This window comes from Lactuca sativa, chromosome 1, assembly GCF_002870075.4.
Source record: "Lactuca sativa cultivar Salinas chromosome 1, Lsat_Salinas_v11, whole genome shotgun sequence".
NCBI classification, from domain to species: domain Eukaryota; kingdom Viridiplantae; phylum Streptophyta; class Magnoliopsida; order Asterales; family Asteraceae; genus Lactuca; species Lactuca sativa.
Window position 1 is genome coordinate 71,471,684 of NC_056623.2, and position 72,089 is coordinate 71,543,772.

The 72,089-nt window shown below is 38.2% G+C and overlaps 1 protein-coding gene across 1 annotated transcript; it reads left to right on the forward strand.

Moving 5' to 3' along the window:
- The first annotated feature begins 25,123 nt into the window (after nucleotides 1–25,123).
- LOC111916642 (2-Cys peroxiredoxin BAS1, chloroplastic) lies at nucleotides 25,124–27,035 on the forward strand. Its single transcript, XM_023912312.3, has 7 exons — nucleotides 25,124–25,437; nucleotides 25,648–25,719; nucleotides 25,818–25,899; nucleotides 25,988–26,067; nucleotides 26,172–26,297; nucleotides 26,372–26,485; nucleotides 26,590–27,035. The coding sequence occupies exons 1-7, from the start codon at nucleotides 25,231–25,233 to the stop codon at nucleotides 26,704–26,706; spliced, it is 798 nt and encodes a 265-aa protein (XP_023768080.1). The 5' UTR covers nucleotides 25,124–25,230; the 3' UTR covers nucleotides 26,707–27,035.
- The last annotated feature ends 45,054 nt before the right edge of the window (nucleotides 27,036–72,089 follow it).

Here is a 72,089-nt window from a genome sequence, read left to right on the forward strand (position 1 = left end):
ATAATAGTCATAAATATCAAAAAATCGGATTAGGATTGATCTAATATGATAAAGGTAAGTTTCCATAAGATAAGTATGGAAAAATCCCAAATCTGGCCTTTCCTGACGCTTGAACTCGTCGAGTTCCCAACTGGACTCGTCGAGTTAGGCCAACTCGTCGAGTCCACCATGGGACTCGTCGAGTTTACGACTCAGAAACCCAAAATTCGAATTTTGCAAACAAGTTTCAAACAAATAAGCAACAATTTAATGAAAACCAAGCTCGACTCTGATACCACTGATGGGTTTTAGCCATAAGAACTTTCCTATGTGCGCATGCAAAACCCTAATGCTTGGATCTAGGCTTTCTAATTAAACATGCTTTGAATCCAAGACTTCTAATGACTATTTAGGTGTAATAACAATATTGAAACAGATCTAGAATCATACCTTTGAATTCCTTGTTGATCTTGTTGTCTTGGAGCTTCTAGAGTCACAATTGTCACTCCTCTAATGGCTTACAAACACCAAATAGCAAGGAGGATGATTTGGGAGAGAGGAGAGGGGAGGAATTCGGCTAGGGCTTCTCTACTTTTGGTGAAGTGTTGATTTCCTTATGCCATAGGGTCTATTTATACTTGTAGACTCCTTAAGGGTTACAACCTGAACCCTAATTGGATAATCTTCTCTTAAAGCCATCCAAATTCATTCCTTAAATAACCCCTTGGACGATTTGAAGCTATCCCAAGCTTCTAGAATCCGTCCAATACATATCTATATGGATTTACAGTCTAAAGTTTAACTATCAAACAATTGACAGTTTATACCCTCTTATTTAATTAATCTCTTTAAGTCACCAAATTAATTCCAATTAATTCTATGACTTATATTAATCAAATAACAATATATTATTATTTATATTATTCTCATAATATACTAATAATATTTACTCTCTCTTAATAAATCATCCTATCAAGTTGCTATGGTGAAGCCAACCCAAAAGGACCATGCACAACCGGGTCAAATACTTGCTTAATATAGTTGCAGCCTTAGACACTATTCCAACAATGCCTCCCTTCGATTTGTTGTATGGGAGGAGGTGTCGGACTCCCATCTGTTGGGGAGAGGTAGGGCAGCGAGTGATGGGCAACACTGAGATAGTGCTTCAGAAAACAGAGCAGATACAGCAGGTCAGGCAGAGGTTGTTGACAGCTCAGAGTCGCCAGAAGAGTTACGCGAATAGGCGACGATCCGAGCTCGAGTTGCAGGTCGGAGACTTCGTACTCCTGAAAGTGTCTCCTTGGAAAGGAGTGATTCGATTCAGGAAAAGGGGCAAGCTGGGGCCCCGGTATATTGGGTCGTTCAGGGTGACCGCGAAGGTGGGCAGGGTAGCATATCGGTTGGAGCTACCCGCGGAATTGGGATAGATACATGATACCTTCCACGTGTCTAGCTGAGGAAATGTATAGCCAATGAGTCGGTGGTAGTACCTCTGGAGGATATTCAGGTGGATGCGGGCCTGAATTATGTAGAGAGACCGATCACAATCTTGGATCGTAAGATCAAGGTTCTGAGAAACAAGGAGGTGCCCCTGGTTCAGGTCCAGTGGCAGCATTGGAGGGGGTCCGAACTGACTTGGGAGCCGGAGATGGAGATGCGGGAGCAGCAACCGGAGTTGTTTTCAGCATGAGACTTCGAGGGCGAAGTCTGGTTCTAGTGGGGGAGGATTGTAACATCACGAAACTCGGGTACAACTATTTAACCCTTCTATTTTGTCAAGTTGTCAAGGTTAGCCCTTGAGTGGGAAAGTGTTGCAAATGAGTACGCTGTGCGTACTCATGCGCTTAAGTTGGACGCGGACTCGCCTAGGTACATTGGGCGTACCGAGGGTTACGCTGCGCGTAGCGGGCCCAGATGCAAACCCTAATTTAAGACTTGTGCACTATATAAGGAATGCTAAGGCCTTATCCTCAGCCTCCATTTCAGAGAGTGAAACCCTAAGAGAGCATTTCCTTCATCCTAAAGCTAGTGTGTGAGTATTTTGAGCTAAAGGTGCCTTGGTGTGTTAGTAAAGAAGGAGGAGAGGAGCTTGTGGAGGCTAGAGTTTGAAGTTCAAGCTTGGATCTGAGTTCTCCAGAGGAAGGAGCTTCACTTTGAGGTAAAAAGCTCAGAACATTCCTCTTTATTTTGGTTTGGTGTTTTATGGTCCGTTTCTAGGGTTTAAGTCCCAAAGGTGGAGACTTTATGAGCAAGAGGGGCTCCATGGACCTAGATCTATCCCATTTCAGTGTTATGAGTGATGTTGATTTTCGGTTGATACGCGTAGCGTAACCCTGAGAGTTGACTTTCGGTTAACTTTTAGGGTTTGGTCAATGTTAGGGTCTTTGAGCCTTGAGAGGGCTAAAATGGTCTTTTACCCTTATGAGAGTGCTAAGAGAGGGATCTAGTCTAGCCTTTAGAGTTGTATTGATTAGAGTGCTTATTCCATGTGATTAGGCGGAGGCTAGACCAGGTTTTACCGAGTTACCCGAGGTGAGTCTTCTCACTATACTGTACCTGGAAGGGTACCTATGTGTGACTGGATGGTCTTATATTCTATGAGATGTATGTGCTATATACTGATATGTGATATGTATGTGTTATGTCTGCTATGTATGATAAGGACCGGAAGGTCTACCGAGATTTGGGACGGAAGTCCCCTGAGATACTCGGATCGGAAAGTCCCACAGAGTTATGGCCTGGAAAGGCGTATGTGTTGTATGTGGTATTTTGGGGAACTCACTAAGAATTTATGCTTACAGTTGTTGTGTTGTGTATTTCAGGTACTAGCGAGGACCGTGGGAAGGCGTCGGCATGATCTGTACACACTGAGAGAATTTATGTATTTGAGATCTTTTGAGATTCTAGGATTTGTTTGTTATGATGACAGTGGATACATATGTTTGATATTGTTTTGATGATTAAAAATATGATTTAAAAATGAAAAATTGTTTTGAAAATTTACGTCGTTACAGAAATGCTCTACTCTGTTAGCATACTCATCTGACTAAGGTCACTTCCTAGGCCCTTCCTAGGTTCTCACACTTCTGCTGAGAAACTCCTTATGGTGCCCAGTCATCCACCTCCTGAATATCGTCACATTCACTTAGTAGCTAACTCCCATCATCGGGAGTTCCACAAAGAACGAAGCAAGCAGCATCCGGGCATCGAATAAACATACAAACCCACTCTAGGTGATAACTCCACTTGCTCTACTTATACTCAAAAGATATCATCGAACTCAGCAACTCTACCCCTCGCAGGTAGCTAACTACTCTCTCAGTAGGCTCCACAAATGCTCATCTAGGTATCTCTCCTAGATTACTCATCTACGCAAATCCCTCTCTAAAAGGATTCATGCTGATACTCTTACTCAGCACATACTCGAAATCATATCACAGATAACAACAACTCATAGGCTAAGGCATCACAAATCAGGCCACTCTAGTCCTAAATATGAATACCTAGCCTACTCTAGCATGCATAATATCTCATACACATAACGTAAGGGTATTTTGGGAAATCACCGTTCGGGCGCTGGCTGATTGTACACACTTGCTCTTTTCCGCTTTCTCTTGAAATCTTTTACTCGTTTTGGAAAGAAAAAAATCGCTTCTTTTGAAAACTTTTCTCAAATTCTCAGTTTGAGTCCATATATACCCGAAGGTGTATCCGAATCCCTCAAACCAAGGCTCTGATACCAACTTGTAACAATGTAAATTTCCAAACAAAATTTTCATTTTAAAACCGCATACTTTTCATAACATATTGTATAAAAATCTTGTTTATTCAATTTCCAAAACACAACTCCATTAATAACCAAGATCCTCAAAACATAACTCTTTCTCTAGTGTGTACAATCAACTCGGTGCCGTCCTGCGATCCTAAGAAACCTACAACACATAACACATAACACGGTAAGCACAAAGCTTAATGAGTTCCCCAAAATACCACATACAACACATATGCCACTCGAGGCTATAACTCGGTATGACCCTCTGGTCAATGTGCCTCAACGGGACCCTCCAAACCCGTAGCTCGTTGGACCCTCCGTTCCGGTCTGATCGAGGAACCTCTGGCCTCATGAGTCGTTGGACCCTCTGGTCCGGTCTATATAACACATAGCATACATATAACAAAATGCACAAAAATCTCAAACATACACATACACATAAGACCCTCCGATCTACACATAGATACCACTCTAGGTAATGTATAGTGAGAAGACTCACCTGACAAGCACCAAGTAAAGACCTCACTCCCGAATCTCGAACTAGCCTCCGCTTAACATAAGGAATGAATATCTCTAAGTGATACTCTAATCACAACTCTAATGACCGAAGGCTATTCTTTCTCTCATTAACTCTTTTGAAGTGGATAAAAGTCCATTTTACCCCTCCATGGTCTCTACTACTCATGTTGACCAAAACCCCAAAGTCAACAGAAGTCAAACTCGAGTCAACAGTCTATGTTTGATCTGAATCGCCGAGTGCACCAATACAACTCGTCGAGTCCACTTATTTTCCTCAAAAGTCTCGTGACAATCCAACTCGGCTCGTCGGGTTGACCCCCAACTCGTTGAGCTATCGCATGATTCAGCTCTTCGGGACAAACCCTAACCAACTCGTCGAGTCGGCTCATTGACTCGACGAGTTCATTTGGACCAAATGTTCATTCAGATGATCTCAATCAAATCTATCACTCCAAACACTAGATCTATCATCCCAAGGCCCAATAATCACGTAAAGCTTCGATCTTTCCGTTCATACATGAGGTTATTGCTCCAAAATGCTAATACATGCCTTTCATGAATGATTAAGCCCAAAAAACCTCTTAAAGATGAATAAAGTTGGTACATCTATACTCTAAGGACCTCACAAGGTCCAGATCTGAGGTCTAGTCTTCTTGATAACACATGCTACTCAAGAACCCAATCAAAATGAGAAAAAACCCTAAATCTCCATAGATATGAGATCCAACTAAATATATGAGAAAGGTGTGGGCTTTTTACCTTCCAGAGAAGCTCTTAGAGAAGAAATGCTAGATCCCACAGCTTCATCCCACTCCTTGCTTGAAGCTCACTCCTCTTCTTCCAAAAAGATCCATCAAAACACTTGATACAAGCTCAAGGACTCTCTCTTAGCTTCCATGGCCGCCTAGGGTTTCATACAGGAGAGTTGAATAGAAGATGAGCCGCAAATGAGGCTATAAATGCCTTTAAATAGGTCGCAGGCCCGAAAGTTTAGGGTTTCCTTTGCCAGCGCTGACTCGGCGAGTCGAAACATAGACTCATCGAGCCAGGTCATAAATCCTCGTCACCCAACCCGACCCTACTCGATGAGTTGAGGTATCAACTTGTCGAGTCGCCCATGAAACTCATTATAACTATAGAAATGATATACCCCGGAACCAGGATGTTACACAATTTAGAGAAGAGAGGAAAGATTTACAACAAATATGAGCCTTAAAATGTGTCTTAATCACTTAAAAAGAGAATTGAGGATTTTCTCGTGAAGAATTTGAAGAAGATACACATTCTGTCATGCTCCAAAGCTCACGATGTGAGAAATATCCTTCACGTCGTGAGCTCGATAAAATCACAATTTAGAAGCTAATTGATCCAAGCTCACGCTGTGGCTCTCTAACTCATGACGTCAGATATCAACATCATGTTTCCGCGCTTTCTTTCAACCATAAAATGTGTTGTAAGATTTCCCACATTATGATGCATTACTTTGAATATTTTATGCACCGCACTTGGTGAAGATGCAAATTTTTTGTTCATATTTTATTCGACACGTTTATGAGTAGCTGCCAAAATCTAGTTCCAGTTAGATATTCAAGATGTTCAGACTTTCCGCCAATGATCAGAATTCGGTCTGACCACTACTACCCTAGGGGAGTCTGTTCATTTTTCTCCCGTTTATTTGTTTTTTTATTGCATTCATTATTTTAACATACAATGAGGGCATTGTATGAGATAAGTGTAGGGTAGGGGGTCGAAAAAGGATATCTAGCATATAATTTATTTATAAAAATGTTAGAATTTTAATTTAAAAAAATAATAGACTTGCAACAATACTCTAATAAATCTAGTCATTTTAAAATTTTGGTATTATTGGATATGGGCTTGTCTGCTAGTATTATGTGAGATGAGTCGATGAGAACCCTAAGATTTAGTAGATCAAATATGTTATAGTGTATTTATGGCTTCCCAGTCCTAGTGAATTCGTGGGACAAAAACGCAAGCCTATTTAGTTTGAGGGACATAAAAAGTTTAGCATCGTGTATCAGAAATGTATCCAGGAGAGCTTATGTAGTCATTGCACTTTAGATTAATGACTTTAACCAATAAGGGTTGAAGTTAAGTTCCCTTGCTTAAGCATATGTTTTTATTTTTAGGATTTTTAGTTTATGAGTGAAAAAAGTGAATAAGATTCTACAAAGTCTTGAAGATTAAGAAATATTATGAAGAAAACTTCATAAAATGACCAAAAACGACAAAAATTGGAACTTGGAAGGACTGGAGCTGAAGTCGGGAGCTTAAAAAGAAGAAAAAACATGAAAATACAAGTCTCACGACGTGGCTTCGGTTTAAATTTGATTAAACATGTCTAAATCTAATGTTTTTGTGTGCTTATTTTCTGCCATGAGTAGCTAAATATTAGACTTTCATTTAGTGTAGATGAACCCTAATACTATGTGCTAGTTTCTTATATTTTGCATTTATGAAGTTGGTTAATGCATGTGTTTTACTATCATTACCTAGCATGTTAAATCTTGCATCTTTGTTGCTTTGATTCAAGTTAAGTGTAGTTTAATGATCATTTGAATTACATGAATTTGTTTATCTAGTAGGTTATGAACATTAAATTGCTTGAGCTAGGATTAATCACATCTTAGATTAAGTAATAAATGTGACAACTTAGTTGTGTTGGAGAACATAATTTGATCATAATTGTGTTTAATTAATTGTCTTGATCATAGATAATTAACTTAGATATATCTTACATATCCCAATTATCTTTAATAATCAATTATGTGTTTGCTTATGTATGATCATTACATAGTAGTTCATGAATTGGTGAAAATATTAGGAGATCGAATCAAGACTGCTAATTACATCTAAATTGGTAACCAACTGAATAAATCCATATTAGAAACGACACATAGGAAAAAGGGGGATTCGAAGCTAAACGGGAGTGTTTTCTTAATGTTGTTTACAATCGTTTTTAATTTAGTGTTTAGTTTAAGTTAATATTAACTTAAACTAAATTGGAGTAGGAGTTAATTTAGGAGTTTTGGGATTTTTTTTAGGTTCATTTTTAGTAATTATTTTATTAGCTAAATATGTTCCCTGTGTTCGATATCCAGCTTACCTAAACTATTCTATAAATTAGTACAATACTTAAGTGCAATTAGTTAGTTAAGTAGGTTAGGATTATAAATTTAAAACTATATAGTAAATAAATTGCACATCACTCGTCCTCTAGTGTTCCCTACATTTCCCCTCAACTTTGGACAATTCTTCCTTATATGCCTAACCTCCTTACACTCAAAACATGCTATACCTTCTGATGTTGTTGTGGTTCCTTGATTTGTTGGAGTTCTACATCTATTGGCAAGCTGACCTTTTCTGCCATAATTTGTACATATCCAACAAGCTCTTGTATGTTGATACCCACACTAATTATATTTTGGACTACCTCATGTGGTAATCCCTGCTAGAGTTGTTGTAAACATATAAGCCTGAACTGCTTCACGTTTCTTAGCCCTTATTTTGGAATCCTTTTGAAAATTTCACTTTTTACCCTCAACCCTTGGGAGATCAGCCTTTTGAACTATTATGCCTCGACAAATCTCTTGATTCTTCAGGCTAAAGGAAAGTCTCTTAGCACTGTCATACATGATTGGTTCTGAGGTGGTAGTTAAACCCTTAATGGGATGAGGCAGACCCTAAATGTATCTTTACACCTTCTTATATTCCAGAGTAACCATATTGGGACATAAGGTGGAGAGATTGTTGAAATGGTTCGTTTATAAGTAGCAATATCAACATCCTTCATCGCCAAATCCCAAAACTCCTACTCTAGCTTCTTTACTTCTTCGCAAGGGCAATATTCTTCGATCATGAGTTGCTTCAACTTGCTCCAAGCGATGGAATTCGCAACACTAACTCCCATGGTCTTCGTATAACTAGTCGACCAGTTCATAGTTGCATCTGTTAGCGTACAAGCGACAAATTTTACCTTGCAATCCTCCGCAAAAAAAGCTTATCTCAAAGATCGATTCCATCTTCTCTATCCACCTAGTTAAACCGACTATACCTTCATTTCCAAGGATGGATTTCAGATTACAGTTCATAAAATCCTTATGTGAACAAAATCTGGATGGATCTGGGTTTTCTCCATGAGAACTCTCCCCACCATTACCTCCCAAACATTTTTCCTAATGGTTTCTAATTTTACGATTACATCGGCGATACGTTGGGCAACTAAGGCCTCAATCGCAACCGAGTTCATGGGTTCAGTGTTAGGGTCTTGTGGTCCTGGGTTTCTTCTTGTGCGTAGCATGATTCTATATTTAGGGTATGTGTTAGTTATTATAATCCTTATAATTAGTCGAGATTTGTTTGAGAATTAGTTAAATGAGTTAACTGTAACAATAAAATAAATCAAGTACACAACAAATTTCACAATGCAATAGGATCATTTGTGAAATACATATATTTCCATTTATTTTGGTTATATTTTTACATCAAGATTTCAAAAGTATACAAAAGGGGTGGTTTAAATAGGAAAAGTTCCTATGTTACATACAAAAAGACTTAGCAGCATCCTATAATCTGCTAACTTTTCCCTCTTTCAACCCCAAAAAATATAGTTCCCAACTTTCCTAGCTCAAACCATCTACCATATACAAAAATAAACCACTATCAATGTCATTAACTGTGCCATTTGGTGGTGTAGGTAACCAATCATCACCTCCATAGTAACCGCACCGATCTCAAACACTACCACTTGCTACTCCAACTCTCCCACATACTGCTCTAAACTCTCGTTCTCAATTGGTTGAAACTGAACCAGAGAGTGAGTCTCCTCCAAATTATAATAGGCATAGAGGATCCACATCTCCTCCACATCCCCACTCCTCTCTAGCTCCTGCACCCTATCAGTTAACATCCTCGCATCTCCTCAATTATATCAAATACAACTTTGTGTGATGTATAATGTCATCGTGTCGGGCTACCCATGGTACTGATATCGAAATCGCCCTATCAGTAGGATCCTCTGGAATGTGGTCTCATAGTGGTGCCTGTGAGGACTCTTCAACCTCATAAAATTCAATGCTCTCTTCCCTAATCAATTCATCCACTTGCAGTGTCCACATATGATTATGGTAGGGATTTGATGATGCCCTAGGCAATGATAACGGCGAAGCTGCTCTTTTCCAGGATGGAATGGGGACAAATTTTCTTAGAGTGCAAATCATCCTAGGCCCTGAAGCATGAATACCGAAAGATCGACTAGCAGATGAGGGTAGTGGAGTCACAATCTCTAGGGATGGATCTTACTCAGCGGTGTCCTCCTCATGAGTCTCAGTACGCTCGACAAGATCATCATGGGATGACGAATCCGAGTAAGGTGAGTTGTTTGCTGGTTCCCCGCCGAACTCCTCATCACATTGTTCTTCCTCCTTAACGGGATCCTCTTCGTCCTCAAACGTCTCATCATCCTCCTTGATTGATACTAGGGTAGAGGGTAAAGACATTGTATGCTCATATTCACTCTCTGTCTCTGGCGTATGTGGCACAACCCAATCCTCTTCCGGTAAAGGATACGACATCCAAGCCCATGTGTCCTCCATATCACTCTGATACCCTGCATAAGACATCAAACATGAAAGATCTTTATGAGAGATAATATGAGAATCATTGAATACAGATAATTTCTTATTATAAGTATGTAGTAGATAGTACCGTATCTCCTGTGATTCTCTATATGCGGGTATGTCAGATACCTTACTCTAATCCTTTAATCCGGGTATCCTCAAGGTGTATCATTCCACACTAAGTGTTGAATCCTCTAGTAATAGGTCTTGAACTAAGTCTCCAGTCCTCAAGAAGTCGATCTAGGCCACCAATCTGAAAATCTTCAAGCTATAGGTCTTGGTCTAACTCTTAAATCAACTAGTCGAACTAAGCTATTGATCCATAAATCCTTAAGCGCTTAGATTGACAACTACGACATCCAGGTTTAGGTGTGCATCGATCGAACCATAATAAAACTTAGTTGCGCATTCTAGGTCTAGTTGTGGTACACCACAATATTGTACTAACCCTAGGATTCATTTTTGACCTAAAATCTTAAGTTTGTGATTTAATTGGATGATCTTTATGATATATAGTTAATATTTATAAGAGTTTATATAACTCTTTATCTTATTATTGTTTGATTAAGGGTATTTTAGTAATTCTATGTTTTTGTACTTCAAGATTATCAAGTAAGGATTGGCCAGGTGAGAAGTGCTGGAGGGCATGACCATTTTAGCATATAGTCGTTCTGAAATCCAGCAACCCAAGTGACAGTTCAAACTAGACACCTCTCCCGTAAGTAATCTATCTGTATGGTAATTGATAATAATTCTTTTTATTAGATTAACTAATTTAGAATGTATGCCCTAGATTATAGTCGTAGTTCCTAAGGAATTACTACTTCGTTATAACTTGTAGCTCTGATACCAATCTTTCACATCCCCGACGGCGACGAAAATTTTGGGATGTGTGACATACGGATATTGGATCACGGTGACAGTTATATTGAACAATACACAAAAGTATAACATAAACATTACTTTTATTTATTGTATATTATTCAAGAGTTACATTGTTTGGAGTTCAAACACACATCCTAATCATAACTAAGCATAAGACAAACATAAATGAATTCCAAAAACTTCCTTGATGACTTCCCTCTTTCCACAATCACTATCAATATCCATCTTCCTAAGAATACATGCATTTTGAAAACGTCAACATAAAGTTGGTGAGTTCACAGATTTTTATATTTTTCTACTTTATCGTTTTATTTGATCGAAAACTATTTATGTTTTAAAAATCTTTCTCTTAGGATGTTTACTTAACCTGGTCATTATAATTTTTATCAAATCGAATAATACAACTACTTGAAGGCGTCACTCTAGGGAGTTTAATTTAAGATTTTCCGAACAACAACCATAAGCCCTTAAAATCGACGTCGTGGACCGATAACAATAATATTTTTTACAAAAGTCATAACACTTCCGATCGGAGTTGGATTTTTACCAATTTTATATCCTTCGAATCATGTCAACGAGTATTTTGCGAATATATTAACCATATTTAAAGACGGTAGAACTTTTTGGATGGTTATTCTTTAGTGTCTAAACGCCGAATTATTTCTAAATGTTTCTAAATGTAACAACATATTTGATTATATTTATTCATAAAATCAAAAAGTTGTTACATTTATCTCTCCCTATTATTTCCTAACGGTGGTTGGTGAATTTTTTTATTGGTTGTAACAAGAGAGAAGGGGGGGGGGGGGGGGGGGGGGGTAAGCGTAAATTAACGTTTGATATTTATATTGTGTGTTAGAAGCTTCATTGTGCACTAAGAAAAAGCATTTTTAGAAAAAGCAACAAATTCATTCATATGACCTCTAGTATCAAACTAGACCTCTAGTATGAAACTAAAGGAAACAAAGTTACATATTTGTTTTAACACAATATGACTTTCTCACTTTGTCCGTCCAAGAAATATACGAATCAAGTTTCTAAATGAAATCACATAAACAACTAAAACACAAGTAAATAAAAGTGTTGACAAATTGACATCCGGTAGACACTTTATGGACATATTTTTTAGAAGTCAACATATAATTAATTATTTATAAGTAACATTTTCGAAAAATAATACAATTTCAACCGATACAAATACTTTAAAAACTAAATATGATGCCTATATGGTAAATTGGAATGTCTTTTTAGCTAACTAATAAACAAAAAAAAAGCTCCCGAAACTTAGTCTTGTACCCATAAAAAAGGAGCTTGTTTCTAACATTTCAGATGAACCGGTAGCAATAACCCATAACCACATTCATGAACTTTGAAGCCGCAACAACATCTTAGGAAGGAATGAGTCATTCCCTCTCAACTCACTCAACCCACTACCATATCAATTTTTCTCTCTTTTTTTTCTTCATTTTTTCCAACCCACAACACACAAAAACCCTATATTTCTGAACACACTCAACCCATTCAATTAAAAAAATATAAAAAGCTAAGGTACAAGTCTTAATTAGCAATAGAGCTACCGACGGTACCTCCAAGATACCACTCCCTCTTCAGTTTCACTAACCCATTTCATTCTCTCTCTCTCTCTCTCTACTTTCTCTCTCTTTCTCTCCTTTTCTCTTGTACCATGTGTTTTAAGACTTGTAGTTGTGTTTATATTTTTTTTAATTGAGTGGGTAGAAAAAGATAGGATTTTAATGTGTGTAGGTTGAGAAAGATGAAGAAAAAAGAGAGAAAAAAATGATATGAAAGTGGGTTGAGCGGGTTGGGAGGGAATGACTCCATCTTTCCTTAGGGAGGAGGGAGTCATTCCCTCCCAACCCACAGAACCCACTGTTACATTAATTTTTCTCTTATTTTGCTTCATCTTTCCCAACCCACAACATACGAAAATCCTATCTTTCTCAACCCACTCAATTAAAAAAAAAAATACAAAACAACGAAGGTACAAATTTTAAAACGCATGGTACAAGAGAAAATAAGAGAGAGAAAGTAGAGAGAGAAGATGAAGTGGGTTAGTAAAACCAATTAAACAACCCGATGAAGAAGGAGTGGTACTGACGGTAACTCTATTGCTAATTAAGATTTTACCTTGATTGTTTTTGTATTTTTTTAATTGAATGGATTGAGTGGGTTGAAAAAGATAGGGTTTCCGTGTGTTGTGGTTTCGGAAAGATGAAAAAATATTAAAAAGAAAAACTGATGTGGCAGTAGGTTCAATGGGTTGGGAGGGAATGACTCCCTCCTCCCTTAGAACAAATCTATGGTATTGTTTAGAACAAATCTGTTAGGATAGCCATAGAAAGACAAACTTTTAGTGATATTTTTGTTTTACTTAATCACTACATAACTTTATCCACCACTACAGACTTTCCAATTACATATGTTGCTTTATATTTTATCTTTTTCCTTTCTTTTAAGTTTATGCTTGACTTTTTTTTTTATCGAATGGATTATCTAGATAGAACAGAATACCATATACAAAATGACATTTTTTTGTTAGGAGTGTTTTGGGCAAAATTGCAATTTTTGGTGTAATACTCGATTAAGAACCACTACTCACAAAAACACCGCTTCGTCTTTGTCTTGGTAAAATAGTCGATTTTTTTACCCTACATCTCATTTCTTAAAGACCTAACATGTAATATTTTATATTTTCACTGCATCTTTTGTGATTGTGAATTCCATTTGACCGGTTGAGAATTTCCCCTGTTGTTTGACAAGTATTGAGCCTTATTGTAATGTGTTAGATGAAGAAGATGTAACTGAGTTAATTCGAGTGTCATGTGTTATGCATATGGATCCTATAAGAAGTAGTCATGCTAGCTTGAAAAGTGTTATGCAAACGTACGTATAGCAGAAAGATTAAGTAAGTTGTATCTGTTTGAAATTGGAGGAAAGACTAATGTATATTTTTACTATTATTGGCAACGTGCTTTACAATTACACCCCTCATCGTTTTGTAACCGATTATGTCTCATTGTGTTGGTGTTTTTTTATTCTTTTTACATGTAGAATAGAGGTTTTGAACATTGAAATAGTAAAGATTGTAACTATGGTACTCCGTATGAGTGGTAACTATACATATATGCATCAAACTCCATTTAATCAATACTTTTGTTATTTATCTATTTATGTTTTAATTTCTTCATTTTTTTTCAATGCATAAAGAACATTGAATGGATATTATGGGATTTCATAGGTTTACTACAAGGATAGACACGGTGACTTGTACATTCTGGTGACTTTTTTGTTTTTGAGAATATATATATATATATATATATATATATATATATATATATATATATATATATATATATATATATATATATATATATATATATATATATATATATATATATATATATATATATATATTATGTTGACCTTGATATAACATATGATAAAAAGATTGAATCTTTACACAGTTTTTGGATATGGTTGGACCAAAATTTGGAAATACAAATAATAAAAAAAATACATAATACACAATACCATCACGACTTCTTTTTTTGATATTTGAGCTCTAACACTAATGTTGATGTGTGTGTGTAAATTTTGTTAATGTATGCTTAGTCCTTTAGTAAAATTTGATCTTTATTTTTAATATTTTTTCAATAAAAGAGTAGCATTAGTGCATCCTTTTACGAAATTTGATCTCTTATTTCTGATGTGTTCTTAACATACTTTATTATTATTATTATTATTATTATTATTATTATTATTATTACCTTTTGATGAAGCTTGAAGTATTGAACCTTTATGAGCCTAGTGCCTCGAGTGTTGCACCTCAAATGGTTTACACAACACCAAGAACCCTTGGAATAACTTGAGAATAAGGATACTTAGGTTCACACTCATGAAATCGGTTTTTCCCTCTTTGTGTATACACACTCTAGTGCCTAGCACTCAACTCCATTTCATGAACCATAGACCTCTTTATATAGTATGGAGGATTAGGGTTACATTAATGTAAATCCTAATACCCATGACCTTTCATTTCCATAGGATCCATGGGTTAAAAACTCCATGGACTATCCATGAAAGTTTAGCCCAACCTAAATGATCTTGGCCCACCACACACACACACACATATATATATATATATATATATATATATATATACATACATACATATATATATATATATATATAAGAGTCCATATTTAATTAGTTTCTTTTTGATCACTAAATTAATTCTTGATCAATACTAATTAAATAATATGATTTCATATTAATATATTAGAACTTATAATATATTAATATAAATCACTTAGTATCCTTTTTCTCATTTTGTCTATCCAATTGTTCCGATGCCATGCAACCCAAATGGACCATGTCAAATCGGGTCAAGTACATATCAATTATAGTTATGGACTTAGACACTAATCCAACAGTCTCCCATTTGGATAAGTCTAAAACTATTATTGTGTATGACTCCAAAACCCGACTAGCAATCGTAGCTCTTAAAGTCGCTCTTGAACTCTGACCTAGTCTATGACTTGTCTATTAGATAATGGATCATATATTCCTCCATTCTAGATATCATATGGACTGAGACATGGATTATAATCATTCTTTCTGTCCATTTGTTGTTTCCAGATTTCCGATTTATGATGACCGAGTAATTGAACAAATCAAATCAGTCCAGGCTTGGCCAAGCACTTAGGGGTGTCATCACTAAATCATCGAGGGGCCCAAAGATATCGCTTTTATCCCTCCAAGGGTAAAAGGAATGGATAAACTTCGACTCATATGCTTATTCTACTGCTTGTTGAATCATACACAAAGACACATTTTATAACATCGAGTTACCAATGCATTTTCATACAATCAATGTATAACCAAATCATAGTCAACAACTCATATCTCTAGGTTTGAAGAATATAAGATATTATCGTCTCATGATCACTCGTGATAAAATCCATGAAGTGATTCAAATGAGCGTGGATTGAACCAAATACTCGAATCTCATTCCAGGAGCACTCATGAATGTTGTAGCAACTCTTGCTATGTCCAACACCTTAGACATCTACAAACCCAATTCATGACAGTCTTGCTTTAATACCTACTTCCAACGTATTATCGACTGTGGATAGTTTGAATAACTTAATCATCCGGGAAGAATGACCTAGTTATTCTGGAAGTGAAAAAATGCAAAGTGAAACACAAGAATAATCGAATCCAATATGGTCTCAAAACTTATGAATATAAATAGAACACCTTTTATTTATCACCATATTAATTACACATTATTCATTGCATAATGTTTCAAATAATAAACTCTCTACTTGAATCAAAACAATAGTCATGCCATGCTCTAAGCATGCACACTATGTTTATCCAAACTATAGTTATGCCATACACCAAGTATGCGCACTATGTTTTTCTATGATCCTTAATTTATGGAATAGATCAACTGAACATAATTTCAATGATTCTCATTTCACAATCCCAAAACCTTACCATAAATGTTAGAATTCTAAATTCCTGCCATTTACCGAAATCTGTTAGATTCTAAACTTATATGCACCGATCCTCTTATAATGATTATGCACAAAGTCACAGAGACTTGTCAACAAACATTACAAAGTATTCCAATAGATACCAATTCCATGGAAACGAATTCTCATATTCAAAGTACATTCCTTTGAACATCCTTCTTGCATTAAGTTTTCTAATCTTACACAGATTGAACAACTTCCATATATGGAAACATTTTCATATTCCCATTTTGACTATCACTTCTGAACAAGATTTGCCTTTTTTCAGAATATGTCAATATGGTCCTTTCCAAAAATTGACACCATACTTCCAACTGTCCACAAGCAACCAATCTTTGGTGAACCTCAGATTGTCCTTGACGATTGCTTAATCATTTTAGTCATATCCAATTCTAGACCTTTTTCCCTCTTAATGCCATGGGCATTTGGAAACTTTAGAAATGATGAATATTATAGCACATGCAATCGATCCTATATCTGAAGCATATGGGACACGATTCATGATGTCTCACATAAAGACATGATACTAGACCAGTCTTTTGCTATAACATTTCTATTTGTTCTCATAATTCAGATTATGAAAAGGAATGTTGTAATCATAATCGAATTTTAGAACGCAAATAATGTTCCCATATATAGAATTTCCTTATGTTGAACCATTCCAACATAACATTCATATATATATACTTGACTAAATTTAATTAAAATCTCATGATCTAAGCTTTTAGATTTGAAATGAAGTATAATTTCCTCTACCTTAATTATAGCAAAACAACGTTTCCCAATTGGAACTTTTGTTTTCTATAATTAACATTGCTAACTTGCAACACTTATCATAATTATCATGCTCCCACTAACATGATGATTATTAGCATAACACTTATGCTCCCACTAGCTTTGACATGTACTCAGAAATCAACCGGACTTCTAGAAATCAATACTTTATTGACTTTATTACCAAAGTTCAGATTTCTGACACGAGATGCTTTAATAAAACTTTATCATAATCATACACCTTTCCTTAGATTGTTCCTATGTATGTCTAAACAATTTTTTGAACTATGAAAAGGATGTTTTAATCATTGTCTCAATTGTTTAGACCTTTGCCATTTCTCACAAGTCCTTGTTAGTGTGCCGGTTACCCACACATGCTCCACTAACGACTTTGAGAATGCAAATATCACAATTGTTATATACTTAAAATCTACTTAGTGAAAACGTTTCCTCACCATCATTTTCATGAATCGGAGAGAAACCTTATGACACTTAGATTTTATGGTGTATGTGTTCCTATCCATGTGAAGTTGTCAAAACCATAAAGACAAGGTTAGTGACAAATCCAAAATCATATGGACCGAACTTGTGCAATCTTAACTTCTTGCCACCTGGCAGCACAAGGGCCTGCCATTGCTTCCAAGTGGTTATGAAAACAACTGAGAACTTATAGAACTTAGATGCATAGTCAACATTAACTGAAATGGGCACAAAAGTAGGAATATGTCAACACGATAGGTTACAAACCTCGAGTCGTGTGCTAGTGATAAATTACAAGTTTTTATTCTTGATTAGCTCTTGAAACTCTTTCAGGATCTTTTAGATTCCCACTGTCCTCTTGACATATAAGACTCTCTTGCCAAGAACCATTCCTTGACAAAACAAATATTCAAGAGATAGTGTGAATTCTTATCAAGACAAACACTTCACACAATTGGCCTTAGTTGGTCTTTGTTTTATCCAAAACATCACAACTTACCAATTTCAAATGTACAAGATTAGAACACATTTTACTCTTACATTTGACAAGTGTTATAAACCTTCTTTGAGATGTGTCACTTAAGTTACAATCTTGGAGTATGACTCTAAGACTTGTTTTGGAATGAAGTATGAATCATCTTCTTGATTTAACCATTTCAACAATTCACGATTCCTCTTCTTAGCCATAAAAATGCACTAAGATGTCCTTAGAGGACCAATTGTGATATGGCTTCTTAATCATTAAGATGATCACAAAAACATGATACTAAAGTACTCTCCCATCTTTTCAGATTTGAGAAACTTTTATCTTTCTTCTTAATTTGATTCTTCTCATTCGCTCCGTCATACATTGAAACTTTTCCAATGTTTCAGAATTATACTTAAACTTGTAAGTATAACCATATTTACTAAACTTTATTAAATCATGACGAATAGTGTTATCGATCATTGTGGTGTACTTGACTAGTGCACAAGAATGTGCACTTGGGTGATGAAAATTCTCATTCATCATACATGTGAACAAGGTATTTTTCTTAATTTTCCAAAGATGAAAATTCTCATTCATCATACAATACAGCTTGCATGATTCCAAGTTTCTGTCCAATTGAAACTTGAGCGATGAGAATCTTTCCTTATTTGGTAAATTATGACACTACCACAAACGAAAGAATCAAATCTATTTTCCAATATTGCTATCAATGGAAACATATAAACAACAATTTTTCACAAATGCCATTGTAAGGACACTTAAAATAAATAAAATAAAAAAATTTATTTTATTTTAAAACTTGCGGAAAAACTTATCCTTATAATGCAAATGCATATGAAAACTATGTTGTTATGAATTCCTAATCAATCTATCACAACTCTTTAAGAAACAACTCAAAATTCTGATCACCGAACCATGCGATCGAAATCCATCTTCGTGATCAGAATCAGCATATACTTCCTTTAAGTTTCCTCTCTTTTCTTTGATTCTTAAAACATCAACATGTGACCTAGTCACATCATGTAATGATAATCTCCAAAGTGGAACTTAATGGAGTTAGATAGTGGACTTACTTGAAGTAGAGTCAAACTTTTTGACTTGACCAACCTTATGACTTTCCGGTAAATAGGGAAGCTTCACAACCAATGCCCCTTCCTTTGGCAATAGGAACATATGGACTCTTTGGGAATGGTACACAGGACTATCACAGACTTAGCCTTTCCCTTTACCATTTGGTCAGCTGGGTTGACTAAGGCCGATCCCTTTCCATTAGGAAGAGAAAGCTTTTCCGGACTTCCAATGTTACCATTGCCAATGTCCATGGAAGTTTGAGAAATAGACCTTCCACCCAAATTTACTTTTCCAGTGCGCCAAAAAATTTCTGATTCAGCAGCAACAAGCAAATAGGTAAGATCAATAAGGGTCATGTTGTGATCTGTCACATAGTAGTCCTTAATGAACTCACTATACGACTCATGAAGTGACTAAAGAACCCAATCAATAGCTAGCTTCCTTGGGACAACGGCACCTAACATTCTCAACCTGTCAATGTGTGACTTCATCTCTAAGACATGAGTACACGGGTCTTCAATCTTTATGTTTCATTGCAAGTAGGGCTTGAGTGATCTTGAACTTTTCAAGTCTTTGATCTTGTGGGTTAGGGAGAGTAATTGGAGGTGGTGGAGGAAGAGAAGTATGATTTCCATGATCCAATCGCGGGGCATCATCTTGATTAGGGAAGCTTGTTCCAAAAGATTTGGGAAGATCATAATTGTCTGAACGAGACATCTACAATGGGAGAAATCCAAGTTAGTTGATTTAAGTCCTTAATATAACACCCAATATGAAATATTAAGGCTAGGACCCAACACAATATTTTATAACTTGGAAGAGGGATGCCGTAATCCAAGCTATAAAATATCTGAAGGTAGGCGAATGACGATTCACCAATTTCCACCATGAAAACGAAATAAGTATTAGGTTTTAATTGGATTTGAATCTCCTAGATCTTTTGAGATTCATTTAACTTTTCAATGGCATGTTTAAATCTCGATTCTGCCCTCTCAAGTTTGTGACTGGTATGCCGATGATCACAAACAAGGTGTGAATAACCATGCAACTATACTTGGCACCCTTAATATTTATCACTTAATCGATGTGCCGATTAACCACATGCTCTCCACCAATCCTATGATAAACATTAAGTTACCCTTTGCCTACCTTGTTAAATTCAAGTTAGCATGCCGGTTAACCACACGTGCTCCACTAACGACTTAAGCAAAGTGCAAAGTGTAATTTCATGGGTTAGCACCAAATTCACATTTTCCTAAAGTAACTAAGATTAGGAATTTATAAAAGTTTTAGTTACTTTATATTTATCATTATATTTATAATGAAGGGATAATTAGAGTCCTATCAAACCTGTTTGGCTAACGACCCTCCACCAGTCAAGGAAGCGGTGGGCAAGAGTGGACAACCATTAAGCTGCCATTTTACAGACAACAACCTTATACCTCCTATAGACCGGCTTCGTGAATGAGGCCTACTAACGGTAAGACTGACTTTGTTTTTATACATATATATAACTATTAACTATTAATATTATAATAGTATAAGGGTTGAATTTTAATTTTTAAAATTCTAAGGGTTTAACTTGGAATTAAAGTATTCATGAGAGGAAACTTTATAAATTCCAAAACTTGAGGGCAAGTTTTGAACTATTCAAAAACTTTTGGATTTTCATAACTTATGAGTTTAATTAAGGTTTTAAAAACTTTAATGAAGAGACTTTTGAACATCCATAACTTGAGGATAAGTTATGGAGTTCATAAGAAAAAAGACTCTTCAATTGTGTAACCTATGAATTTTAATGGATCTTTAAAAGAAATGACTTTTGGTAATCCATAACTTGACGAAAAATTATGGACTCCATTAAAAAACATTTAGATCAAGAATTAACTAACAACCAATTTGCAAATAATTCCTATGATCTACCAAAACTCATAAGTGTATGAACAATCATATCAAAAATTTCAAGAATTACATAAACACACATAAAACTTGAAATTTTGATAACAACCTTGAAATTGGTTTACCATAATCATTACCACATCAAAAACAGGTTTTAGACCAATTCCATCCTTAAAACTCGAAGATATGCTGCCAGGGGGTCCAACTCGTTGAGTGCATGAACCAACTCGACGAGTTGGATGAATTTAGGAATGGAATCGTCGAGTCCCTTAATGGACTCATCGAGTCCCTTAATGGACTCGGTGAGTCAGCTGTCCAGAAAACATGCAAACTTTGATTTTCAGTAATTTGCATCAAGTATAAATGAAAACAAGCCTAGGCTCTGATACCACTAATGGGTTTTGAGCATTCTAACACTCTTGTGGTGCACATGCAACCCTATAAACCTTGGATCTATGTTTTCTCTATTATACATGAAAATATTCTATATTCCAAAGTTTCATCTTAACTAGCATAATAAGAAGTATATACAATACAAGTACCTAGTAGAATGACATACCTTTTGATGAAGCTTGAAGTCTTGAACCTTTAAGAGCCTAGTGTCTCAAGTGTTGCACCTCAAATGGTTCACACAACACCAAGAACCCTTGGAATAACTTGAGAATAAGGATACTTAGTTTCACACTCATGATATCGATTTTTGCCCTCTTTGTGTATACACACTCTAGTGCCTAGCACTCAACTCCATTTCATGAACCATAGACATCTTTATATAGTGTGGAGGATTAGAGTTACATTCATGTAAACCCTAATACCCATGACCTTTCATTTACATAGGATCCATGGGTTAAATACTCCGTGGACTATCCATGAAAGCTTAGCCCAATTCAAATGATCTTGGCCCACCACACACACACACACACACACACACACACATATATATATATATATATATATATATATATATATATATATATATATATATATATATATATAAGAGTCCATATTTAATTAGTTTCTTTTTTATCACTAAATTAATTCTAAATTAATTCTTGATCAATACTAATTAAATAATATGATTTCATATTCATATATTAGAAATTATAATATATTAATATAAATCACTTAGTATCCTTTTTCTCATTTTTTCTATCCAATTGTTCCGATGTCATGCAACCCAAATGGACCATGCCAAATCGGGTCAAGTACATACCAATTACAATTATGGACTTAGACATTAATCCAACAAGAAGACCTTGTGGGGGTTCCCAAGGCAGGAAGACCATGTGCGGGTTCCCATGGCAGATAAGACCATATGGGGGTTCCCGTTGCACTAGGTGTAATACCCTGGAGGGTTTCTATGGCTTCCTTATATGTTGTATGCATGGCTTATGTGATATGTGTAGCTTTATAACTAATATGATATGTGTTATGTGGATTGTGTGTGAGGCATGCTTTGGGGGACTCGCTAAGCATTAGCTTACAATTTGTGGATTTGTTTTAGGTTCATCCGAGCCCAAGGGTAAGGGCAAGGGCAAGGCTTGATGGCGCGGCGTTCACTCTCACTCGGGCATTTTATGAGACACTCTGATATTTTGAAATAAAGTTGTATTTGATATGGTTTTGAAAACAATTGTAACTGGTTTTTGTGGATGATGGAAATGTGTTTTGGATGATTAAAATGAAAATTTTCTTTTGAAAAATTGGGTCGTTACATGGGTGCATAACACAAGATCTCGAGCGTGATTTGGGCGGGCCAATTTATTTTCTCTCTCTCTCTCTCTCTCTCTGTCTCTAGCATTCTCTCTCTCTCTCTCCCTCTCTTTCTCTCTCTCTCTCTCTCTCTCTCTCTCCTCAGTCGGGCTTGGCCTTTTATATGTTTAGGTCAAATTTTCTCATTTATATACTTATGAACGTTCGTATCTTTAGCATTGTAGTAGAAAAGCATGTGTGGAATAAATTATCTCTCTAGTTCGACAGTGGATGTACCCTATCGCAAGATAGTGTGAACCACTTAAATCCCTGTATTTTGTGTGTTTTGATTTCATTTTCTGATTCTCGTATTCTTCATATATGTTTCCGTTTATCGTTTGTTCTTTACCTAACAACTTGGATGTTGATACACTAATATATTGATAATGAATAATCAGTAAAAGGTTATGGTTGAATTCAGACAATTGAATTTGTGTCTATTTAGTTACCAAACTTGGTTTAAGTTGTAAAAGATTACTAAATTTGTTATTTTTATTCAAATTCGTTTTTATAATCGGTGATATTAAGTTAATTAACCATTTTGAATTAAAAAATAAAGTGATTATTGTAATCAAAATCCCACAAAGTCCTGTTTTTGGTTTTAAATTATTACTCAACTATTTTTGTGCATTTTAAGCCATTGAAGTTCTATACTCTATGTCAAAAACATATTTTTGTCGAAGGTGAAGGGACATCCAATAGATTGAGGTGATGTCGACTTTGACCATGAGAAGGTCAAAGTTTAGGTTGACGTGGAGATTGCCATGTATTACCCTATTTTCCAAAAAATTGATAAAATCCCAAATTTACATTAAGAGCGTCATCTTCCACTGTCTTTCATGTGTACGAAAGAAAAATAATTAATATGGAAACCAAAAATGTATATAAACAAAATCTTCTTAAATCCTTTAGAGTTCTGCAAAATGTTTGAAAAATAATGTATCAATGAAGATTGAAGCACAAAATGAACTTAACTATAACAAATTGATTTTGTTTTCAAATCCTTAGCTATTGAAAATCACGATGGATAGAAAATGTGGAATATTTCTAAATATTGATAGGATTCGTTGTCATTGTTTCTAGAAATAAAAACGAATCAGGTAATTCGATAAGATGACAATGCAAAGAGAATCAATCTCGTCGACAATTGAGGGGGTTGGTGACATGTTGGGCTGTAAACGAACCAAACGAACATGAATGTTGACTATTTATGTTAGTTCTTTTAAGTTAGTCAAACAAAATGAACGAACACGAACGAATAAACGAACGATCTTTTTTGTTCATGTTTATTCGTTTAACAAATTACATCGTTCATGTTCGTTCGTTTATGTCATGAACACGCTAAATAAACATAAATGAACGAACGAAAATAAAAAAACATAATTGAACATATATACACATAAACAAACATATAATACAGTAATGTAATCAAACAGAATTTAACATATATGAACATAAAATGAACTTAAATGAACGAACATAAATGAATGTAAATGAACAACATAAACGAACGAGTTCATGAACATAATTGAGGGAACAAGACCATCGTTCATGTTCGTTCATTTATTAAATAAAAACTTCCTGCTGAATGGTTCAATACATTTGATTAAACGTTCGGTAAAAAACCCTAGTGACAAAGATCAACAGATTGAAGAACTTCAATAGGACGAAGACAGAAAGTGAGGTGGTCGGTGACGAAGATCAAAAAATCGAAGAACTTCAATTAGAGATGTTTTCACCGATTTACATTTTCATCTTCAATAACTCATATTCAAAACAATGCCTATATGGATGTAACTCAACATCCGGACCATGTATGGGCATAAAAATAGATCATATTATCATAACAACGCTAGATCATCAAAACAATGCTTGGGATATACCTTTTAACCATTTCATTTCTTTTATTGATAAGTAGTTTCAATGTTTAATGGCTTAAAAACTAAAAAAATTTAGAGCCATTTAAAATCGAAAACATGAGTTTATGAGATTTCCATGACAATAACCCTTAAAAATAAGAAATTCAACTACAACTTAAACAAAGTTTTAAGACTAAACAAACATAATTTAAATTTAAATAGTTACTAAAGTGTAAATAAAAAAATGTACATTAAAAGGTCTTTCTTTTTCCAAACCTAATCAAAAATTTGTTTTTCAATTTTGAATATGTTTTATATGCATGTTTTTTATATAGACAATTTGTTGAGTAAAAAGTCAACAAATTATGGACACACTCCATTGGTATCTTTGACCTTAAGTCAACAGATTGTTCTACACAAATAGTCGTCCTATTCGACACCCACACTATCTTGATTTATCCCCCCATCTATCACTTCCCCACCATACATATAACCAACCCTAAAAACACTCTATCACAGAGGTAGAGACTAGAGAGGAGATCTCTCACCAATGGCTTGTTCATCTGCTTCAGCTGCTCTTCTTTCTTCTACAAACCCTAGAAACTCCTCTTACATTTCCCCCAAATCATCATCCAATCTTTCTCAAACCCTAAGTTTTTCCAACTCTTCCTCCATCAACTTCCGATCCAAGTCCCTCCGCTCCAACCTCCCCGCTCGCGCTTCTACCACCCGTCACAGTGGATTCGTTGTCAAAGCGGTAAGTTATTTGTTTCCCCATCGCTTTGTTTTTGCTTCGTTGACTGAAATCTGTTCCTTAGAAGTCGTTACTTTAGAGAAGAGTAATTGAATTCAGCTTCTGTTTGATATTCGATTTTACACATCGCTGATTTGAGTCTGAAAATGTCCTATCTCAGTGAGATTGATTTGTGAAATATATCTCTCATCTCGACTTTATTTATGTATGTAGGGACTACCACTAGTTGGAAATGTCGCACCAGACTTCGAAGCAGAAGCTGTTTTTGATCAAGAGTTCATCAAGGTAATCAAATTGATTCGTCATGACCTTCATATTTTTTGATAATAGCACCTTGAAATAATCATGAACTTCTTTTAACTCTATGAAATTTGCGATTACAGGTTAAGCTCTCTGACTACATTGGGAAGAAATACGTGATTCTCTTCTTCTACCCTCTCGACTTCACTTTTGTTTGCCCAACTGGTGATTCCATCATCTCTTCACTTAATCTGTTTACTTTTTTTGGTAAACAAATTCTCATTTCGCCTCATTATGTTTCTGATATATGCAGAAATCACTGCTTTCAGTGATCGCCATGCCGAATTTGACAAGATAAACACTGAAATTTTGGGTGTTTCTGTCGACAGTGTGGTATACAATATACATTCCATTCGCAAATTATTTCATGATGCTTTTGTTGTTAATTCATATATCTTAATGCTAAAATGATGACTATATTCTGTTCATTTTCCTAGTTCTCCCATCTTGCATGGGTTCAAACAGATAGAAAATCCGGAGGCCTTGGTGATTTGAACTATCCATTGGTTTCTGATGTCACCAAATCAATTTCAAAAGCTTTCAATGTTCTGATCGAAGATCAGGTACACTAATTTCTTTAACCTAAATTGTAAACACTTTACAAAACTTATATCAATTCTTGATCTTTACATTTCAGGGAATCGCATTGAGAGGGCTTTTCATAATTGATAAAGAAGGTGTTATTCAGCATTCCACAATCAACAATCTTGCAATTGGGAGAAGTGTAGATGAAACATTGAGAACACTTCAGGTACCATTTGGGTTTTCAAGATTCTTCTCTTTAGTCTTCATAGACATTTTCTTTAGATGTTCATGGTGTTTGAGAATTGAGATGCATGTGTGTTTGTACTGTAGGCATTGCAATTTGTACAAGAGAACCCAGATGAAGTATGCCCAGCTGGATGGAAGCCAGGGGAGAAGTCAATGAAGCCAGATCCTAAACTCAGCAAGGAATACTTTGCAGCAGTATGATTGGAATTGGATTATGAGAGTTTTTTTTTTTTTTTTTTTTCGGGGTAATAAAACTTGTGGAACTATTATATGTTAATGTTAAAAAGTTTTATTATAATTAATGGGATGCATATCATGCATAAATTTGTGCATCTTATCAATAATCTTGTGCATCACAAGATTATTGAAGATTCAAGAATTATGTAGAGTAAGTTATGCAACCATAATTTGGATTGAAAGGAATCTTGAAACAAAATTGCGAATTAATGTGTTCTTAATGGTGTCAAATGTAATATTCAAGATTCAACTGGTTTTGTTTTATAAATAAGTAGTACATAAGGAAATTACCACTTTGCCCTTTAGTGTGTGGTTGACTCGTTTCCAGCTATATTTGTTGTAATTTAAATCTGATGTCCCGCGTTGACGGAACAGTCGGTAACAAAAATAGAAGAACAAAAAGGAAGAAAGACCTAATAGTGGATTAGTAAAAATTGCTGCATAATATTTAAAAGGACGAATAGGGATAGATTATAAAAGTATTGTGGCCATTTTCAAAACTACATAAAGTCTGTGGGCAAAGGGAAAAGGGGGCAAAAGGAAGGTCAAAGTAGTCAAAGGGACTGAATATCACAAATATTAAAAGGTTTGTGGCTAATGTCTAATGCACAATAACTTCAATGTTCCATAAAATTCAAAAGGACGAAAAGGGATAGATGATAAAAGTATTGTGGCCATTGGTAAAACTACATAAAGTGTGTATGGGCAAAGGGAAAAAGGCGAAAGGAAGGTCAAAGTGGTCAAACGAACTAGATGGATCACTCTTCCTAAGAACCATGCTCATCGGTATAGTATATAAATATAAACTAATAGAACACATAGGGCGTGTTTGGGAGCAAGTTTCTTTAGCTTATTAAAAAAAAAAAAAAAAAAAAAAAAAAAAAAAAAAAAAAAAAAACTTGAATTTAATACTGTTTGCCTATTTGACAACCTCGGAATTGGTCTATAACATTATTCAACATGTTTGGTATGGCCTCTAAATGTAACATCCTAAAAATTAAGACAAAATTTTCATTTTTAAAATCATTTCAAATCCATAAGTTTTACAAAACAAGTTTCCAAAAATTGCAATCATAAATCAGAGTATTCAAAAATCATAAAACACATACAAATTCAGGATGATGTGCACGATCAAGCCTTCGTCTTGCCCATGTCATCTGAAGTACCTGAAACCATATAATCAAATTGTAAACCATAGCTTAATGAGTTTCCTCAAAGTATCACACACAACCAAACAAATAACATGCATATACGAGCCTTCAGCCTGACCGGATCACCTCGCATGACTTACAACCTATCTGGACTGCTCTCCAGGCCTTCGGCCTGATTGGACCGCCTCGCAGGGCCTACAACCCATCAAAACTGCCTCGGGTATCTTAGCCTTCAGCACAAAGCATGACCGCCTTAACCTAACCACAATATGTCGACAAATGCAACATATAAAAATAAACACATAGCCAGCAAGTACATGTAATCATACAAATATACTAATCTATCATATAACTAGCATAACATCATCATATATACCAAAATACATAACCTAGTGGGCCGAAATTGGTGCTTTCAACCCACAAGTATAGTGAGAAAAACCTAAATCACAGTTTGAAAGATAGTTGAACAGATCACTGCTCCAAATACTGATCTATAGGTCACCTATACAATAAACATGGACACAATCTCAATCTGCTATTCAAATTACCCAAAATGACCTAAAGTTGAACTTGGTCAAAGTCAATGGTCAATGGTCAAAAGTCAAAGTCCTACATCAGACTGAGTGCGCCCTACGTACTCCATCACTACGCATGACGTAGAGAGTTCCTTCACAGATTACGGGACTTTAACTATGTAAGCATTGTGTACAACTTTGGTATGCTCTACGTACTTAAGCCAAGTCCAACCTCTTCATTAAGCACTTATTCCCTTAAGACCTTATGACCAAAACTCAGATCTAATCCCAAATATCATCCTAAATCATAAAGTTTCCAACTTTAGGACTTTGCATGGCTAAAAGGTGCCCAAAACTAAAACCATAGCTTATTAAATAACCCCAAGCTTCATTTCTCTTGCATGGGTGAAAGGAATGAATCAAGATTGCATTTTTATGATGCTAAGCACACAAGAACGTCTGAAAATGTTGCTCATGATGTAATGTCCTAAAATTCAAACCAAAAATTTTCATTTTCATATTAATTAAAACATCAACCAAACGTGTTTAATAAAAACCCAATGGAAATCATAACGTATTCATAATCATCCAAAACGCATCAGAGTCAAATAATTGCAAAATCATGGTGTGTGTGATGTGATCACCCCGAGCTCTTCCACTTCGATCCGGAAGTACCTAAAACATAAAATGAAAACCGTAAGCATGAAGCTTAGTGAGTTCCCCAAAATACCATATACCATACATATACACCAACTCAAGGCTGTGTCGGGTCTATTTCACCCCCGAGTCTATTTCAACTCATGCGTTGGCCCAAGCCGTATCGGCTCTATTTCAACTCATATGTCAGCACAAGGCTATATCGAGCCTATTTCACACACGGGTCTATTTCATCCCACATACATATAACAAATAGGCACGTAGGCATATAACACATACAACAAGAGTCACAAAGACTACAAACACATAACATATCCTAGTGTCCTACAGTATAGTGAGCAAACTCACCTCAGTTTGCTGTCAGTCAATAGATGCTCGGGCGCTGAATCGGAGAATCCCCGCACTAATTAACCACATAAAACCCCAATTAATAATCAAGTCAGAATCCATAACCAAGAATCTAGTTCATTGGTCTAACACCAATGGTAAAAGACCATTTTACCCTTTCCGCACTTGGCCCAATATCCGAGGCCTAACTCAATGGGACTAAAAGCCTAATAGTGGCCCAATTTCCTAAAGGTTACCTAAAGCCCAACATGGGCCTAAATTCAAGAAGGCCTAAAGCCTAACGACGGTCTAAAGTCAGAAAGGCTAGTGACCCAACAAGGCCCAAAACCCTAATAGGCCAAATATGGCCCAAACCGCAAAGCCCAAGACTAGGCCTGGTACGTTGCGCGTACCAGACGTACGCCCGATGTACTAGGCAACAAAACTGACCGGGGACTCGAACGTGTATCCTTGTGTACGCTTGCATACACGACCATTAAGCATTTATCCCTTTTAGCACTTAATGCTTGCAACCAAACGTCCAAACTTTAGATCCAAGCCTTGTGGGACGTCTTAATTCATAAAGTCACTAACTTGGAGCCTTTGTATGGCTAAAAGAACTTAAACCCAAGATTTATCATTCTACTTTCACCAAATGGACACAAACACATGCATGGTTGATCCACAACCATCAAGATGCTAACTTTATGAACTAGGGACCTGAGAAACATCAAGATAAGCAACTCCTAACTTCTGGAGTGGAAGAATTCCCACAAGATATCTTTTATGGGACCAAAAGTGACCAAAACTTCATAATACTAGATCTAAGAATACAATGAGCAAGCTCCAAGCTTTATACCTCAATGAAGCTGGAAATGATGAGTAGAATCTGGATCTACAAACTCTCTTTTGATTAAAGCTCCATCTTCAACACTCTTCTTCCTCAAAGCTCACTAACACACACTAAAACACAAACAAAGAAGGTCAAATCTGATTGAAATTATGCAAAACATATAAATCCTTTGTGTGCATGCAACCCTAAAAATTGATCTATGTTTTCTCTAATTGAACATACAATTTGACAACAAAAATAGAAACCTTAGAACACTAGCATATTTTATACTTGAAATAATTAGGGTTAGAAGAATCATACCTTTATTGTTATATAGTAATAACAATGTAAATCTTTGTGTTGTTGAAGCCTTGAGAGCAAGCGCCACAAATGTCGCGCCTCTAATGGTTCACACCCAACACTAGCAATGGAAGATGATTGAGAAGGAGGAGAGAGGCTCAAATTTTCGGCTAGGTCTTCTAAAGAATGAATTAGCCGAAAATCATAGGGTTATGTCCTATTTATAGTGTAGTCAGGAAACCCTAGATAAGCCCCATTCCAATATTATCTTAAACCAGGTAATTATCCACTTTCCTGTTTTTCCGCCTAGGACAATTCTAGAAGCCCTTAGGCTTCAAGAAACCGTCCAACCAATATGGAGGGTTCTTGAATGTCTCTTCCTCAACTATTGAACAATTTCACTCTAGTCCCTGCACTTTTAATTAATTTATTTAATCCCAAAATTAAATTCAGTTTAAATATTACTATTTCTAATTAATATATTATTTTTATAATATATTAAAAAATTATTTATTTCAATTTATTAATCAAATAATAAATCAACTCTCTCTCCAATATCATATTGTCTAGTTGCTAGTCTTGAGGGCAACCTATAAGGACTGTGCTACTATCAATTTAAGTATATACCAATTATAGCTATGAGCTTAAACACATAATCCAACAGTCTCCCACTTGGATAAGTCTAATAACTATAACTACCAATATAACTTCCAAACTGATCAACAAATTGTAGCTCTCAAAAGCCGCCGTCGAACTCTGACCCAGTCAGTTACGTTTCCTAAGATAAGTGATCAAATATTCCTCCATTCTACAAGATAACGTACAGACATGAGACATGGATTATAATCAATCTCATTGTCCAAGTTTTGTTTCCTGATTTCTGATTTATGATGACTGAAATCTGACTACCAATTAAACACATCAATTCAATCCAGGCTTGCCAAGCACTTTAGATGTTATCATCAAATCATCGAGGGGCCCAAAGATATCTCTTTTCCTATTAGGGAAAAAGGAACGAATAAACTTTGATTTATGGGTTTGCACTATTTACTCATCAAAATCACGCACAACAATACGTTTAATAACATCGGGTTACTGATGCGTTTACATATTACCATGATTCGCGATAGTAGCTCCGTATCTGTTGATCTTTTGTTATGGTTGCTCGGGCATGAGGATGGGTCTAGTAATTTTTCGTTTTCAGTGGCACAATCAGTTTGGATTGATTGGTGCAGACCTATATGAGCTTGTTGGTTTTGAGGCCTCGAGGGTGTTGGCTTGAGGCCGTGCATTCGATTCGCGAGACTCAAGAATGAAACAATCGTTATGATCGGATTGGGAATTGCAGTTGGGAGTAGAATGGATGATTGATGGTTTGGTCTGTCGCTACCTATGGTGGGGATTTTCCCCTTTTAGTTTTCTGAGTTCGGGGAAGGTGTGAGCAGGCTTGTGACCTTCAAAGTTGGGATATAAGCCCAACTTGGGGTCTGTTGGTTGTGGGGTTTGGTGACAGTATGTCAGCGCATGAGTACGCATGTGGATTGATGTATTATGGATTCTTTGTGATGTGATTAAAGGTCCATGTTCTTGGGTTTTAGCAGGTCAAGTACCGGATTGGCAGTTAGGATTTCAGGCTAGGAGGGTATGTTTTGGCTTATGCTCTTGCAAGGAATCCTTAATGTTAAAGTCGTCATAATTGGAAATTTTCAGAGGTATTCAGCTGAAATTCAGGATTCTCTTAGGATTTGTTTCATCCTTATTTGGAAGATCATCCTACGTGTGTTATGCATTCCAAGGTTAGGGATGGTTATACGTGGTTGAGCCGGTTTGAGTTATGGTTTGGTTTCAACACCGATGTGTGGTACTTTGAACCCTAAGTGAGAGATAACTGGGTATTCTACTTGGTGTATCATTGATCTGTTTGGATTCGTGGTATTGAGGAATGGTTTTTAGGGATCTATGGTGCGAGTATGTAGGATCTCGGTTCAGGGTTTGGCCAAGGAAGGGGTATTTAGTAAATGGTAATTGTATGCATGGGTTCATGAGAAACATGGGTTGTAAATCAGTAAGAAGGGGGTAAGCAAGGAGCTCGTTGTAACTATTGTTTCCTTTTGGGGGTGCCAATGAATAGATAAGGAGCCGCTAGGATTGCATAGGTTGAGAATCAGTAGCGGAGGGAAATTGTCAGCTGGTGGTATGGATTTCTAATTATAGTCTACCTTGGGCAGAGATCGATTAGGGAATCAATTTCAGAATTTGGTATGTTCAGCTCTGCGAGGGTTTTGGTTCATTATATTTTGCATCCTCGATTATTGGTCGCATCGTTTGTCATTCAACAAAGGTTCTTTGAAGGTTTTGAGTTGTGGTAGTTGAAGTTCTATGGATGTGTCAACTTATCATCAAGTTTTGCATGTCTTATGTTCCTTGGGTCTCTGGGTATAACAGGCCTGGGTTAGGTGGCATCAGGATCACTTTAGAAGTCTCCTCGTGTCGGTTACATATTGGCGGGATCAGTTCAGTCTCAATCAAGTATGGGATCTTGTTTCGATCGATAATGAGGATGTCTTATATTATTGATTGAGGCTCGTGGTTTGATAGAACTATGGTATTTCTACTCTTTTGGATGAGGTTATGGGTTCCCTAAGGGTGTGTATTGTAATAATTCAATGTGTGTATGTGGGCTGGACAAGATAGCATTGGGGCTTGGTTCGAATTATGCGTATGGTTCTTTTGGGTGGTAGCCTTTGAATTGGATCAAGGGTGAAATCGTTATCCTATTCCCAGGTCATGTGCGACCATGATTTTGTCGGGCTCTGCTTTGGTAGCAACTAGTTCTATGAAAGGAATTGGGTGTGGTATAGTTATGAATTTGTTGTGCGGTTAGCTTTGAGAGGGGTGTTTTTTTAGCTCCCTGTAAGGCAGTAGAATGAGATTGAGAATCTTTAGACCCGTGGTGTGGGTCGCAAGTTTACATGTGAAAGATGTAACGTCGACAAGATCATTGTAATAGTGGGAGCATTCTAAACATGGGCTTAGGGACGGGTAGGACATTCCAGACTCATGCTATGGGCTCAGTGGCAATCCAGGCATATGCTGAGGACCTTGTAAGGGTATTCCAGAAATAGGTTGTAGGCCTAGTGATCATGATTGATTCGTTTCTTATTATTATGGCACTTTCAATATTGGTGTATTGATGGAAGTCGGGAGGCACACAAATTAGCTGGTTTGGATAAAGGGTACAGTTAAAGGTTGTTTGGAGTATGATTCGTATATCGGAAAGTCTGTACGAAATGGTTGCATTATAACTCCCGTTTGTTCGCAAGCTGTTTTAGGGGTTGATCATCAAGGTTAGGAATCGGTTATGAAGTCTCAAATCAAAATTTCTTCATTGATGTATCGGGTGTGTGTTGCCAGATGGGTGTACACCCGGGTTGTTAAGGATTAGAGGTAAATATGGAGTTCTTGGAATTCTCATCCTTTCTCGTAGGAGCAATGGTTGGAATGGCGTGTCAGGGAGTTACAGGTTAATTAAATGCTCTTGGGGTATCTTATGGATTTGGGGATTAGTGGAAAATTTCATGATTTATGTGTTGGGTTCTTTTCTTGCATGGTTGGTAGTGATCATACTCTCAGGAAAAGGGCAGATTTAATGATGGGTAAATGTCAGTCGTGGATTATGGGTTCCCGGGCTTGGGAGGCATATTGATAGAGTTGATTAAGTGTTGTAACCTTGAGAGAGTTCCCGACTTTTGTGGATCTCTCTCCAGACATTTGGTCTTAGCCAGGAGGTTATGGATTTTCCTGGGATTGTTTGTGCCTCTCTGCATAGGTTTGTTGGATAAGGTGTCTAAGTCCATAACTATTTTGGGTTAGTACTTGACCCGACCCGACATGGTCCATTTGGGTTGCATGGCACCATGCAATTGGATAGACTAAATGAGAGTAATAACACTTGGAGATTATTAATATATTATAAGTTCTAATATATTAATAATATTATTTGATTAGTTTGATCAAGAATTAATTTAGAATTAATTAAGTGATCAAAGGATAACTAATTAAATATATGGGTTGATTATGTAAATCATTCATATCTTGTATAGTGGGCTAAGAGGCTCCATGGATTATCAAGTTGGGTTCCACCCATAGGATGCTCCATGGGAGTTACAAACCCATGGGTCATGGAAATGAAGAGTCATGACACATTAGGGTTTACATGGTGTAACCCTAGATGTGTCAACACTATATAAGAGTCCCATTCTCCACAAAATCGGTTACACATAAGAAATAAGAGGGCTTGGCCGATTTTAAGAAGTGTGTATTTTCTCAAAAGTTTTTCCAAGAGCATTTGGTGTTGTGTGAAGCATTTGAGGCATCACACTTGGGGTGCTAGGCTCACAAGGTTTCAAGGAACATAAGCAACAACAAGGTAAGTTATTCTATCTTTCATTCAAGTTAAAATTGTTCCCCATGTATGCTAGATAGGAATATAACCTTGGAAATTCAACTTTGCATGATAATTAGACAAACATAGATCCAAGGTTATTAGGGTTTCATGTACACTTAGGAAGTGTTAGAATGCTCAAAACCCATCAGTGGTATCAGAGCCTAGGCTTGTTTGTTTGTTATTTGTGCTAAAAAGTTGAAGAAAGTCGAAAAACTTGCTGTCTGACTGCTGGACTCGTCGAGTCCATGGGGGGACTCGTCGAGTTCACTTGTATCTTCAACCTACTCGTCGAGTAGGTTAATGCACTCGGCGAGTAGGGTCGACAGAGTGCAGATTTTCGACTTTAGTTGCTGGAAATGGATTAGAAACATTACCCTAAACTGTTTTGGTACTTGAAAACTTGTTTTAGATGGTGTAATGTCTTGCTAATTCATTTACAACAACTAGTTATCAAAATTACAAAGTTTTAAGTGTAGTTTTGATTCATGAAAGTGCTTATGTTCATGTTCTTGATCTTATGATGTTTAGATGATCATAGGAATTATTTGTAACCTATGTGGTAGTTTAATTCTTGTCCTCAAGTTATGGAAAACCAAAAGTCACTTGAGTTAAAAACCATTAAAAGAACACAAGAGTTAGAAAAATGAAGAGTTTTCATTTTATTACTCTATTAAACTCATAAGCTACAAGAAATGAAAAGTTTTGAAAGTTTACAAAACTTGCCCTCAAGTTTTGGAACAAGTAAAGTCAAGTTAAAACTTTAGTTCCAACCCTTAGAATTTTAAAAGTTAAAATTCAACCCTTATACTTATATTATTATGATTTAATAATTATATATATATATATATATATATATATATATATATATATATATATATATATATATATATATATATATATATATATATATATGTATAAGAACTAAGTCGTCTTACCGCTAGTACGCCTCATTCACGAAACCGGTCTATAAGGTGGGTATAAGGTTGTTGCCTATAAAATGGCAACTTAATGGGTGTCCATTCTCACCCACCGCTTGCTTGACCGGTGGAGGGTCGTTAGCCGAACGGGTAAGACAAGGACTTATAAATTCTCATTAAAAGTATGATGAATATTATAAAGTAACTAAATGTTTTATTAAATTCCCAATCTTCGTTACTTTAGGAAAAATGTGAATAAGGTGCTAATCCATGAAATTACACTTTACACTTTGTTTAAGTCGTTGGTGGAGCGTGTGTGGTTAACCGGCACACTAACTTGGACTTAACAAGGTAGGTAAAGGGTGACTTAAGGTTTATTATAGTATCGGTGGAGCGTGTGTGGTTTACCGGCACATCGATTGAGTGATAAACTTTAAGGGCACCAAGTGATTTGCATGGTTACTTCACACCTCGTTTTGTGATCCTCGGTATCCCAGTCACAAAACTTGGAGGGCACACTCGAGATTGAAACATGCCTTTGAAAAAGTTCATTGAATCTCAAAGAATCTAGGAATTTCTAAGAACCAATCAAAAACCTAATATTTAATATTTTGGTTTTTGTGGTGGAAATTGGTGAATCGTCATTCACCTACCTTTCAAATATGTTATAGCTTGGATTACGGCATACCTCTTCCAAGTTATAATATATTGTGATTGGATCCTAGCCTTAATATTACATTTGGGTGTTTTATTATGGACTCTCCTAATACCTAAACTAATCTTGTCTATTTTTTTCAGATGTCTTCAAACAATGCTGCTTCTGGCTCTAACCCTAATAGCTCCTTTACCCTTATGAACTTGTGTGGGAAAGTCACTTTTGATGGATCCAACTTCAATGAGTGGATCAGAAACATCAGGATGATTACCCGCTACGAGGACAAAGAATATGTCCTTGATAAGGAGCTTAAGGAGATTGATGAGACCACTGCAACTCCTCAGGAGATCGCTGACTTTCAGGCACATGAAAGGGATGCTACGAAAGTGGCATGCATCATGATGGCCATGATGACAGCGGAACTCCAAAAGTCTTATGAGGATTTCTACCCTTATGAAATGCACCAGGATTTGATGGAAAGATACCATCAAAGTGCACGACAAGAGAGGTATGAATCATCTGCTCCATGATAACAGCCATGATGAAGGACGGGGAATCCGTCACGAGCCACATGCAGAAAATGCAAAGGTATGTGGATCGTTTGCTGAAGCTTAATGTGAACTTCCCTGAGGAGCTTGCAATAGATATCATTTTGCACTCCTTACCATCGTGCTATGATCAATTCCGCATGACATATCACATGAATAAGGAAGAGGTCACACTCAGCAAACTTCAGGGACTTCTCAAGACCGCAGAAACAGGTCTTAAGGGGAAGTCGGTTGTTAACACTCCTACTCCAAACTCTACTCCGGTTTTGGCAATCGGGAAAAGTCGAGGGAAGAAAAGAAAGAGCTCTTCGAAGGGTACCAAGGCTCGGACCCTTGATGGCTCTTCTTCAAGTGGAACCAAGAAAGGTTCCATCACTCCTTCTTCTGACCCAAAAGAGGCTGAATGCTTCTATTGCCATGAAAAATCACATTGGAAGCAGAACTGCCCAAAATACCAGCAAGATGTGAAGGATGGGAAAGTTAAACCCAACCATGCAGGTATTTACACTATCATTTCTAATAACTCACCCCATTCTAAATCTTGGGTCCTTGATACCGGTTATGGTATTCATATTTGTTGTGACTTGCAGGGACTAAGAAAAAGTGAGAATGTGGAGCAAGGAAGAATAAACTAGATCATGGGGAATAGGAAAGCTTTACATGTTACCAAGATTGGAGTTTATACTTTATCGCTAAGTAGTAGGTTTAGTTTAGATTTGAATAAATGTTGTTATTCGCCAGGAATGGCAAGAAATATTATTTCCTTTCATGCTTTGTACAAACAAGGGTTTACCTTTTCATTTGATAATGAAGTTGGTTCGATTAATGCTTTCTTTAATAATGTTCTTTATTTTAAAGCATTACCTTGTGATGGTGTGTATGAAGCTGTATCTGTTATTGATAACTTAGGAAATAATGTTTTGTGTATTGATTCTATTAATAATAACTTGGATAAAGCATCATTATGGCATTGTCGTCTTGGACATATAAGCAAGAAACGCATAGGCCAACTCCAAAAGGATGGAGTCTTGGAGTCATTTGACCTAGAGTCAGATGATAGTTGCGAATCATGCTTACTTGGAAAAATGACAAAGTCACCCTTCACAGGCTTGTGTGAGAGGGGTGAAGGTTTGTTGGACCTTGTACACACGGATGTGTGTGGATCATTCAAACATGCCACAAGGGATGCTAATCGTTATTATTTGACTTTTACTGATGATTACAGTAGATATGGATATGTCTACTTGATCAAGCATAAGTCAGAGACTTTCGAAAGGTTTAAGGAATTTAAACAGGAAGTCGAGAATCAATTGGGCAGGAACATTAAGATGCTTCGATCCGATCGTGGTGGTGAGTATCTTAGTTCAGAGTTCCTTGACTATCTAAGGGAATGTGGGATAGTCTCACAATTGACACCTCCCAGGACACCACAGTTGAATGGTGTAGCTGAGAGGCGTAATCGAACCTTGTTGGATATGGTTCGTTCCATGATGAGTCGAGCCTCACTACCAATCTCATTCTGGGGGTATGCCTTAGAGACTGCCGCCCATATCCTTAATCTAGTCCCTACAAAGAAAGTTGCCAAAACTCCTCACGAGATGTGGACTGGTAAAGTACCTAAACTAGACCACACCAAGATTTGGGGATGCGAGGCTTTCGTGAGACGCGAGACTCATGATAAGCTCGAACCCCGAAGCGAGAGGTGTATTTTCATCGGCTACCCACAACAATCCTTTGGTTACCTCTTCTACAGACCTAGTGAAAATGTGGTCTTTGTAGTTAGGAGGGCTTTCTTTAAATAGAGAGAGTTCATAAGCCAAGGAAACAGTGGGAGGCAAGTTGATCTTGAAGAAATTCAAGAGTCAAGCGGTGAAGGAACTTCAAACCCTAGCACTCAACTTGAGGAGGAAACTCCTGTTGAGCCAATTGACAAGTCTGTACCTCTGAGGCGGTCCACAAGGGTTAGGAATGCTCCTGAGCATTACTATGGATTCCATATTATTTCATAAGGGGATACACTTATCAGTGATGAGACACTGATAGGTCTGGATGAACCTAGCAGTTACGTGGAAGCCATGACAGGCCCTAAGTCAGCCAAGTGGAAAGAGGCAATGGACAGCGAAATACAGTCCATGTATGACAATCAAGTTTGGAACTTGGTTGAGAATGTACCAGGTCGTAAGACAGTAGGGTGTAAATGGGTCTTCAAGAAGAAGACCGACATGGATGGTAAAGTACACACTTATAAGGCTAGACTGGTTGCAAAGGGCTTCTCTCAAATTCCTGGAGTGGACTATGATGAGACCTTTTCTCCAGTAGCCAAAATTAAGTCTATTCGGGTTCTGTTATCCATAGCTGCATTTCATGACTATGAAATATGGCAAATGGATGTCAAAACCGCTTTCCTTAATGGAAATTTGGCTGAAGATGTTTACATGAGTCAGCCAGAGGGTTTGGTCAGCAACGAGTACCCTAATAGAGTGTGTAAGCTTGAGAAATCCATTTATGGATTGAAGCAAGCACCTCGCAGATGGAATCTTTGCTTTGATGAAAAAGTCAAGGAATTTGGCTTTTCTAGGAGTGAAGATGAGTCTTGCGTGTATGTCAAGGCTAGTGGGAGTATAGTTAGCTTTTTGGTATTGTATGTGGATGACATACTACTCATAGGAAATGACATCCCAACTCTGCAGGAAGTTAAGTCCTGGCTTGGGAAGTGTTTCTCTATGAAGGACCTAGGAGAAGCTACCTATATTCTAGGGATAAGGATCTTGAGATATCGGAGTAAAAGACTAATTGGACTTAGTCAGAGTACCTACTTGGATAAGGTGCTGAAGCGATTCAGCATGCAGGACTCCAAGAAAGGAGAGTTACCCATCCAGAGTAACACCAGATTGAGTAAGACACAAAGCCCTAGCACTGAGGCTGAGATAGCAGAAATGAGTCGAATACCTTATGCATCGGCTGTAGGATCGATCATGTATGCTATGACGTGTACTCGACCTGATGTAGCCTTTGCCCCGAGCATGGTTAGCAGGTATCAGGCGAACCCTAGCAAGGCACACTGGACTGCGGTAAACAATATCCTCAAGTACCTACGGAGGACTAAGGACTGGGTCCTTACCATCGGTGGGAGTGATGACTTGAGAGTTGTAGGGTATAATGATGCTAGCTTTCAGACTGATAGGGATAATTTCCGCTCTCAGTCGGGTTGGGTCTTTACCCTAAATGGAGGAGCAATTTCTTGGAAGAGTTCCAAGCAAGAGACAGTGGCTGATTCAACTTGTGAATCAAAGTATATTGCAGCTAGCGAGGCGGCAAAGGAGGCGATATGGTTGAAGAACTTCATTGGAGACCTTGGAGTTGTACCGGCTATTAAAGAGCCAATGGAAATTTTTTGTGATAGTGAAAGTGCTGTTGCCTTAGCCAAGGAACCAAGGGATCACGGGAGATCCAAACACATCGACAGAAAATACCATTTTATCAGACATCGAATAGAAGAAGGACTCCTCATGGCAAAGAGGGTATCATCGGATGAGAACCCAGCAGATCCCCTCACGAAGGGACTGACTCGGGTTAAGCTTCTCCAGCATGCTCGGAGCATAGGGCTGAAGGATGATATTAGATTTAGTAGTTAGATAACCCAGAAATTTGTAAAGTGTAATTGACATTAGATGATGAATAAAAGGTGTTTTATTTATGAGTAAAGTGTTGCTATCTCTTGTCGATCGTTTACTATATTTCTTTTGCATGTTTTGACTTCCAGAATAATTTTGTTTGGTATAACATATTATTCAAACCTCCACAGTCGGTCATATGTCGGAAGTAGGTATGAATCAAGACTGTCATGATTGGTTGCAGAGGTCTAAGGTGTTGGACAAGGCTACAACAATCATGAGTGCTCATAAGTTCTGAGCATTGGACTCAACCCACGCTCACTGGAATCACTTCATGGAATTCTATCTCGAGTGATCGTGAGACGGTAATATCATATAAGTCTTCAAACCTAGAGATATGATTTGTTACTTACAAGTTGGTTATGCATTGATTATACGAAAACGCATTGGTAACTCGATGTTATAAAACGTGCTTTTGTGTGTAATTCAATGAGTGGTAGAACAAACATATGAGTCGAAGTTTATCTGTTCCTTCTTGGATTAGATGCTGATATATGAGCCCCTCGATGATTTTGTTTTGACCTATGTACCGGGCCCGGTCAGAACTAAGTTGATGTGTTCAATTAAGTTCTCTGTCAAACAAATCGGAAATCGAGAAACAAACTGCTGGACAATAAGTAAGACATTGTTCCATGTATTTGTCTGGCTGATATCTAGAACGGAGGATTATATGATCCCTTATCTTAAATGGCGTACCATCATCTTCTCAGTTCCGAGAGACCTTGAAAGAGCTACGATTGCCGGTCGGTTTCTGAAGTACTGGAGTTATAGTTATTAGACTTATCCAAGTGGGAGACTGTTGGATAAGGTGTCTAAGTCCATAACTATTTCGGGTTAGTACTTGACCCGACCCGGCATGGTCCATTTGGGTTGCATGGCACCATGCAATTGGATAGACTAAATGAGAGTAATAACACTTGGAGATTATTAATATATTATAAGTTCTAATATATTAATAATATTATTTGATTAGTTTGATCAAGAATTAATTTAGAATTAATTAAGTGATCAAAGGATAACTAATTAAATATATGGGTTGATTATGTAAATCATTCATATCTTGTATAGTGGGCTAAGAGGCTCCATGGATTATCAAGTTGGGTTCCACCCATAGGATGCTCCATGGATGCTCCATGGGAGTTACAAACCCATGGGTCATGGAAATGAAGAGTCATGACACATTAGGGTTTACATGGTGTAACCCTAGATGTGTCAACACTATATAAGAGTCCCATTCTCCACAAAATTGGTTACACATAAGAAATAAGAGGGCTTGGCCGATTTTAAGAAGTGTGTATTTTCTCAAAAGTTTTTCCAAGAGCATTTGGTGTTGTGTGAAGCATTTGAGGCATCACACTTGGGGTGCTAGGCTCATAAGGTTTCAAGGAACATAAGCAACAACAAGGTAAGTTATTCTATCTTTCATTCAAGTTAAAATTGTTCCCCATGTATGCTAGATAGGAAGATAACCTTGGAAATTCAACTTTGCATGATAATTAGACAAACATAGATCCAAGGTTATTAGGGTTGCATGTACACTTAGGAATTATAACATCTAGTTTTGAAGTACTTACCTTGTTGATCCTTATATTGAGATGTATTGCATTGTGGTCCCTAAGTTCAAGAAAGTTTGCAAGGAGCCCTAATGGCATTTTTGTAATTTTGGCCTTGGAGTACGTCATGTGTACGTGGTGTATGCTGAGCATATTAGGGAACGCTGGACGTACTTGCTAGATAAGGAAACCCTACTTTTTTAGGATGTGACTCGTATTTAAGCACCCTTATGGCCTCATTTCATCCACCTTATCTGCCTCCATCCCTCTCATACATTTGTGCGACCCTATTTTCGCCTTGAGGAGCCTTTTCAAGCTTGGAAGTGTGTTTTTGGTGCCTTAGAAGAAGGAAGGAAGGAAGCCAAGCTCATCTTGAAGGAGTGGTGTAAGTCCCTAATTTGCCTGTGTATCAATCAGATCCGTTTGATGGTGAGGAATCCCAATCAAACGAGTGATGTCAGATCAAATAGAAGAGAAGGAGAAAAAGAATAATATGAATCTTGTTTGAATTGATTAGACTGAAGTTCCCTTACAAGATTCATACACAACACACACTTGTTCTTCTCTCTACCGTACACTCTCTATATGTTCATCAATCTCTACTCCTCTCCTTAACACCTATATATATATATACTAAGGAATATGGGCTTGGTGAACATGGGCCGTAAATGGGTTTACGACTATAAACACTGACCGTAAACCCCACCTGCCTGTAAAATAGACTGTAAGCTCATAAAATATTACATAACAATATAATTGCCCAGAAAAGCAAAGTATAAACCATATTTTGACCCAACAATCTCCCCCTTAGTTTATAGCTTTATTTTCATAATTAGCCCAATAAGCTCCCCCTAAAAAGTAGCTGGCTATTTTTGTCAATCTTCAATGGGAGGTTGGCTTCAACTTTAACCTTCAATTTCTTCACAGCATCAGGATGAACATATGAATCTTCAATGAATGACTTCATCTTGAGCAATTGAGCTTTTCTTTATAATTTGGAATTGAACGCACATTGGGTGAGGAGGCTTGACGTACTGATTCTTGAAAGATAGCGATTTCAGCTTGAGAATCTTCAGAGAGAACATCAGAGAGAAATAATCTTCTGGATCACTTCAACAGGTTCATAGAAAGCAACATATTGATCGAGGAGGCTTCAATGCAATCCGTCACATAATCTTCAATTTCAGCTTCACCTTGCTTCTGGGGTTGAAAGATTGAATGTTGAAAGAATAATCTTCATTTCTTGCTCCTTCGAATGAGAATTCTTCGATGATCACGGATGAAGCATTGGCTTAGAAATCTTCAACACAAACTCCATGAGTCTTATCTATACCTGAAATCACTTTTCAAGACAAAACAAAACTAAAAGAAAACTTAAAGCAAAAACAAAATAGAAATAACACTATTTTTGGATTTTTAATTTTATGATTTTTCTTTGATTTTTGATTTTTGATTTTTGATTTTTGATTTTTGATTTTTTTTGGATGAAAAGGAATTTAAAAAAAAAAATCTGAATTTTGGGCTGAAAGTGCAAAAAATGCGAAATTAGGAACGCAAAGGAGTGCTTTTGAATAAAAGTTGGGAGGGAAGGAACAAAGTCGTTGCTGGTGGAGTTGGTAAAGCGCCGGGTTGATGAATCAAAGGTCGTGGGTTCGATTCTTGGCTCCTCCAAAGCGCGTCTTATTTTTTATGCGAGGCGAGAAGCTGCTTGCGAGGACGAGGCGAGGCGAGGCGATGCGATGCGAGCCGTAAACCACCGAGGACCGCAAAACGAAGCCGTAAACTCCGAGGCCGCAAGCTCGGACCGTGAACCTCGGGCCGCAAACTCCGAAACCCTAGCCGCCGGTCGCAAACTCCGCCACACCCTCGCAGGTTTCGACCAAAAACACCGATTTTTCGACTTTGAAGCTCCAAAACTCGATCAAAAACCTTTTTTTTTATGAAAAACACGAAGAACAAACACCCCTTATTTTTCAGAGATCTATCCAAAAACGCAAAAATCTTTCGAAAATTAGATCAAATAATGCTCTAAATCTGACAAAATTGACTGATACAACCAAGCTCTGATACCGATTGTAAGTCCCTAATTTGCCTGTGTATCAATCAGATCCGTTTGATGGTGCGGAATCTCAATCAAACGGATGATGTCAGATCAAATAGAAGAGAAGGATAAGAAGAATAATTTGAATCTTGTTTGAATTGATTAGAATGAAGTTCCCTTACAAGATTCACACACAACACACACTTGTTCTTCTCTCTACCGTACACTCTCTATATGTTCATCAATCTCTACTCCTCACCCTAAGACCTATATATATACTAGGGAATATGGGCTTGGTGAACATGGGCCGTAAATGGGTTTACGTCCGTAAACACTGACCGTAAACCCCACCTGACCGTAAACTAGACTGTAAGCTCATAAAATATTACATAAAAATATAATTGCCCAGAAAAGCAAAGTATAAACCATATTTTGACCCAACAAGTGGAGCACTTGGATCTGGGATTTCTACATCATTTGCAACCATTATAAGGTAAAAAGCTTGCAACTTTATTCCTCTAGCATATAGATCTAGTTTTGGATGTCTTTATGGAGCTTTTTGGTCCCAAAATGCTAGATCTTGAATATGGCATGTTCTTGACATTTGAGATATCCTTTCAGACCGTAGGAGGGGTCTTACGTCATAAAAATGGGTTCCAAATAGTTAATTTTGCTTCATGCATCATTTGGAAGGTCTTAATGGAATAAGACCTTGTGTTAAGCACTTATTGGACATGCTAGGTCATAAAGTTGGAGACTTTATGACTCCTAAGGGTATTTTAGCCATGGATATGAAGTTTAGACGTAAGAGCTTAAGCCATGCGAAGGTATGCACCACGTACTCAGAGTATGCCCTGCGTACGAGGTTAACCACCGTGATGGTGGTCAACTGTAAGGCTGCATGTATGCTCAACATACCTTAAAAGTACACCCCGCGTATGTACCCTGGGTTGACTCGGTTAGGTTGACTCAGTTGGCTTATGGACTTTGAACAAGTTTGACCTCAAGGGTACTTTAGGTATTTTGGGATTTTGTTTGTGATTAGTCACTTGGATGGATAGCTGTTGGTTGGAGCTGAGATTTGGAGTCGGGACCTCTTCAACTATGGATCAGATTGAGAGTTAAGTTTTCCTCATTGTACTTGCGGGTCGATGGCACCAAGGCCGACTCATTGGATTAGATATCATGTTATGTGACAATATGTTATTGTGATGTAGTGATTTGTTAGATCGGTATCCTGGCATCTGCTTGATTGTTTGTTGACTGGTTATATGTTGGTTTGTGGTTGAGGTTTTACTGTTATGTGTGTGAGCCAATAGACCGGGGGCATTCCAACCCGATGGTTGATTGGGCCCGAGGTTATTCCAACCCGAGGATGGCTAAACCCATTGTATATTGGCATTCCAACTCGATGGTTGATTGTGCATGGGGTATTCCAACTCGATGGTTGATTCGGCCCAATATGATTGTATGGTATATGGCGAGACTGGACTGTTTTGTACATCAATCAATAGGCCTGGGTTATTCCAACCCGATGGTTGATTGGACCCAACATGTTTGATATTCCAACCCGATGGTTGATTGGACCAAATTGCTTATGATACGAGGGTATTCCATCTAGAGGATGACCGGGCCTATTGTAGACATGTTTGGTATTCTAGCCCGAGGCTGATTGGGCCAGGAATGAGTATTATAGCATGGTTGTTTGTATGTGTTATTTATTTGTGTGGTGCTATTTTGGGGAAACTCACTAAGCTTCGTGCTTATACTTTTGGTTTATGGTTTCAAGTACTTCAGTGAACCATGTCAAGGTGAAGGCGTGACCGTACAAATCCTTGGTTTTCAACTGATTTGATCTTGGGAGACTCTGATTTTAAATAATGTTTTGAAAACAATGGGTTTGTAACACTTCTATTAGAAAAAGGGTTGTTTTGAAAAAATTTAAATTTGTTGAATTTTTGGGATGTTACAACTTAAGAGGTGCAAATCCTAGATCTACAATGCTAGAAGCTTTCCAACCAACCTTACCAACTTCTTCTTCCTTCAAAAGCACCCAAAAACACACTTTTAGCTCACAAGGCACAAATATGGGGTTAGGGTTTCAAGGGAGTCATTTAGAGAGATGGAGGCTAAGAATGAAAATGGTTTATGGAGGTTAAGGTGTTTAAATAGGGCTCAAAACCCCGGATTTAGGGTTTGCACTTTAGTCGAGTACGCATTGCGTACTCCTTATGTACGCTGTGCATACTCAAAGACACATGCATCATTATTTAATGACTTACGCCCAACGTACACCCGACGTAAGGACCATTTTTGCAATAATTTAATACTTGAGTCAAGAATGGAAATACCTGATTTGGTTGGGTGTTACACTAAACGACCTCTGCACAAATTAAAAGCCTTGAAACTCTCTTTTCCTAGTTAAACAATCTTACATTTTTTTTAACCTTTAACATGTTGGCCTTTAAATAACTTCTACACGAATCAAAAGCTTAGAAATTGCATATGTCAAGTTAAGCAATCTTACATTGTGTTAACCATGAAGTTGTTTGAACCATTCTACATGATTTACCAAATAATCCCAAAGTTTTTTTGTGAGTAGGAATCGAAAACTTTTATTAAAAAAAAACTTTTAATCCATATTAAACTATATCAAATAGTGTTTAAAAGCTTTTAGTTTTTCTTTAATTTTTACAGTTTTAAAATTTTACATTTACTTTTTCAAAATAGTCAACACAAATAATAAATGATTCATCTATTTTTGCCAGACATACTTATAATATGATTAGTCTAATGTAACGTGTAAAAACGTAAACACTTATTTTATAGAACCCTTTTAAACATATTTCGTAAAGATAACTTTTATTTATGATTTTTTTTGCTAAAATAGTTATTAGCTATTAAATGTATAAACTTAATTAAAAAAATTATTTTGGATTCCAAGATATTTATTTAAAATAAAAGCTAAAATCTTTAATGGGAAATTTTTAGAGTAAATTACATGGAAGGTGCCTATGGTTTCGTGTAATTTGCGTGCTTAGTCCCTAACTTGATTTTTCAACTCGGAACGTTCATATTGTATATTTTTGTTGCGTCAATGGTCCCTACTAAATTACATGGAAGGTGCCACTGTCTTCCGCCACCCTCTCTACCACCACCGGCATCCAGAAGTCACCCCTCGCCCTAGCCGACGTTTGTAACGACCCAATTTTCACGTCCAAAAATTTCGTTATAAAACATTACATGAAAGCATTAATAGTTAAAACATTGTTTGATTAAACCATTTCACATCGAAAACCAAATTGAAAACCACAACATTCGATCAATCAAATATCAGAGTATCAATCCCAGAATAAACTCGTAACTGCGGAAACAAGAGAGTGTGTGTGAGTGACATGCTGCTACCGCGGCGGCGCCTTTCCCCTAGCTGAGGAGGTACCTGAAACCAAAACTGAAAACCGTAAGCACGAAGCTTAGTGAGTTCCCCCACTGTACCACATACCATATAATCTCATAACATACATATATTGTCAGACATATCTGGGTGCCCGACCTACCCCTTCGGCCCTCTCGACCGGATATTGCCTAACATATCTGGATGCTGGCCTCCCCTTCGGTCCTCTCGACCGGATATTGCCTAGCATATCTGGGTGCTGGCCTCCCCTTCGGTCCTCTCGACCGGGTGCTGGGGAACTATTCCTCCCCTCCACTACTACCACATAACATGTATCTGTTGGATAAGGTGTCTAAGTCCATAACTATTTCGGGCTTGTACTTGACCCGACCCGGCATGGTCCATTTGGGTTGCATGGCACCATGCAATTGGATAGACTAAATGAGAGAAATAACACTTGGAGATTATTAATATATTATAAGTTCTAATATATTAATAATATTATTTAATTAGTTGATCAAAGAATTAATTTGGAATTAATTAAGTGATCAAAGGATAACTAATTAAATATATGGGTTGGTTATGTAAATCATCCATATCTTGTATAGTGGGCTAAAAGGCTCCATGGGTTATCAAGTTGGGTTCTACCCATAGGATGCTCCATGGATGCTCCATGGGAGTTACAAACCCATGGGTCATGGAAATGAAGAGTCATTAGGGTTTACATGGTGTAACCCTAGATGTGCCAACACTATATAAGAGTCCCATTCTCCACAAAATTGGCTACACAAGTTGAACACTAAGAAACTAGAGGGCTTGGCCGATTTTGAGAAGTGTGTGTTATCTCAAGAGTCTTTCCAAGAGCATTTGGTGTTGTGTGAAGCATTTGAGGCATCACACTTGGGGTGCTAGGCTCACAAGGTTTCAAGGAACACAATCAACAACAAGGTAAGTTATTCTATCTATGATTCAAGTTAAATTGTTCCCCATGTATGCTAGATAGGAATATAACCTTGGAATTCAACTTTGCATGATAATTAGACAAACATAGATCCAAGGTTATTAGGGTTGCATGTACACTTAGGAAGTGTTAAAATGCTCAAAACCCATCAGTGGTATCAGAGCCTAGGCTTGTTTGTTTGTTATTTGTGCTTAAAAGTTGAAGAAAGTCGAAAATTCTGCTGTCTGACTGATGGACTCGGCGAGTCCATGGGGAAGACTCGTCGAGTTCATGTGTATCTTCAACCTACTCGGCGAGTAGGTTTATGCACTCGGCGAGTAGGGTCGACAGAGTGCAGAATTTCGACTTGAGTTGCTGGAAATGGATTAGAATCATTACCCTAAAATGTTTTGGTACTTGAAAACTTGTTTTAGAAGGTGTAATGTCTTTTCTAACTCATTTACAACAACTAGTTATCAAAATTACAAAGATTAAATGTGATTTTGATTCTTGAAAGTGTTCATATTCATATTCTTGATTCTTATGATGTTTAGATGATCATAGGAATTATTTGTAACCTATGTGGTAGATTAATTCATGATCATAATGTGTTTTAATGGAGTCCATAACTTGTCCTCAAGTTATGGAAAACCAAAAGTCTCTTGGATTAAAAACCATTAAAAGAACACAAGAGTTAGGAAAAATGAAAAGTCCTCATTTTATTACTCTATTAAACTCATAAGTTACAAGAAATGAAAAGTTTTGAAGGTTTACAAAACTTGCCCTCAAGTTTTGGAACAAGTAAAGTTAAGTTAAAACTTTAGTTCCAACCCGTAGAATTTTAAAAGTTAAAATTCAACCCTTATACTTATATTATTATGATTTAATAATTATATATATGTGTATAAGAACAAAGTCGTCTTACCGCTAGTACGCCTCATTCACGAAGCCGGTCTATAAGGTGGGTATAAGGTTGTTGCCTATAAAATGGTGACTTAATGGGTGTCCACTCTCACCCACCGCTTGCTTGATCGGTGGAGGGTCGTTAGCCGAACGGGTAAGACAAGGACTTATTAATTCTCATTCAAAGTATGATGAATATTATAAAGTAACTAAATGTTTTATTAAATTCCCAATCTTAGTTACTTTAGGAAAAATGTGAATAAGGTGCTATTCCATGAAATTACACTTTACACTTTGATTAAGTCGTTGGTGGAGCGTGTGTGGTTAACCGGCACACTAACTTGGACTTAACAGGGTAGGTAAAGGGTGACTTAGGGTTTATTATAGTATCGATGGAGCGTGTGTGGTTAACCGGCACATCGATTGAGTGATAAACTTTAAGGGTACCAAGTGGTTTGCATGGTTACTTCACACCTCGTTTTGTGATCCTCGGTATCCCAGTCACAAAACTTGGAGGGCACACTCGAGATTGAAACATGCCTTTGAAAAGTTCATTGAATCTCAAAGAATCTAGGAATTTCTAAGAACCATTCAAAAACCTAATACTAAAATATTGCGGTTTTCGTGGTGGAAATTGGTGAATCGTCATTCACCTACCTTTCAAATATGATATAGCTTAGATTACGGCATACCTCTTCTAAGTTATATTATATTGTGATTGGATCCTAGCCTTAATATTACATTTGGGTGTTTTATTAAGGACTCTCTTATATCTAAACTAATCTTGTCCTCTTTCCTTCAGATGTCTTTCAACAATGCTTCTGGCTCTAATCCTAATGGCTCCTTTACCCTTATGAACTTGTGTGGTAAAGTCACCTTTGATGGATCCAACTTCAATGAGTGGATCAGAAACATCAGGATGATTACCCGCTACGAGGACAAAGAATATGTACTTGACAAGGAGCTTAAGGAGATTGATGAGTCCACTGCAACTCCTCAGGAGATCGCTGAATTTCGGGCACATGAAAGGGATGCTACGAAAGTGGCTTGCATCATGACGGCCACGATGACAGCGGAACTCCAAAAGTCTTATGAGGATTTCTACCCTTATGACATGCACCAAGATTTGATGGAAAGATACCATCAAAGTGCAAGACAAGAGAGGTATGAAATCATCTGCTCCATGATAACAACCATGATGAAGGACGGGGAATCCGTCACGAGCCACATGCAGAAAATGCAAAGGTATGTGGATCGTTTGCTGAAGCTTAGTGTGAACTTCCCGGAGGATCTTGCAATAGATATTATTTTGCATTCCTTACCATCGTGCTATGATCAATTCCGCATGACATATCACATGAACAAGGAAGAAGTCACCCTCAGCAAACTTCAGGGACTTCTCAAGACCGCAGAATCAGGTCTTAAGGGGAAGTCGGTTGCTATCACTCCTACTCAAAACACTACTCCGGTTTTGGCAATTGGGAAGAATCGATGGGGGAAGAGAAAGAGATCCTCGAAGGGTACCAAGGCTCGGACCCTTGATGGCTCTTCTTCAAGTGGAACCAAGAAAGGTTTCATTACTCCTTCTTCTAGCCCAAAAGAGGCTGAATGCTTCTATTGCCATGAAAAAGCTCATTGGAAGCGGAACTGCCCAAAATACCAGCAAGATGTGAAGGATGGGAAAGTTAAACCCAACCATGCAGGTATTTACACTATCATTTCTAATAACTCACCCCATTCTAATTCTTGGGTCCTTGATACCGGGTGTGGTATTCACATTTGTTGTGACTTGCAGGGACTAAGAAGAAGTGAGGATGTGGAGCAAGGAAGGATAAACTTGATCATGGGGAATATGAAAGCTATACCTGTTACCAAGATTGGAGTTTATACTTTATCGCTAAGTAGTGGGTTTAGTTTAGATCTGAATAAGTGTTGTTATTCGCCAGGAATGGCAAGAAATATTATTTCCTTCCATGCTTTGTACAAACAAGGGTTTACCTTTTCATTTAATAATGAAGTTGGTTCTATTGATGCTTTCTTTAATAATGTTCTTTATTTTAAAGCATTACCTTGTGATGGTGTGTATGAAGCTGTATCTGTTGTTGATTACTTAGGAAATAATGTTTTGTGTATTGATTCTACTAATAATAACTTGGATAAAGCATCTATATGGCATTGTCGTCTTGGACATATAAGCAAGAAGCGCATAGGCCAACTCCAAAAGGATGGAGTCTTGGAGTCGTTTGACCTAAAGTCAGATGATAGTTGCGAATCATGCTTACTTGGAAAAATGACAAAGTCACCCTTCACAGGTTCGTGTGAGAGGGGTGAAGGTTTGTTGGACCTTATACACATGGATGTGTGTGGACCATTCAAACATGCCACAAGGGATGCTAATCGTTATTATTTGACTTTTACTGATGATTATAGTAGATATGGATATGTCTACTTGATCAAGCATAAGTCAGAGACTTTCGAGAGGTTTAAGGAATTTAAACAGGAAGTCGAGAATCAATTGGGCAGGAACATTAAGATGCTTCGATCCGATCATGGTGGTGAGTATCTTAGTTCAGAGTTCCTCGACTATCTAAGGGAATGTGGGATAGTCTCACAATTGATACCTCCCAGGACACCACAGTTGAATGGTGTGGCTGAGAGGCGTAATCGAACCTTGCTAGATATGGTTCGTTCCATGATGAGTCGAGCTACGCTACCAATCTCATTCTGGGGGTATGCCTTAGAGACTGCCGCCCATATTCTTAATCTAGTCCCTACAAAGAAAGTTGCCAAAACTCCTCACGAGGTGTGGACTGGTAAAGTACCTAAACTAGACCACATCAAGATTTGGGGTTGCGAGGCTTTCGTGAGACGCGAGACTCATGATAAGCTCGAACCTCGAAGCGAGAGGTGTATTTTCATCAGTTACCCACAGCGATCCTTTGGTTACCTCTTCTACAGACCTAGTGACAATGTGGTCTTTGTAGCAAGAAGAGGATTCTTTCGAGAGAGAGAATTTATAAGCCAAGGAGACAGTGGGAGGCAAATTGATCTTGAAGAAATTCAAGAATCAAGCGGTGAAGGAACTTCAAACTCTAGCCCTCAACTTGAGGAGGAAACTCCTGTTGAGCCAATTGACAAATCTGTACCTCTGAGACGTTCCACGAGAGTTAGGAGTGCACCTGAGCATTACTATGGATTCCATATTACTGCAGAAGGTGAGACACTTATTAGTGATGGGACACTAGTAAGTCAAGATGACCCTAACAGCTACGAGGAAGCCATGGCAGGCCCCGAGTCTGCTAAATGGAAAGAGGCTATGGATAGCGAGATACAATCCATGTATGACAATAAAGTTTGGAACTTGGTTGAAAATGTACCAGGTCGTAAGACAGTAGGGTGCAAATGGGTCTTCAAGAAGAAGACCGACATGGATGGTAAAGTACACACTTATAAGGCTAGACTGGTTGCAAAGGGCTTCTCTCAAATTCCTGGAGTGGATTATGATGAGACCTTTTCTCCGGTAGCCAAAATTAAGTCTATTCGGGTTCTGTTAGCCATAGCTGCATTTCATGACTATGAAATATGGCAGATGGATGTCAAAACCGCTTTCCTTAATGGAAAGTTGGCTGAAGATGTTTACATGAGTCAGCCAGAGGGTTTTGTCAGCAACGAGTACCCTAATAGAGTGTGTAAGCTTGAGAAATCCATTTATGGATTGAAGCAAGCACCTCGCAGATGGAATCTTTGCTTTGATGAAAAGGTCAAGGAATTTGGCTTTTCTAGGAGTGAAGATGAATCTTGTGTGTATGTCAAGGCTAGTGGGAGTATAGTTAGCTTTTTGGTATTGTATGTGGATGACATACTACTCATAGGAAACGACATTCCAACCCTGCAGGAAGTAAAGTCCTGGCTTGGGAAGTGTTTCGCTATGAAGGACCTTGGTGAAGCTGCCTATATTCTAGGGATAAGAATCTTGAGAGATCGGAGTAAAAGACTAATTGGACTTAGTCAGAGTACCTACTTGGATAAGGTGCTGAAGAGATTCAGCATGCAGGATTCCAAGAAAGGAGAGTTACCCATCCAGAGTAACACCAGATTGAGTAAGACACAAAGCCCTAGCACTGAGGCTGAGATAGCAGAAATGAGTCGAACACCTTACGCTTCGGCTGTAGGATCGATCATGTATGCTATGACGTGTACTCGACCCGATGTAGCTTTTGCCTTGAGCATGGTTAGCAGGTATCAAGCGAACCCTGGCAAGGCACACTGGACTACGGTAAAGAATATCCTCAAGTACCTACGGAGGACTAAGGACTGGGTCCTTACCCTCGGTGGGAGTGATGACTTGAGAGTTGTTGGGTATAGTGATGCTAGCTTCCAGACTGATAGGGATAATTTCCGCTCTCATTCGGGCTGGGTCTTTACCCTAAACGGAGGAGCAATTTCTTGGAAGAGTTCCAAGCAAGAGACAGTGGCTGATTCTACTTGTGAATCAGAGTATATTGCAGCTAGTGAAGCAGCAAAGGAGGAGATATGGATGAAGAACTTCATTGGAGACCTTGGAGTTGTACCAGCTATTAAAGAGCCAATGGAGATTTTCTGTGATAGTGAAAGTGCTGTTGCCTTAGCTAAGGAACCAAGGGATCATGGGAGATCCAGACACATCGACAGAAAATACCATTTCATTAGACATCGGATCGAAGAAGGACACCTCGTGGCAAAGAGGGTATCATCGGATGAGAACCCAGCAGATCCCCTCACGAAGGGACTGAGTAGGGTTAAGCATCTTCAGCATGCTCAGAGCATAGGGCTGAAGGATGATATAAGTTTTAGTAGTTAGATAACCCGGAAATTTGTAAAGTGTAATTGACATTTGATGATGAATAAAAGGTGTTTTATTTATGAGTAAAGTGTTGCTATCTCTTGTCAATCGTTTACTATATTTCTTTTGCATGTTTTGACTTCCAGAATAATTTTGTTTGGTATAACATATTATTCAAACCTCCACAGTCGGTCATATGTTGGAAGTAGATATGAATCAAGACCGTCATGTTTGGTTGTAGAGGTCTTGGACAAGGCTACAACAATCATGAGTGCTCATAAGTTCTGAGCATTGGACACAACCCACGCTCACTGGAATCACTTCATGGAATTTTATCTCGAGTGATCGTGAGACGGTAATATCATATAAGTCTTCAAACCTAGAGATATGATTTGTTGCTTACAAGTTGGTTATGCATTGACTGTACGAAACCGCATTGGTAACTCGATGTTATAAAACGTACTTTTGTGTGTAATTCAATAAGTGGTAGAACAAACATATGAGTCGAAGTTTATCTGTTCCTTCTTGGATTAGAAGCTGGTATCTGGGCCCCTCGATGATTTTGTTTTGACCCATGTACCGGGCCCGGTCAGAACTAAGTTGATGTGTTCAATTAAGTTCTATGTCAAACAAATCGGAAATCGGGAAACAAATGCTGGACAATAAGCAAGACATGTTCCATGTATTTGTCCGGCTGATATCTAGAACAGAGGATTATATGATCACTTATCTTAAATGGCGTATCATCATCTTCTCAGTTCCGAGAGACCTTGAAAGAGCTACGATTGTCGGTCGGTTCCTGAAGTACTAGAGATATAGTTATTAGACTTATCCAAGTGGGAGACTGTTGGATAAGGTGTCTAAGTCCATAACTATTTCGGGCTTGTACTTGACCCGACCCGGCATGGTCCATTTGGGTTGCATGGCACCATGCAATTGGATAGACTAAATGAGAGAAATAACACTTGGAGATTATTAATATATTATAAGTTCTAATATATTAATAATATTATTTAATTAGTTGATCAAAGAATTAATTTGGAATTAATTAAGTGATCAAAGGATAACTAATTAAATATATGGGTTGGTTATGTAAATCATCCATATCTTGTATAGTGGGCTAAAAGGCTCCATGGGTTATCAAGTTGGGTTCTACCCATAGGATGCTCCATGGATGCTCCATGGGAGTTACAAACCCATGGGTCATGGAAATGAAGAGTCATTAGGGTTTACATGGTGTAACCCTAGATGTGCCAACACTATATAAGAGTCCTATTCTCCACAAAATTGGCTACACAAGTTGAACACTAAGAAACTAGAGGGCTTGGCCGATTTTGAGAAGTGTGTGTTATCTCAAGAGTCTTTCCAAGAGCATTTGGTGTTGTGTGAAGCATTTGAGGCATCACACTTGGGGTGCTAGGCTCACAAGGTTTCAAGGAACACAATCAACAACAAGGTAAGTTATTCTATCTATGATTCAAGTTAAATTGTTCCCCATGTATGCTAGATAGGAATATAACCTTGGAATTCAACTTTGCATGATAATTAGACAAACATAGATCCAAGGTTATTAGGGTTGCATGTACACTTAGGAAGTGTTAGAATGCTCAAAACCCATCAGTATCACCATATTAGAATCTATCTAACATGGTTGGGTATGACTACCCCTTTGGCCCTACCGACCGGATACCTCGGGGACTATCTCCCCCCTACTGTCACTAGCACATAACATCATATCATACTAGCACATAAACATAACACAGGTAGTAGTAATCCCTAGATGAATATCACGGAGACAATCATCTACATACAACTCCTACTGGTGGGCCGGCATTGTGGCCGTAGACCCACCGCTACTGGAAGGTAACTCACCTCGAAGTAGCTGCTGATCTGATCGGGAACTGAGTGTCTACTGCTGCTGCTGCTCCGGAAATCCTCCGACTGTAATTCTGTCACAACTAGCACTTTTGCTAGGAGTTTCTATTCTCATGAAACCACCAACTATTGTAAGGCTTGTAATCTAAGTGAATGCTATACCCTGTCCTCGTTCAAATACCTCTTATAGGTTCAACTAGGGGTTGGAAACCGTAGGAATTCCAGTTCAAGTTCCTTATGAACTAAAATTCTCCTATTGGGCATAATCGACCAATAAGCCTTCAACTTGACCACTTTAGGCCATGATGGGCCATAAAGGGATTTAATTACCCCTAATGGACCCTAAACCCATTTCTTTTACCATTTTGGGCCGTGAGTCTCCTTAAGAGCCCAATGGGCCGGAAATTTATTTTTGGGCCTCATAAATTCGGCCAAGACCAACAATGGGCAAAAACACCTCATCCTCATTTACCTTAGCCCAATCTCGGCCCAAGATCATTCCAAAAAAAAAAAAAAGGAAAAGAGATGAATTATCCTAACCTTGCCACCTCAATATTGCATGGTGGTCATCCATGCATAATAACCACCATACAACAAGGTAGGTTCATGTATCTAGGCAAGGAAATCCTTTCTTTCTCTCCCTTCTTCAAACTCACGGCCATATGGCCTTTCTACCTCCACATTTCATTCTAAAACCCAACATTTTCTCTCATCATTCCTCTCAAACACTCTCAAGAAAAACCACCCTTCTTTCCTCTCAATTTTTCGAGATTTTAAGAATTTCAAGAAGGTTTTCCCACCTAGGTCATCATCTTTGGTAAGTTTTTCATTAGATCTATGATTTCACTCCTTGATCTACTCAAAAATCTCCTCTTACACCATACTTTCGTGAATCATACTCTTATAGCACCATAGAGCTCGAAAATCATCTCCATAACACATCTAGGGTCGAGATCTCTTCACTTCTTCATCAAAACCGACTTCCAAACCCCAAGGTGAGCTTCATACCCCCTATTTTCTGTTTTTATGAGTTTTGTGGGGGGGGGGGGAATACAAGTGAAAGTGTAGATCTATATGTGTTTTGTATGCCTTGTATGATTTCCATGCTTATATGTGTGTTTTTGTGTGTTATAATGTTGGATCTAGCCATAAAACCCCTCAAAACCGAGATATACCTTATGTTAAATGATACTAGCATCAAGTATATTCCTACATACAAAGTATTCCAAGAAAAATAGCTAAATGGCTTAGTAACATTTTCTTTGGGCTAAAAACTCAATTTTTGGACATAAAATGCTAAAAATATAAAGTTAAAGGGCCCAAATTGAAATATTTCGAAATCTGATGGGGGAGATGAGTCAAAACAGTTTTCATAATGTATTTTCTGAAAATATACTTGTTGGAGGATTAAAAACATAAATTTCAAGCTTAATGGGCTAAAAATGACATTTTCGGCCCAATAAGGCCCATTATGCGAAATTTTCTGTTTTGGAGGGCCAAAACTGTGTTTTTCTGTAAAACATTGGACTATTAGTGTTCCAAGTCCTTTTCAAAGGTTTAAAATGCTTTTTAAATTAAAAAGGACCAAAGTTGCAAGAATTTTCCAATTTGGGCCAAAATTGTCAAAGTTGCGAAAAAGAAGGGTTATAACCGAGAAAACTGCATTTTCAGGGACTTAAACTGTTTTCAATGAAAAATGTGCTGAAAAATATCAATTTCAATAATTTTTGGTGTTAAAATGTCAAGAAAAATGATTTAAGGACCAAACCGGAAAGTTATTTAATTAAAGGGTTGAAAAAGTAAATTTTACAAACAATGAGGGGCTGAAAACAGAAAACTTCCAAGGCTAATTCAATACACGCAATTTGATCAAATAATGGCACTGCGACTATCGACGAAATACAATACACAACAATACCAAAAGTCGTTGTTAAACGAATTGGTTCGGTCTCGAACCAATAAAAATCCGAAACTACTAACACGACGATACTACGATTCATACAAGTAACCTTTGGGAATTCAATATACATGCGAGTGTGCACAGACGTCTACGCACCATCTTTGGGCCCCAAAAGTGTAAAATCTTGTTTGTTGGGCCTAGCTAGCCCAATGACCTGATCTTAAGGCCCGAAGACCTCTACCTTACGAAGTGTTGGGTTTTACCGATCTAACACAACGTAAAAGGACTTTCAATGGCTTGTATACTACTGGTCCCCAAGGGTCCTTTGGTATTGCTAGTAAAGTCGACATTTCATGCGAGGTGGGTCAGGGACCCCTCGTACATTTTTTTATCCCCAACCGGTTAATGGAGTCATCGGGGTCTTCGTGTCCTCTTTCTCTTCGGATGTGGGACTACACGTAGTCAGGGCGGTTGGATAACGTGATTAGTACGGATGACGCCTACGGGATCGTTAGTATAGTTATAAACTGGTCGTTTGTGTAACGTGTGTTTATAGCAATTAATCATGCTCAAAAATAATCCGACGTCGCCTGGAATTGATAACTTCATGCGTTGCAATGGTTTCATTTTAACTTCATGAAATTCAAAGAATTAGGAAAACATCGGGTTTTCCTAGGGTTTTTCAATACATACGGATTCGAAATGTATACAAGTTTAATGAACAATTTTTACAAGTATAGAAACAAACAAGCATACCTATGGATCTTCACAAACGTTTTCAAAAGCTTTTCTTTTCAGAAAATATCGGATTTTCTGGTGGTTTTCAAACGACACGAAACATTGTTTTTCAATTACCGCTTATGAACTCACCAACATTTCACATGTTGACGTTTTTCATAATACTTGTATTCTCAGGTAACCAGTGAATCAAAGGAAAATGTACTCAGTGATGGTTTGCAGTTTACTTATTAACGAATCGAACAATTTATTTTTGGGAATGTAATGTTTAAACAATGTACTTCATGTAAACTTTATTGGTTGTATTATATTAATGCATGGTGACGAATGTTGTTACGTTTCATATATATTCAATGTTATGGTATTCAATTGAGTCACTACAGCTCCCGAACGTTTCCGCCGCCTGGTTCGGGGGTGTGACAAATTCCCACAACATACTCAATCAAACACTGCTAACTGTCCTTTGGGTAAAATGACCATTTTACCCCTGATCATGCCCTAAGTCAAAGTCAGAGTCAACTTTCAGTTGACCCGACTCGCCGAGTTGGCTTTCCAACTCGCCGAGTCCCTACCCAAACGATTGTCCTAAATCCCATTTCTACTCGTCGAGTTAGGCGACGACTCAACGAGTTCTCCTTCTAAACTGATATTCAAGTCCTTCATCCTACTCGCCGAGTTGTATGAACAACTCGTCGAGTTCATCTTCATCCGATGAACACTTATGCTAAGACTCGCCGAGTTGTATGAACAGCTCGCCGAGTCTGTTCTTGATCTAAGGAGATTGCCTTGAACTCGCCGAGTCAGGGCATTGACTCGCCGAGTTCCTTCATAGATGAGTTCAGCTTCCGACTCACTGAGTCACACCCCGTGACTCACTGCTCACTCGACACTACGAAAAGGGGACAAACTCGGAGACTCGCGAACCGACTCGCCGAGTCAGATGAACGACTTGCCGAGTCGTTACCATGCAATTACTATATGGTCGATTCTGCTTGAATCCAGCTCATGCCATACATAGATCTGGGCTCCTAGGGCCTGGTTATCACATAAAGTTTCCAAATTTACTTGTAAATAGACCACCATGAGGGTTTTAAGGTCCAAAATGTACCAAAAGGGGTAGATCTAGGGCTTTCATGCAATATGGTTCCAAAAAGACAGTAGATTTGAGCTCCTGGAGCTCAACCATGCCTAGATCTAAAGGTCAATCAGCTTATTACAAACCCTCAAACATACACAATCTTGGAAATGGCTCAAAGAGGACTTTAATGGAGCTATAAGGGACAATAAGCTTAAAAACAGAGGGGAAACGAGCTATACCTAAGGAGAAACGTTGGAATGACACAGAGATGCTTGGCCTCCTTCTCCTCTTATTGATTCACTCTTCTTTCTCCTCAAAAACTTCAAGAACACCACAAAAACACTTCAAACTCACAAGGAAGCAAGGCTAGAGAGAGATACAGGGCTCTGAGGGTGAATGGGGGCGAGATTGGGGCGGAAAGAGAGTTTAAATAGGGTGCAAACCCCTGAAACTTAGGGTTTCATCCAACAGCGGTGACTCGTCGAGTCCGGAATATGGACTCGCCGAGTCACCAACTTAAACGTGTCCCGAGTCCCGTATCTACTCGGCGAGTCGGACCTATGACTCGCCAAGTCCAAGGCTAAAAGAAGAGAAATACTCAAATAAGATTTACGTACCAGGAACCAGGTGCTATAAATCTCCCCCACTTATCTTAGACTTCGTCCTCGAAGTCTGCTGCTCGATCCTGAAACAGCTCGGGGTAATGCTCCATCATCTCGTCCACCAGCTCCCAAGTCCATTCCGAACCCTTGCGGTGCTGCCATTGCACCTTCACTAGCTCCACCCTCTTGTTCCTCAAATCCTTCGACTTCCTGTCGAGGATTGCGACTGGGCGCTCAATGTCGCCTTACCCGCCTCCCGGGTATCCATCACATACGCGACATATCCTACGCATCCCTGCTGAAGGTAGCGTCTCGCCCTTGCTGCTGAACATACTGTGGGTCCACACTGCGGCCTCTCGCCATGAATCACTAACTCTCCCCCACTTGGGGTCCTGACCCGCACTAGCTGCTGCGCGCAATCTATCACCGCCCCATTAGGGCTCAACCAATCCATGCCTATGATCACCTTGTTCCCGCGCAACGGAATGGGAACCAAGTCTACCAAGTAGCGCTCCTCAAACAAACGCAATACGCAATCTCGAAACACCATCGATGCTCGCACCGATCGATCATCAGCGATCTCTACCTCTAAAGGGAAATCTAACTCGCCCGAAGTCTCATGAAACTTCTTGCTAAGCGCAAGGGAAACAAATGATTGGGATGCACCCGAGTCGAACAACACCTGAACTGGGATGCCGTTCACATGGAACGATCCTAATGCATACATATACATACGGAGCACATATCAATATCATAACATCATAAAAATAAAATAGAGGGAAAGAATCATACCCGTCACCACATCGGGTGCGGCGCGTGCCTCCTCGGTAGTCAACTGAAATGCTCGGCTCCTCACCACTGGAGCCACTGCCTTGCCCTGTCGGCCATCCGTGATCGGCAGGGTCGCTGGAGCTGGCGCCTTCACCGGCGCTGAAACCGTCAACTGGGGGCAATTGGCCTTCTTGTGGCCCCTCTGGTTGCAGTGGAAACACAGCAACTCCGATGTCTGAATAACTGCTGCCGGAGCAGTGCAATCCCTGGTAAAGTCCCCAGGCTTGCCGCACTTGTAGCAGCCTGATGATCCCAACCGACACGCTCCCTCGTGCGTCTTGCCGCATTTCCTGCAGCGTCCCCGTCCCTGTTGGCCTTTCGGCCCCGCATCTGATCCCTTGGGCTTCTTCCCCGAAGCCCCTCCTGACTGACCCTCTTCTGCCTTCCGTTTCTGGATGTGCTCCAAATCTATCTCCCTCTCCCTCGCCCTGGCAATCATGGAGTCCAAGGTGGGGCAAGCTGAAAAACTAACGTGCTCCCGGATGTCAGCCCGAAGCATGTCGTGATAGTGGGTCCTCCTCATATCCTCGTCACCATCATACTGGGGCACCAACAAAGCCCTCTCCCGGAACTTGGCGGTGATCTCCGCCACAGTCTTCGTCGTCTGCCTCATGTCCAGAAACTCCCTGGCCAACTGCTGAAGCTCGACAGCCGGCGCAAACTCTGCCCTGAACCTGGTCACAAAGTCCGACCAGGTCATAGCCTCGATAGCTGAGGCTCCCAACGAGTCACCCACTGACTCCCACCAATCCCGGGCTCGGTCCCGTAAACACCCGGCTGCATACCTCACCTTCGACCCCTCGGGGCAGAAGCTAGTCAACCGTGCAGACTCGATGTCTGCAATCCATCGCCTGGCAGCAATGGGGTCTTTCACCCCATGGAAATCCGGCGCACCACTGCCCCTGAAGTCCTTGAAGGACAGTGTGCGAGATCCCGACTGGCTAGATGCCATATCACTCCTGAATGCCCGAAGGTGATCCTCCATCAACTCGATGATCCCTTCCTTGATCGACCCAAAGAGGATGGGGGTCGACTCAAGGATGCCTCTGGTGATCTCTGACGCGATGAACTCGCGTAGTCCCTCATCTACCGGCTCGAAACCTGATCCTGAACCTGACCCCTCTCCTAAACCACCATCTACCGGCCTCGATCGAAGTACCACCATTCTGCAATACATAATACAATCATTAGTGATATTGATACTTCCTGAGGGATCACTGCTACTTACAAGTTCCCTGGTCTTATCTTGGCCTTCCTTGGTTCGGGTACGGATCCTCTGCTTTCAGTAGTACGGGCCCATACTACCTTCCACATCTATCCGTACCTTCTTCAAGGAATGCCTCGACTCCACCAGATCCCTTTCACTACTGCTGATCACTTCTATACTCATCCTAGGCTTGCCCTAGGGAAATCTCTGATTCTACTCTATCCAGTCCTCAGCTGCTGCAGGCCTCCTTGTAATGCCAATTAGCCATTACCCGAATACCATCACATGTGACGAGGCTCAGATAATCCTTCGAGTACCCGACTCGTCCCTACAACGGTTGGACTCAAACAAGAGCTGCGCAGTAGGATCAAATCCGGTACTCTAAGATTATTCAACCCTGATCACATGTGACGTGACATATTCGCCTAATGGCTAACTCCCATTATTCAGAGTCCCACATAGCACGAAGCAAGCAGCATTCAGACAAGGGTAACAATCTCAATCAACTCTATCTGCTTATAGGAACTGTACTAGCATAAAGTGCTAAGCTCATACTATCAGGCATAACCTAATCAGGCTATCCTACTTGCTGTCTACTCAATAACTAGCATGCAATTCTCATACAACTGAAACACATAAAGCAGGCACATAAGGCATCACTCCTAGATCCTTATTCCTAATCTAACATGCTGTTCTACAAAAGCTGATAAACATAACATAAACTTGTATGGGTACTTTGAGGAACACTTACTTGAGCTCGGCTGGTCGCGCACATCACACACTTCGTTCTTTCTCGAAACTCTTTTCTCAAATTTAAGAAAACATTTTCTTTTAGAAAATCTTTTAATCCCTCGATTTGAGTTCAGACACCCTCGAAGGTGTGTCCGAATCCCTCAAACCAGGGCTTTGATACCAACTTGTAACGACCCAATTTTCACGTCCAAAAATTTCGTTATAACACATTACATGAAAGCATTAATAGTTAAAACATTGTTTGATTAAACCATTTCACATCGAAAACCAAATTGAAAACCACAACATTCGATCAATCAAATATCAGAGTATCAATCCCAGAATAAACTCGTAACTGCAGAAACAAGAGAGTGTGTGTGTGACATGCTGCTACCGCGCCGGCTCCTTTCCCCTAGCTGAGGAGGTACCTGAAACCAAAACTGAAAACCGTAAGCACGAAGCTTAGTGAGTTCCCCCACTGTACCACATACCATATAATCTCATAACATACATATATTGTCAGGCATATCTGGGTGCCCGACCTACCCCTTCGGCCCTCTCGACCGGGTATTGCCTAGCATATTTGGGTGCTGGCCTCCCCTTCGGTCCTCTCGACCGGATATTGCCTAGCATATCTGGGTGCTGGCCTCCCCTTCGGTCCTCTCGACCGGGTGCTGGGGAACTATTCCTCCCCTCCACTACTACCACATAACATGTATCACAATATCAGAATCTATCTAACATGGCTGAGTATGACTACCCCTTCGGCCCTACCGACCGGATACCTCGGGGACTATCTCCCCCTACTGCCACTAGGACATAACATCATATCATACTAGCACATAAACATAACACAGGTAGTAGTAATCCCTAGATGAATATCACAGAGACAATCATCTACATACAACTCCTAGTGGTGGGTCGGCATTGTGGCCGTAGACCCACCGCTACTGGAAGGTAACTCACCTCGAAGTAGCTGCTGATCTCTACTCGTCGAGTTAGGCGACGACTCGACGAGTTCTCCTTCTAAACTGATATTCAAGTCCTTCATCCTACTCGCCGATTTGTATGAACAACTCGTCGAGTTCATCTTCATCCGATGAACACCTATGCTAAGACTCGCCGAGTTGTATAAACAGCTCGCCGAGTCTGTTCTTGATCTAAGGAGATTGCCTTGAACTCGCCGAGTCAGGGCATTGACTCGCCGAGTTCCTCCATAGATGAGTTCAGCTTCCGACTCACTGAGTCACACCCCGTGACTCACTGCTCACTCGACACTACGAAAAGGGGACAAACTCGAAGACTCGCGAACCGACTCGCCGAGTCAGATGAATGACTCGCCGAGTCGTTACCATGCAATTACTATATGGTCGATTCTGCTTGAATCCAGCTCATGCCATACATAGATCTGGGCTCCTAGGGCCTGGTTATCACGTAAAGTTTCCAACTTTACGTGTAAATAGACCACCATGAGGGTTTTAAGGTCCAAAATGCACCAAAAGGGGTAGATCTAGGGCTTTCATGCAATATGGTTCCAAAAAGACAGTAGATTTGAGCTCCTGGAGCTCAACCATGCCTAGATCTAAAGGTCAATCAGCTTATTACAAACCCTCAAACATACACAATCTTGGAAATGGCTCAAAGAGGACTTTAATGGAGCTATAAGGGACAATAAGCTTAAAAACAGAGGGGAAACGAGCTATACCTAAGGAGAAACGTTGGAATGACACAGAGATGCTTGGCCTCCTTCTCCTCTTATTGATTCACTCTTCTTTCTCCTCAAAAACTTCAAGAACACCACAAAAACACTTCAAACTCACAAGGAAGCAAGGCTAGAGAGAGATACAGGGCTCTGAGGGTGAATGGGGGCGAGATTGGGGCGGAAAGAGAGTTTAAATAGGGTGCAAACCCCTGAAACTTAGGGTTTCATCCAATAGCGGTGACTCGTCGAGTCCGGAATATGGACTCGCCGAGTCACCAACTTAAACGTGTCCCGGGTCCCGTATCTACTCGGCGAGTCGGACCTATGACTCGCCGAGTCCAAGGCTAAAAGAAGAGAAATACTCAAATAAGATTTACGTACTAGGAACCAGGTGCTACAACGTCGCTTTTCAAAATCAAGCACCATTGTTTCTTCCCCCTTATCTCTTTTCTACATCTTTCGATTCTATTTACCCCCATCGCCGCCTCTTTTGGACCATAGTGAAACCAAATCGACTACCTATATGATTCAAAAATCCTCATACTTCCTTCGATATCGATGTTTCCCTCAAACCACCTTCGATCCCGAACCACTTCTTATACCTGCTCTGCCTCATATTTTGTTTAGATTTACATGTATTTCGCTATTGTAAGCCTAGTAATGGGTTTGTTTACAAGTCAATTATTTTATCCAGGTTGTTTACAAGTTTTTTTTTCTCACATCAATGAGTCTTCTCTCATGGAGTAGTTATTATTGGGGAAGTTGATCAAATATGGTCAAGATCCTTCAAAGGAGATGGTTAAGAGAAAAGAAGAATGGTGGTGGGAAAGATTTTTTTTTTTTTGATATTTTGATATGGAAAAGATTACGATGGGAGATTGGAAAAATGGGGAAGAGATATCTGATCTTAGGGGCTGTTTAGCAAGATTTGAATTTTTAAGATCTGAATTTTTAAGAGGTCTGAATTTCTAAGAGGGTCTGAATTTTTAAGATCTTAATTTTTTATTTGTTGTTTGGTTGGAACCTCTTAAATGATGAGCTGAATGATGAAAATGACCATTTTACCCTTATGTATTATCTTTTGCTGAATTCAATATTTCTGATTTATAAAAATAACTCAACCAGCTCCTTGAATAATTATAAAAAAATATAAACACCACACAAAATCCAAATCAAACATAAATATTTTCAAATCCACTGAATAATACTATAATCCAAATAAAATCCTACAAAATCCGAATCATAATAATATATTCTCAAATCCATGAAACCAATGGATAGTAGCCATTGATTCAACAACTTTTGTGACTGATTTTGTTGAACCGTTCTTCCCGAAATTGTGGCTGCTAATGTTGTTTTGAAGCTTGGATCTTTTGTCAATGAAAAATGTCTTTTGATCTACGAAAAACTCTTGCCAAAATCATTATATATGCACTCGTGACATACAAAAGGAAATCTGGAATCAAAGAAACAACAAAACATTTGAATATAAATTTTCCATATCATTTTAAACAAGAAACTCAAGAACTTGTATCAATTAACAAAAAAGATTTCAAGCAAAAACGCATACAGATTCAGATCTCAACATCAGATTTCAAGCAAAAACACATACATATTCAGATTTCAATATCAGATTTCAAGCAAAAACACATGCAAATTTCAAGCAAAAACATATACAGATTTCAGAAACTCAAGAACTTGCATCAATTACACATCATATTTCACAGCATCTCCAGGTCTGATTTTAAGAACTAGAAATACTAGCATAGAAAGTTCACTGTACTCATTCATTACACTACCAAACATATTATAAGAAATCTCATATAACTAAAACTTCATGAATTTCCAACATCAGCTACATAAATTTAAAACCCCAAATTACATGTATAAAGTAACTCATCAGCAAGAATGTTTAATTGAACACACATCACAAGTATTGTGTACTATATAAATCCAAAGTGAGCACATAGGTTTCGGAAGCTAGATTGAAAAATTAGGTTTTCCAGAACTCACCTTATAGATAAAACGCCACCACCAGAAACAATTCAATTGCAAATAGATGATTTCTCCCCCTTTTCTGTTCTTTCTTGACCTTCCTTGACCGCAAAGTAAACAACACCGCAAACTCAATTAACTCAATGGGTCGAAGCCAATATTGGGGTTAGCGACAAAAGAACGAATACTAGTGATAGCATCCACTTGCCGGCAACACAAACCCTAGGCTCGGGTGTGGTTGCAGATCGGAGAGGGATTAGAGTGAGAAGGATAACGTTCGACCATGACATGCGATGGTGGTGCTGTGCGACGGCCGATGCCGAAGTCTGGCGAGATACAGGGGAGAGGATGGAGGCGGTTCTTCTTTGATGGCTTCAAGAAAAGAGAGAAGGGTGTGACGAGGGTATGATAGAAAAAAATACAAACGCGCGCCCTACTTTTTCTTTTCAGATGCATAGTGAAGTCTGAAAAAATAAGAGGTTATTATCGTATTAAGAGGCAAAAAATAAGACTCCACCAAACGATATGAATCTGAACTTTTAAGAGCATGCCTCTTAATTTGTCAATTAAGAGGCTAACAAACAACCTTAATCTTCTGAATTTTATTGTTCGGTTTGTATCTAAATCCCCATTCACGCTTTCAGTGAAGAGTTCAAGAAGGCACCTCTTTTTTCTCCTAGGACTTAGCAAGAAAGGGGTTATGTATGAACAAAGAATCAGAACCCCAATGGAGGTACATGCGTGTATAAATAAGGATTCAGAACCACAATGGAATTAGTAACGAGATAATGTCCAAATTAATGGTCTTATATTAAAATAAACTTTGGATTCTTATCGATTGCTCAGAGAGAGAGAGAGAGAGGTTGTTACATCAGGTTTGATTTTCTAATTTTTTTTGGTTTGATTCTTTCTTTAGCTCGTCGGGAAAGAAAAAGAAGACGGTGAGAGACGAGCAGGTGCTGGTCGGAGATGCAGAAGAGGGGATGGGGAGGGAATCATGGGTGTGATAATGTGGTTGTACATTTTCTTTTACTGATTTTACTTTAATTAATTAATTATTATTTTATTGTTTAAATAATTAATAAATTAAAAAGATAAATAACAAATTAATTAAAAAAGAAATTGTTAGAGGTAAAATAGTCTTTTTACATATGACAGAGACCAAACAAGTAACAAAAATGTATAATAGAAACTATCCGAGTTAAAAAATCAAGTTAAAGATTAAACGCGTAAATTACCCCAAACCACAAGGACTATAAGTCTAATTTACTTTTATTATTATCTTTTTAATTTTTCTTCGGTGCCAAACAAAGATCTAGGGCCACAATAAATGGTAAATAATCCAACATATTGTACTTCCATTTAATTATCAGATTGATCACTGGAGCGTATCTTAAAGAGTTCACCTTCTTAAACATTGTTTTGTGAATGATAGCGTGTTCAACATTCTTATGTCGGGACATTTGGGGCGACTCGTGGATCACATCCAACTTTAATTTGGTATATATCATCGTTATCATTGATGATATGAAATTCTCTGTTTTAATATCTTAAAATTTAAATAGCGCTTTAAATATATACATTTCTCTTTTCAATCTAAATCTAACAAGTATTTTACCCAAAAAAAAAAATCCATCATAGATTTCCAAAATGAACATGATGATATTAGAGCTATCTAAAAATGGCTACATTTATAATGCAATGGTATTATGGGAGCCCCTCCAAATCTCCAATATCTTTCTTCCGATTAAATAATACTCTTGGTAACTCTCGTAAATAAATAATTATAGTTTGTTATAATTTTGTTGTACGAAATTTCTAGATATTTTTACTCCTTAGCTAGTCCTTATAAAAGAAAACGTTTAATATATAGTATCTTTTTTTTTTGGAAAGGGAACTTCCCTAACGAGGGTTTCCGGGCCAGCTTTCGCGCACCGACTAATCCCCCGCTGCAAACATAAAGCTTTGCTTCATGCCCTGGAGTCACTGCAGGCGAACCTCCATGGCCACAAGGGCTTAGTGGTGCCAGGATTTGAACATGGGTCAATAGGTTATCCACCATATCTTCCACATGCCTTACCAAGTCACCACAACCCAAGTGTCTCCTGCAACTTCCGCCAACGGAGTTCAAATTTCTAACAGAGGACGAACACAGCAGCCGGTAACCACCCGGTAACCCGTTTCCTCCTCACTACAAAAGATTTTCTGCTTTTGTTTTACTCCATTAACTCTCACAAAATGAGTGTCGGTAAGCTCGTCACTGTTCTAACCGTCATCTTCGTCGTCTCCATCGTCGTTCTCGCCGCCGAACTCCTCTTCGTCCTCTGGCGCCGCCGTTCCTTCCGTGGCCAAACCTCTCCACCTCGTATCTCAGGTAACAACCAACGCCCTGATCACCTCCCCACCTCCCACTCCGATTCCTCCACCAAGGAGCTACTCTATTTCTTCTGCTTAAAATCCCAGACACGGGTGGAGCCATCGGAAACTCCGACGCCAACTAGGTCGTCGCCGGAGGATCCTGTGATCGACGTTTTTAAGCTGTTGGAAGAAAACGGACCCTCGAGGGTTCTTTGTACGATTAAAGAAGACGAGAGGGAAGACGTCGAGTCAACGTCCATGTCCCGTGTTGACTCCGTCGAGATAACGGTGGCTGAGAGAGTGTCTTTGCAAACGTGTCTTGAGTGTGAGGCGGCGGAGGAGATCGGTTTGAACATTGGTGACATAAAGACCGCGGTCTTGTCGCCTTGTGACTCGCCGATGTTTTTTACTCCGGTGGGATCTCCGCCACAAGATGGTATGTGTTTGTAGTTTGTTTTTCCGGCGACCGGAAACAAGGGTGGTTATGTCAAGTAAACGCATGTGTAAAGTGTAAACGATAGTCTAGTTTTGTACTATTGGCTTCTTGATATGTACGTTTGATGTTGACTCTTTGATGTTCGATCTTATAAGCATACTTTATTGGATATATATATATAACCCATTAAGTTCATTTAGGTTTAAGTTCGTTATATATCAATATCATATGGTTGAACTTGATTAAATTGTTAACATTTAACAAATTTTAGACGTTTTCATATGATATGTTTCATCTTTAAAATTTTGTTTCAAACTACATTATATATTCTAGTCTTCTAAGAATGAAATAACATATTAAAAATGTAAGACCCAAGGGAAACATCAACCATTCATGCTCATTGCTCGGAGCACGAAAGCTTGCATTCAATTTTGAGTACATACCCGTACACATGGGTAGATGGAAATTAATGTTTGTAGGGTGAACTTCTATTATGTAATTGTTCGTTAAATCATTATTATACTAAACATAAACTCTACTAAAAATAATCTTTCAAATATCTAAATAGATGCTTATAACCTTTACATATTCATAATATATTGAATTCTATAAAATTTAATAGATTCTCACGATCAACTAAAAAATCTCATTAACTAAAAGGTTGGTGTGGAGTTGCATATATATATATATATATATATATATATATATATATATATATATATATATATATATATATATATATATATATATATATATATATATATATATATATATATATATATATATATATATATATATATATATATATATATGTATTAAATATTAACTGGATAATTCGATGAAAACTTGGGTTATATATTATCTTATCTAAATAATTGAAATGCTTATAGATGCTTGTTTGATTCGTGCTTATATATTATTTTTAAGTAAATCACTTCATATACATACTTTTAAGGCAAACGGTATGGGAGTCATTTGTGCCGGAGACATCCTCCGACGTGTTGCTGGCGGCAAACACCACCCCATGATACCATTTGTTGCCAAAAACAATGTGCCGAAGGCATGTTTCTGCCGATGAAAATGTCAGGTGTTTCTTCTAAATCATTCTCTTTGTTCTTTTCTCTTTACCATCAAAGCCACCCATTAATACCACAGACTTTATAGGCAAATGATTAGCAAATGATTAGAGTGGCATGTAGTGCCAATGATACCACAATGTATAGTTTAAGAATATTGGGTATGTTGCGTTAAGGGGTGTTAAGATCCTATTTGGCATACCATAACGGTATTATAACACCATGAACATTGTCTTGCCCTCATGTTATGGTAAGGGCGTTGACGTTATGACATATTGAAACCAGAGTATTGATTGGTTGCATATGTTATCTCTCTCTATCTCCCTCATCTTAATGATGTTATAACACCATGAACACCATCTCTAGTTCATGTTAAGATGTTATAACACCACCCTCAACGGACCCATACCTAATAGTTTAAGTAAATCAATTCCGGAAGTAATATATTTAGCACCTGAACTTTTATAAATTTACATATAGCCATTTTTATTTAATTTATTTACTTTTTAGTTTTCCCTTTAAATTATATATAATAATTGTATTTAAGGGTCTCATTTTTACTCATCGTATATGGATTGTAAAACCAACGAATCGACGTTACACATTACCATTCTATATTTCATAAACTTCGACTTATATGCATTTACTTATTCATTAACCAACTATACACAACAACGCGTTTTATAACACCGAGTTACTGATGCGTTTTCGCATTATCAATGTACAATCAATTAACAAATAACAAACCATATATCTAGGTTTTAAGACTATATGATATTATCGTCTTGCGATCACCCTTTTATATCATATTCCATAAGGTGATTCTAGCAAGCGCGGGTTTGTTCCAATGCTCAAAACTAGTTCATAAGCACTCATGAACGTTGCAGCAACCCTTTGCTATGTCTAACACCATTTAGACAATCTACACACCAATTCATGACAATCTTCATTCATATCTACTTCCAATATATGAATGATTGTGGACAATTTGAATAATTCAATTATTCCTAATAAACTCAATTATTCTGGAAGTCAAAACATGCAAAGTGAAACAATAGTTAAACAATTAACATAAGATAGTAACATTACTCATAAATAAAACTCCTTTATTTAATCATCAAATGTTAATTACATTTATCTA

What these genes read in the sequence shown, in the direction of transcription:
- LOC111916642 (XM_023912312.3), top strand. Translation starts at nt 25,231, where the DNA reads ATGGCTTGTTCATCTGCTTCAGCTGCTCTTCTTTCTTCTACAAACCCT. An exon ending in CACTTTTGTTTGCCCAACTG is followed by an intron (nt 25,900 to 25,987) that starts GTGATTCCATCA and finishes TGATATATGCAG; the next exon opens with AAATCACTGCTTTCAGTGAT. An exon ending in ATGTTCTGATCGAAGATCAG is followed by an intron (nt 26,298 to 26,371) that starts GTACACTAATTT and finishes TTTACATTTCAG; the next exon opens with GGAATCGCATTGAGAGGGCT.